At 38.1% G+C, this 71,580-nt stretch overlaps 7 protein-coding genes and 1 pseudogene across 7 annotated transcripts; 4 read left to right on the top strand and 4 right to left on the bottom strand.

The window, feature by feature from the left end:
- Nucleotides 1-4,270: 4,270 nt before the first annotated feature.
- Nucleotides 4,271-4,999, bottom strand: LOC113291610. Its single transcript, XM_026541127.1, has 2 exons — nt 4,781-4,999; nt 4,271-4,543 (listed from the first exon to the last, which is right to left on the bottom strand). The coding sequence occupies exons 1-2, from the start codon at nt 4,997-4,999 to the stop codon at nt 4,271-4,273; spliced, it is 492 nt and encodes a 163-aa protein (XP_026396912.1).
- Nucleotides 5,000-5,077: 78 nt separating this feature from the next.
- LOC113291611 lies at nt 5,078-7,646 on the bottom strand. The gene is made up of 3 exons (XM_026541128.1): nt 6,871-7,646; nt 5,599-6,778; nt 5,078-5,380 (listed from the first exon to the last, which is right to left on the bottom strand). The coding sequence occupies exons 1-3, from the start codon at nt 7,644-7,646 to the stop codon at nt 5,078-5,080; spliced, it is 2,259 nt and encodes a 752-aa protein (XP_026396913.1).
- A 9,360-nt stretch (nt 7,647-17,006) lies between these two features.
- Nucleotides 17,007-21,307, top strand: LOC113286270 (CMP-sialic acid transporter 2-like). Its single transcript, XM_026534932.1, has 15 exons — nt 17,007-17,232; nt 17,870-17,933; nt 18,050-18,113; nt 18,221-18,332; nt 18,546-18,625; nt 19,063-19,138; nt 19,231-19,331; nt 19,501-19,572; nt 19,677-19,725; nt 19,820-19,861; nt 20,353-20,474; nt 20,565-20,624; nt 20,716-20,764; nt 20,921-21,015; nt 21,123-21,307. Exons 1-15 carry the CDS (start codon nt 17,203-17,205, stop codon nt 21,172-21,174), a joined length of 1,068 nt encoding a protein of 355 aa, XP_026390717.1. The 5' UTR covers nt 17,007-17,202; the 3' UTR covers nt 21,175-21,307.
- An 864-nt stretch (nt 21,308-22,171) lies between these two features.
- LOC113286271 (probable inorganic phosphate transporter 1-9) lies at nt 22,172-24,633 on the top strand. Its single transcript, XM_026534933.1, has 2 exons — nt 22,172-23,098; nt 23,542-24,633. Exons 1-2 carry the CDS (start codon nt 22,389-22,391, stop codon nt 24,551-24,553), a joined length of 1,722 nt encoding a protein of 573 aa, XP_026390718.1. The 5' UTR covers nt 22,172-22,388; the 3' UTR covers nt 24,554-24,633.
- Nucleotides 24,634-25,005: 372 nt separating this feature from the next.
- LOC113291614 lies at nt 25,006-33,485 on the top strand (annotated as a pseudogene).
- A 94-nt stretch (nt 33,486-33,579) lies between these two features.
- Nucleotides 33,580-35,177, bottom strand: LOC113289651 (cysteine protease XCP1-like). Its single transcript, XM_026538976.1, has 4 exons — nt 34,634-35,177; nt 34,315-34,550; nt 34,083-34,223; nt 33,580-33,973 (listed from the first exon to the last, which is right to left on the bottom strand). Exons 1-4 carry the CDS (start codon nt 35,112-35,114, stop codon nt 33,746-33,748), a joined length of 1,086 nt encoding a protein of 361 aa, XP_026394761.1. The 5' UTR covers nt 35,115-35,177; the 3' UTR covers nt 33,580-33,745.
- Nucleotides 35,178-35,796: 619 nt separating this feature from the next.
- Nucleotides 35,797-36,777, top strand: LOC113289653 (probable carboxylesterase 18; the record flags this gene model as incomplete). Its single annotated transcript, XM_026538978.1, has 1 exon — nt 35,797-36,777. A coding segment is annotated over one exon (855 nt), but the record flags the coding sequence as incomplete, so codon positions are not given.
- On the bottom strand, nt 36,730-40,043 carry LOC113289652 (uncharacterized transmembrane protein DDB_G0289901-like). Its single transcript, XM_026538977.1, has 5 exons — nt 38,386-40,043; nt 37,993-38,307; nt 37,616-37,905; nt 37,279-37,507; nt 36,730-37,181 (listed from the first exon to the last, which is right to left on the bottom strand). Exons 1-5 carry the CDS (start codon nt 39,946-39,948, stop codon nt 36,954-36,956), a joined length of 2,625 nt encoding a protein of 874 aa, XP_026394762.1. The 5' UTR covers nt 39,949-40,043; the 3' UTR covers nt 36,730-36,953.
- Nucleotides 40,044-71,580: the final 31,537 nt, after the last annotated feature.

A 71,580-nucleotide genomic window follows, 5' to 3' on the forward strand; every position in this document is an offset into this window, starting at 1 on the left:
AGGATCAATCTGTCTCCCACAGAAAAACCCTAAAGTTTTTGTTATGTCTTTTAATAATAATCAAGGTGAACATGAACCAATTGAGAATCCGGTCTTATATTCCCGAAGAACAGCCTAGATAAATCAATCACCTCACAACAATCTTAATCGTATGGTAGCGAAACAAGATGTTGCGGAATCACAAACAATGAGACGAAGATGTTTGTGACTACTTTTTATATCTTGCATATCGGAGATATTAATCTCAAGCCAATCAATCTGATTGTACTCGTACGATAGAAGATGCAAGATCATAGAATCGTTTTCATTATTTTAATAATCGAATCGTATAATGAATCGTGAATCGTAGATTCATCGATATTTTTATATATACTTGAAAAGTTTTTTTTTTTTGAAAGTTGGAATTTATTCAAAAGCAACCGAACTTACATATTTGGAATATCATAATAGGTCTTATCTCCTAAGATCCTAAGAGGTAAAGACTGTGATCGGGCGATATCCGCTTTTTGTTTAGAGTTACTTTTCGGTTTTCCCACGCTTAGCTTACATAACCTATATAGAAACATGTTAGACAATGTAATGAAGAACTTCTCTAGCTTGTTGGTGATATGAGACTGCCTGGTTGTATGACACATCTGGCTTCTTCTTGATTTCGCTATCAGCTGCTTGTTGGAGATGCGGTAAAACACTCTACTTCGAGAGTGGTAGAAGGCGAAGGCTAAGGCTATTAGCGCTTCTTGAAAGACTACCCACAAGAACAACCCATAATTTTTTGATTGCAACAGTTCCGAGACATTGTCATCCCTAATTGGCAAACGAAGTATCCGCCGGAGATAACCAACCCCAATTTCCTCGTAATCATCATCCCTAATTGGTAAACAAAGTACCCGCGGGAGAAAGTTGTCGTGGAGATAGGATGTATAAATAAATTCCAAAGTATCAATCAATACTTTAAAAGTTAATAATATGATTCGATTTTTCTAAATAACATCCATTTTTATGGATGTATAAATAAATTCCAACTAAAATAAGTATAAAATAAAATATGTATACACTTACGAACACACAAAAAAATATTGGTGGCATAGTGGCTCAGTACTCAACTGCTCACAAGCTATATGATAGGTGCAGCCGTCATGCAACCTTAAGTCTTGAGTTTTTATTACATAAATTAATATTTGATTGGTCCATACTCCATAAGCACAGTTGCAAAAATTCTTAAAATAAATTTCCGTAAGTTATATTGTACCTTAAGGAGTTGATGGGGTCCACGTTACCAGAAAAAGAGGAAAAAAAGAGTTGATAGGGGACACAAACTGACAGATGAGGGGAACAATTACTATACTGTTTGACGGTCAACTAAGAAAAATAGTCAAAATCGCATATTAGAAAGGAATATACACGATTTTTTTCGGATTCGATTCAAAGTAACGATGTGAATCGATGAGCATTTCATATTAACCATGTTCTTCTTCACCATAACTAGTTCAAATGACTTCAAATGAACTAGTTAGAGAGTTGTTCAATTGCAAGGAAATCTTATGTACTACACAAGACACAATTGAAGCAAAGATGATTTGATTCACTCGAATCGGTTCATGAACTTTATAGCCACGGTTTGCAATTTGCATTCCTTAGTCTTTATAAGTTTAAGTTCAAAAATAATCTTCAGATATATAACCTTCTTAAGTTTGCACACTAGGTTCGCGGACTTAAGCAACCGGGCAGAGTTTACAAACTCCAGCAGAAAATCTCGGCAGAGACTTTTCGCCGGTTCGCGGACTGGGTTCGCGGACGCAGCTAGTTTGTCAACTCCAGCAAAATTTCTCGGGATGAGAAGTTCGGCAGTTCACGGACTTGGAAACAAGCCATTCTTCCGGTTTCTCTTGATCAACATATTTCTCAAATTTTGGTTCCAGGGATAGGACTTATGCACATATGTGTTTCCACAACAATACTTATGTCCATCATTGGTTATGTAATCTAAACTCTCATTCCTACCATTGAAACATTCTTAGAGGACGTTATATAGTTGTTATACCATTTCTCGTCAAAGCAATTTTCAAAGTGATTGAAACATATCATGACTTACGTCACTAGGTAAAGATAAACATGGTCGAAGCGAAACGCTTACCAACACATATTTCGAGATATAGATAGGCGAGGTATACTCGGCTCGAAATACCAAATGTGTATAATCTAAGTCTATATATAGCATACGACTTTTTATCTCAAGAAGTAGGAGATAGAGTAGATATACTTTTGAGTGACAGATAAGTTCAAGTCTTCACATACGTTTTTGTCGAGAAGTTTCATCGGTTCCTTGAGTAGTTCTTCTTCTTGTATGATGAATCGCCATGAAGTCCTTGAGCTCAAACACACTTTCTATCCTAGTCCGAGACTTAGCTATAGTAGACAAGAAATCAAGACTTATAGTTTTGATCACTAACATTGACAAACATGATTGAGATAGCAACGCATGCGAGTTCGACCGAGCAATGCTCTAACACTTGCAGACTCCATAATCACGAGACATCAATCGTGTCACATGGGGGATATTAACTAGGGTTTTGGTCTGGCGGTCTACGGTACGTGTGTTCATACACACGATGAGAATGTGAGCAAATCGTGCAATCAGTTGGAGGAGTTACCAATGTAGTGGATGGAAAATCAACCCAGTCTCCGCACGATGAGCATAACCCGAACCGGTAACTGACTAATTTATTCCACTAACCACCTCATCGTATACCTCCCTAAACCGACAATGGTTAGAGCTAAGTTGAGTATAAAAGATCTTCCGTTATTCAATATAAACTCCTTTGGTCAAAGATCATACCAAGACAAGGATAACCTATCTTAGTCAGCAAGCTCTAGTCAAGCAATTATACGAGGAAAAACAACTAGCCGGTATGACTGATCTTTCCACATGTTTAAAATTTACAAAATAAACTACTTGTTAGATCCCATAGAATCAAGTATGCACGAAGTGTCACAAAGATCATAATACCAGAAAGAAAAAGGTCTTATATTCTTCAATCATCAAAGTATCACCGGCACAAACAATTTGATTCTTACTAATTGTTGATCACCACAGAATGGAGTATGTTAAGGTTGGATAATTATCTATCTTCAGATATCGAATCAATAGATCTGAAATAATAAATCCTCAAACAAACTTGTTATTAAACGGGGGCCGATGCACAAGTTGGTGAAGCCTGATTTACTATTAATCTACTAGTATTCAGCTATTATGTTTGTTGGAGGATCCATTCTTACTTTTATTCTCACACTTTGGACTTTTTTTTATTTTATAAAACCTAAACGGTAAATGATTTCAAGCTAATATTTTGGAAAGATGTTGCTCTTACAATGGTGTATGTTCTTACCAAAAGTGAGGTCATTTCGAGACGTATAACACTACCATCTATTATTTTGAAAATTCACCGTTGAAAATTAACGAACTTTTAACCATTGAGATTGGGATTGGTATATCGTGAGGTTTAGTATTTCGGAATGCACTCATTTTTAGTAGGTATGTATGAAGAATGTGTTCCCAAAATATTACCTTCAAATCTGTTACTGTTTAAATTTTGATTATAAAGAAAAGGTGTCCAAAGTATGAGAATAAAAATGTGGGTGGATCTTCCCTTCGAATTATATTCCCAAGAAAACATGCGAAATGGAACCGGGGTGTGTGACATCCCCTGTAGTTAGGGGTGAGTGGGCGGATACGGATTTGGTAATACCTGCATTTAGTCCATTAAAATGGCGGGTTTAAGAAATGTACCCGCGTCCAGTTTATTACTCGGGGATGTAATACGTGTGTGTGAGCAAATGAACCGAGTGGATGCGAGTCGATTGGCGGATTTAACTAAGGATAGGTGGATTCAACTAAGGATAATTTTTGTTTTAATTTCGTGTTATAAAAAAACGACAAAGAAGTATCAGTGAGCCAATACTGTGATAATACTGGAGCACTCATCATGCACCTCATTACCCCTGATTTAACTGCGTATATTTACATCAATGAATTAAACTAATATTTCATATTGATCCCGGCTTTCCTAGCTCACCCAATGTAAGGATAATTTGCTTTATATCTGTAAAACTTCAAGTAAAGCTGGGCAAACCCATGCCACACTCTCAGATAACTAGATGACCGCTGCCACGGTGGAAAAGCCGAACGAAAAAATTGTCCCAAAACTAAATTTTGACAAAATAATATTTTCTCACTATGTATCACCGGAATCCGACCGAAAACATACAAACCTTACACTCTAAAGTGTTGCGATAATTCTTGCAATCGTTCCTCTTCTCGACGCCTTTCTGGAAGTGCCTTGCATTCACCAATTTTATATATTCTTTCAAATCTTAACATGGGGTGAAATGCAAGATCCGAAAGTCTTCTTGTACGCGACAATGCCACAAATGTTAAACCAAGACTCTCCTTTGCTCCTGTATCCACCACGGCCTGATCAAGTGTTAACCCTTGGCTTTTATGCACCGTGATTGCCCAACACAAGATGAGGGGAAACTGTTTACGCTGACATGTTACCCCCAAAGAAGATATCCAGTTTGTAATGGCGGGAATGATCAGAATCACATTTACATTCGGTTCTTCGTATAACTGTGGACCGGTGTACTTGTCGAACCTTACCATAACAACAATGGGCATATGAGTTGGTGGTTTTTTGCCGTTTTCATACTCAACATCCACAACGGTTCATGTCGAACCATTAACCAAACCAAATTCCGTGCAGATATTCTTTCTCAACATTACCCTTGATTCCTTAGACAACAAGACTATTTTCTGCAACCCTTTAGCATCATCGGTACTCGCATGCTCAGATGTTTGACGATTATTACTTGACATAACACGAGCAACAGGATACCCAAGCTTTTCAAGTTTTTCATGGTTATAGGCAGCAACGTCCTCCTTTGTAGGAAATAAACGAATCGCATTCTTAAAGTGATCTTTCTCTCGAACTGTGAGCTTCATGTACTCTCTACTTTTAAACAACTCCCAATCTTCTATAGTAGATTTACCATCACTCAATCTTAACAATGCTTCTCTAAATTATTGTTCTTCAATTCCTGATTGTCGGAAGACTTCTTTAAGATGGACACAATGCTCAAACACAGAGTATGCAGCATAGCCTGTCAGTTCCAAGTCTCGGTCTCGCCCGCCTTGAGCATATAACGGAGAATCAAAGACTGGTGGAAGCTGTCGGATGTCGCCAACAAGCACAATCGAAACTTTTTCAAACGGCTCATCAGTTGCAAAAATATCTCTACATCCAAGATCAATGTTTCCGAGCATTCTTTTGCCAATCACACTATACTCATATATAATTATCAACTTTGTACCACCGAAATCAACCTATTAAAAAAATAACAAATAGTGACGTCCTGGTGCTTCTAATAGGTGTGCCCTGGTGTAACAACCTAAGTTATATGACCTCGACAAAACTGAATTAGATTAATTGTGCTGGTGCAACCTAAGTTATATCACCCTAAGTTATAGCAATATGTATAGTTCAACTGTCCAATGTTTATATGCATGTCCTGGTGCTAGACAAAACTGGAAGTATAAATTACCCGCATACGACCGCATCGTTGCGTCTCCAACTTCTTGTGTGATTGATTCCTATCGGTCGTTATGGCAAGTTCATGGTGAATAGTGGAACCGCCAATGTTGAAAGCAGCTACACTAGTGGGAGCCATGATCCTCGCAGCTATATCGTTTCCGAACATCTCTCTCGTTGTACGAGCAATGATGTTAATAAGTGTTGATTTTCCTGTGCCAGCTCCTCCACTGACAATCAAACAGATGCTTAAACCGTCATTGAGAGATTTCTGAACCATATTTAGAGCCGCCTTTTGTTGATCGGACAAAACAGTAAGACAAGTATCTGCACCGGTGCTTGAATGTACCTCATGTCCTGCTTCTCCTAATATGCTGGTGAATGCTTTGTCCTCCTCTGTCAAAGGGAAACTACGAAATCCTTCTTCCCAATCATGGTTCTTGTCAATTGACCTTAAGACGAGATCAATATCGACTACTGGCCCAAAATTGGGTGCCATTCTTGATGCGACCATCCATTCCCTCTCTAACGTTTCATCTCCTAGATCAATTTCTTCCTCGAATTCATCCTCATCCATGGAAAGTTCCCCATCCTCATTTTCATTGGCACGACGAAGTTCGGCATAACATTCTGCCCATGTCGGGAAATCCCCTTTCGCTTCTTCCACACTTCTGTAACAATTGTTCAACAACACTTGTTGTCTACAAAAAGATTCGAACTGATCCGTGTTGGGCGTTACTTTACCTCTTATTTCAGGTACGATCTTGACCACACACTCGACTTTGTATTTCTGCCACCTTCCACGATCAAAGTGATGCATCTTTGCTACTTCTGTCAGAGACATATTGCGTAAGTGATCAGGCCTTTCCAAATATCTTATAAAGAAAGCAGGATTGGTTAACCCGTGTTCGCCACTGCCAACATGTCGCTTCCACCACAGCTGCGAGGAGAATAATCTTGTCTCACTTAGGTTCAGAAGCACTACCTTTCTTGATGATTCTGTCAAATGCCAACCCATCAATAGGTGACAAACTTCTTGTGCGGATATATCCCTCTCTGGTGCACTTTTCATGAACAACCGCTTGATTGCATATGTGGAATCGAGACAAGGACGAAGATTATCATCCACAATCCCACGCAAAGTATCAGTGTAGTTATTTGAAGCAGGTTCAGACTTTGCTGCATACTTACCACTGTATTGAGTAACAGAATCTATGGTCGTTACAGCAGACCAATCGATATTCCCTCTACATGTTTATAGAACCCCTCGGTTGTGAGAATTCACTCGTGTGTCATTTCCCCGACCAACGAATCTATACATGTTACTGTTCGGCGGTTCCTCGACAATCCTAGAAACATCTGACATCTCTCTTGGAAATCTGAATCAACAAGCCTGCACGTATGGTCAATTGGAATGTAATTCAATCCGTGTGAAATGAAAATCTTTCCAAATACTGTAATGTATCTAGCTGTATGGTTATTAAAACAAACATGTTTCTTTGTTATTTTACTTTTTCGTAGGCAATAAGTTCCACATTTTGTGTGCCGCATCACAAAGTTAACAAGAGAAGCGTCAATGTAATCATCTTCAATATTTGATCCCAAAGGAATCTTTTTTGCACACGGATGGTCTTGTATGTTGATTGTGAAAGCTGGATCGGGGTTTGTCGTGCATACGAGCTTGTCAAAGTAATCACACATCGCCTTCCGTACTGCCTCATCTGCCCCAATATTAGAGAAAACCGGTATATCCTTGATCCACAGGAAGCCATGCACGTGCCCACTTTCTCTGTTATGCCATTCATATCTATACCAGTAGTCGACTACACAAAATTCATTCTTCAAATATTCATTGAAAAAAACATCTACCCTCTTCTGCAAAAACCAAGAAGCAACTAATGGGTTTTCATTCAAAAGTATTCCCCTTTCTCGCCTTCTTTCCATGGGATCCAGACTTCCCAATCTGTTTTCCGGATCAAGAATGGCATAGAGTTCAGGCCATTGCAAATTCGCGGCACTAAGAGTGAAAAAGATAGTTGGTGAACCCAACTGCTTGACCATTGCTATGAGTTCTTTCAATCTACTGTACCAATAAGACCTCGTACCTTATATCTGCTTTGCATAGTAAGAAGCACGCGACAATAACTGGATGTCACCGGACGTAACCGTGTCTCGAATAGATTCAATTGACAGTTTACCATCTGTTGGATTAAGCTTCACATACCCATAACCCAAAGATAAGGCGTGCCACCTGGTTGATGAGTTGAGTGCAAAATAACGAAACCTTGAATCTCGGGCAAAACGTCCATCGTGATATCTCATTAGGTATTGAAAATACTGACGTTCACCAACCTTTCGAGGTCTGTACTCTCTCAAATCCTCCCTATCATACGGGAAAAGAGTCGGAAAGGCCATAGTAATATAACCTACTTTCATAAACTCATCTACAACTTCACCCGTGAAAGGAAGATCCGCACTAGTCTTATCTGCTTCAACTCCTTCCAAAGCTCTCATGACACACTTTCGCTGATCGGGATGTACAAATGCACCAATTGTACCTGCAAAATCAGCAATCCTCATAGTTAGATTTTGCGAAAATCCTTAAGAGTTACAGAACTTACAGAGTAACTGCATTGTTTTAGTAATTTGAGTGTTTTATTATGCTGGTTCCTAAAAAAAAATTGATCAGCTTACTAACAGGATATGCAGTAGACGAAGAAGACGAAAAATAACAAAAACACAACCCTTAAGCTAGGAACTGGACTAAGTAACGAAGAACAACAAAAGAATTGTACCTGCTGTTTGGAAATCATCAACATGGAGAACACCTTGTTCTTGCAATTATGGAGGCCCATTGTGGTCGTCGTCGTGTTCTTGCAACTTATCATCATCTTCATTCATACGCGGAAGGTCATCAGGTACATCATCTTCGGGCAAACCATCAATATTAGCTTCATTGATTTCTATATCTTGATAATACAAATGATTCCCTTTCAACCACCACAAAGCTTTTCGAACAAATTCTCGACGTACTGCAAATTCCTTTGTCGATCTACTACCAGTACTATTCACAATTAAAATTGCATCCAAGTCACTTGGTTTATGCGAAAGCACCTTTGCAATTTCATTCACATCCTGTACAAAGTTGATCACGTTTCATCCGTACTTGTACTGCTGTCCTTTAACTTTATACACGGACATCATCGGGTGGACACGAGCAATCAAGAGCTTCTCGAAACCAGTTAATCGAGACAACTCGTCTGGCACATCTCCTGGATCCATATTATTTTCTTCACTAAACAACAAAACTCCTCCTGGATGTTGTTTTTATATCTTTTTCACAAAAATTACAAATCCCTTTAGATGGAATATCAAGAAACTTCTTCTTGCACTCCTCACAACGACCCCATCGAATCTCATCCATCGATTTTCTGAACCTTTGAGCGTTGGATTGTATATCTTCAGAACTTGTTTGAAGCATTCTCAGACGTCGGTTCCTTCTTTGAAGATTAATCTTTGCGCGCATAACAATCCTTTGATGCATTGTACGTGATACTTCGTGTCTTCTCTGACGTACAACATGTGAAAGTGGAAAAGGTCGAAGAGGTGTTAACTGAACATCACAGGTTTTCCTGTTCATCGGTCTCTGAACTCATAGTCGACCTAAAACATAATATACAAAATTTAACAACATGAGTTTACGTGTAATAATATAAGATAACGATCACCTCTCTTCTAACTGATGCCTAACCAATGTCGCATCCCTAACAAATAGGTAACCAATGTCAAAACGATGAATAAAGTTTTTGAAAAATTACCTAAGAATTCCAATTGAGGCAGTAGCTTCGCTACATCACAGGATCCATATGTTACTGACACATCAACCAGTCCATCACAGCTCAGATTCTCTCGAGAGCTTGTTCAATTCTTGGACTTCGACGCCTTGCAAGAAGTGACTGTTGTTGCCTCAGTAATCGGTTCACACGATTTTGTGCAAGTCTTGCAGCTCTATCATTGGCTACTTCTTGCTTAGATCTAGGACTCAACATCAAATTCTTAAATACTCCCTCTGTCCATTTTTATCTGTCCTAATTTCTAATTTGGTCTGTCCATTTTTATCTGTCTGCTCTGTTTATGGACATACTTTTTCCTTAAACTATCAAATATATCCTTTCTTTTTTATAATTATAAAATCATTTTTAATATAAACTTAATTAAAAATCATAAATATCATCACCATATATAAGAAAAAAAATCCATTCAACATTTATATTAATTGTCATTCCTTTTTTAAATAAAAACATTTATGGGTAGTTACAACTAATACTTCTATTTATTTTTATATTGCCTTTTCATCTATATTATATAATTTTTAACACTAATAATTTTAATTTTGGTAATAACATAATATTAAATAGGCTAGTCAAGGGCTAGTCATGACATTTTATTGGATTTCCTTAATATCTTGACAAAGTCAAAGCGGACTCTTAATTTAGGACGGAGGGAGTATGTATTTCACAGGAATACAACAACGCACAACTTCAAATCTTCCTTCTTTCCGAGGCTGTTTACCATAAAAAAAAAAGACAGGAGCATAAACTTAAATGAATGCCTGAAGTAAGAAATTCAAGCCAACATTCAACTATAAAATAAGCAAAAATAATTGGTGAAACCACATACTTGATTGTCGTGTACCACAACCTTCCCTTTTCTCTTACGGGATGCATCACAGTCAAGGTTTTGTGGAATTTGCGGCTGCGGAGTTAACCTTTGACTTCTACGCAGTGGTACTTCTTTCCGAAGTTGTTTACCATAAAAAAACACAGAAGTATAAACTTAAATAAATGCCCGAAGTAAGAAATTCAAGCCAACATTCAACTATAAAATAAGCACAAAAAATTGGTCAAACCACAAACTTGATTGTCTTGTACAACAACCTTCCCCTTTATCTTACAAGATGCATCACAATCAAGGTATGATTACAGAACCTGTATACAGATTAAGTAGGGTTCACGTACGATCAACACAAACATGCCTAAGGAGGGTAGAAATGTCGATTTTAACTCTCTTTTATTAATTAAATAGGGTGAAGTCTTTTCAATACCATTACTTGAGGATATGGAAAGAACAAACAGAAATTCAAAAACAAACTAGAATAGTTTCTGACGCTATAACCCGACTGTGCACAACTCTTGTCTCTTTTCGAAATTCGGGCACATGAGACAAGATGCACCTTCAACACAATTAGACTATGTTCAGATGAACAATAATCTATTCACCAAAGGGTTCCTGCACGGAATTTTCAACACCCCTTTTCATAGGTTGTTTAGACCTAGTTCTTTTCTGTAGAGATCTAACTTTTTCCTTAGAAATCAACTTCTTAGGAGATGATTTAAATTTACATACCTCTGATGGATTCGACTTTAAAACAAGTTTGACCTTGTTTACTAATCGATTTGCTCTCCGTTGCAGTTTGTTGACATATCTTAGTTTATGTTTGTACTTGAAACAATAAGAGAGATCATGACCCTTAATAGTACAATAAGAACATGTCGAAGTGGAGGATGGTTCAGGCACCATAACCGAACATGCTGCTAAACATAGTGAAGTACCTGAAAGATGTGAGATACAATTTTCAGTAGACAGAGAAAAATCCATTTCATCCTCCAATGTGGTCGATGAAGTTTCTACAGGAAGAATATCAAGATTGATGTGAGTATTGCTACAATTATCAAAATTAATATTTTCGCCAAGGAGTGCTTCACTTGATTTTTCATCTTCATTCGAATCATAGTGATCAGATGTTTCATCAAGAGTTGCAGCAAGATCTTTGTTCCCAGTGTATTTTGTATGATTTGGATACTCATTAGAAAAATGACCAAAACCTTTACACTTGAAGCACTGTGGCATATCCTCATCATCGGTGTCGATAGTATCCCTGTTTTCAGGAGGAACACGATCATGAGGCTTAACTGATGATCTAGGTTTATCTCTGGTGAACTGTTTACTTCTCTCAAAAAGAAGATCTCTAAATTGTCTTGTGATCAGAGAGACTGAGTTGTCAAGATCTTCACCTGATGAATCAGTCTCAATAGGATCATCCACAGAGTTGCCAACGCTTTTACTTTTATCAGGTAGTTTAGTGTGCTTTTGTGCTTTGAATGCAATATCCTTTCCGGTTTTGGATATATGTTCATGACCAAAGATCTTTAACTTTCCAACAAGAGTATTTCTGGAAAGTGTTTCAAGGTTATTTCCCTCAACGATGGCATGTTTCTTAGAATCTTATCTAGCAGGTAGCGATCTGAGAACTTTCATCACAATGTCCTTTTCAGGAATAGTCTTACCCAACGCAAAAGACGCATTAACAATTTCAGACACTTTGTGATTAAACTCGTCAAATGAATCTTCATCAGCCATACGAAGGTTTTCCCAATCAGAATTTAGATTTTGAAGCCTGGATTTTTTCTTAGAGGTATTCCCTTAAAATACGGTTTCTAAGATATCCCAAGCATCTTTAGACGAGTGGAGTCACATGGTGCTGAAGATCTGGCATGGATGATAACATTTAATCCGTCAGAATTTTGCTTCGAAGCAAGAATCTCAAGATCATCATAATCACCAATATCCTTTGGAACAATTACACCGGCAATTGTAACTAATGTAGGATTATAGCCATTAACAATACGAACCCATGATTGAAATCTCGCGCTTGTAGAAAAGAACGTATATAAATTTTCCACCATAAGTAATTCGAGCCATGGAAGACTGGCGGTACGTTTATGGAGATAACACTTCTGTCCATAGAGTCAGATTATTACAAACACGGACTTATAAGGTCTTAACGGGTTTGCCTGCTCTGATACCAAATGAGAAAGCAGGGGTATAACAACCACACCCAATAATTCGTTCGGAAATCTGTATGGACTAAACTTTAATATAATTCCGAGAGAACCAACTTAAAAGTGAGACTCAATCAAGAAATATATCAAAGAGTTTTATCTCTCTTTCTCAATACAATCATCAAATCGAACAGATAGAAATCCGTGAGCCTGATTAATATGAGAAATAACTTGGACGGTACCAAAGACCAATGCCCAAGTGTCAATCAAGTTATATCCAACAAACAAGGTCGGATTTATCAATTGATTATACTACGCACAACCTGTGATATTTTAATTATATAAACAAATATAATGCGAAAAAAAAATAATACAGACACCAAAATTTTGTTAATGAGGAAACCGAAAATATATAAAAACCCCGGGACCTAGTCCGACTTTGAACACCACGCTGTATTAAGTTGCTACAGACACTAGTCTACTACAAGTTAACTTCGGACTGGAATGTAGTTGAGCCCTAACCAAGTCTCCCACCGATTAAGGTACAGTCGCGTTCCTTACGCCTCTAGAACCACGCCGGATTATGCGCACTTGATTACTTAACTGATCTCACCCACAATTAAGAGTTGGTACGACCCAAAGTCGAAGACTTATAAACAAACCTGTCCCACACTTATATGTCTATCCTTTATTATTCTTGTTCCGTCTTTTGATACAAGATCAACGTGAACAGGAACCAATTAATAATCCGGTCTTATATTCCCGAAGAGCAGCCTAAAAATATTAGTCACCTAAAAATAACCTAACTGATTAATAGAAGAAGTTATTGCAGAATCACAAGAGTATGATACGAAGAACCGTTGTGATTTCTTTTTATATCTTACATATCCGAGATATATCTCGAGTAAATCTTAGAGAAGATAAAGCTCAATACTATAGAACAAGTAAGATCAGAATACACAACTATAGAGAAAATAGTTGGATCTGGCTTCACGAATCCCAAATGAAGTCTTCAGGTCGTTAACCTAATAATGGTTTTGGAAAACCTAGGTTAAAGGAGAATCGACTCTAGTTTGCAACTAGGACACAGGAAAGTGTCGGGATTAGGTTTTCCAGTTGCTAGAGTTCTCCCTTATATAACCTTTCAAATCAAGATTGCTTACAATCAAATCTAAGATAGCATAGTAACAAAGAATTCAATATTCACCGTTGGATGAACTCCTGATTTAATATTCAAACTAAGTCTGCTTAGAAATTAAGCAATCAATCTCCACCGTTAGATGGTCCTAGATTGTTACACACAAATGAAATATACTAATATTTAGATATTGTTTAATCGTACCTAAACGTGTATATTGGGTTGACTCAATAACAGTTAAACGAAGTTAACCATATGAACACTTTTGTCTTAGCCGTATTCATCTAACACTTCTAGATCAAGTATGATGATCAATCAATCATGATAGATAATCAAATGAATCTAATTGTGTTTCAAATAGAGTTTTTCAATTGTTCACTATCTCATAGAAATATTCATGAACAAATTGAAAAGAAAGTTCGTAATCGTACAAAGTACTTATACAAGAATCAATTCATGAACATTAAGCCACGGTTTGCAAAGTTAATTTGCATTCCTTAAATCATAAATGTTTTAGTTCACGAGTATGAGAATCATATATAAGCGGTTTTATAACTTAACCAATGTGTTCGCAAATTGGGTACGCGAACACCAGTCCCGGACCTTGGCCTAGTCAAGCCGTTCGCAAACAACTATTCCGGACCCAACTCAGATAAACCTAGAGCTGCACAAGACCCGGTCCATATTACCTGTACCGATTATGAACTGAAAAAACCGGTCCGGAACCAATCCGTGACCGGAGTAGCCGGTACAGGGAACAGGAATAGAATAGGAGATCCGGTGTAGACCGGGACAATTACCGGTTCTTAACTTATTCCCGGCCACCCCAGACCGATTATACCCGGAATATTCTGACCATAGATTATTAGATAATCATTAATCTTAACCGTCCACTTAACATATATAATCTTAAATGACCTAAGCTCCTTTCACTCATTCTCTTCTCCGTTTCTTTTTTCTTCTTCACTTGTTCTGTCTCCACCACAGAGAGCTTCCGCCCCTACCACTCACCATTACAGCCTCCGCCACCATAATTATCACCATCTTATTCGTCTTAATGTCTTGTTCTTTACTTTTGTTTCTTCTTATATTACGACAACATTTTTATAACAGGTAAAGACCCGGTACCGGACTGGAACCGGAACGGTCTTATAGGTACAGGTACAACTCCAGGTACGAGTACAGGTACATGTCCTCAAAATGAGGTAACGGTCAACTCCAGGTACAGGTACCGGGTTCATATGAAATCCGGACTGTACCGTCCCATGTGCAGCCCTAGATAAACCCGTTTGCATACTAAGTACGCAAACAAGAGTTTCGGACCTTCTCAGGTAAATCCGTTCGCATACTAGGTACGCAAACAAGAGTTCTAGATCAACTCAGGTAACCTATCGTAGTCAGCAAACTCTAGTCAAGCAATTATACGAGGAAAAACAACTAGCCAGTTTGACTGATATTTCCACATGTTTGAAATTTACAAAATAAACTGCTTGTTAGATCCCATAGAATCAAGTATGCACGAAGTATCACAAAGATCATAATACCAGAAAGAAAAAGGTCTTATATTCTTCAATCATCAAAGTATCACCGGAACAAACAATTTGATTCTTACTAATTGTCGATCACCACAGAATGGAGTATGTTAAGGTTGGATAATTATCTATCTTCAGATATCGAATTACTAGATCTGAAATAATAAATCCTCAAACAAACTTGTTAGTAAACGGGGGCCGATGCACAAGTTGGTGAAGCCCGATTTACTATTAATCTACTAGTACTGGGCCATTATGTTTGTCGGAGGATCCATTCTTACTTTTATTCTCACATTTTGGACATTTTTTTTTATTTTATAAAACCTAAACGATAAATGATATCAAGCTAATATGTTGGAAAGATGTTGCTCTTACAATGGCCTATGTTCCTACCAAAATTGAGCACATTCCGAGACGTATAACACTACCATCTATTATTTTGAGAATTCACCGTTGAAAATTAACGAACTTTTAACCATTGAGATTGGGATTGGTATATCGTGAGGTTTTGTATTTCGGAATGCACTCATTTTTAGTAGGTATGTAGAGCTTTGTATGAAGAATGTGTTCCCAAAATATTACCTTCAAATCCACTACTGTTTAAATTTTGATTATAAAGAAAAGGTATCCAAAGTGTGAGAATAAAAATGTGGGTGTATCTTCCCTTCGAATTATATTCCCAAGAAAAGATACGAAATGGAACCGGGGTGTGTGACATCCCCTATAGTTAGGGGTGAGTGGGCGGATACGGATTTGGTAATACCTGCATTTAGTCCATTAAAATGGCGGGCTTAAGAAATATACCCGCGTCCAGTTTATTACTCGGGGATGTAATACTTGCGTGTGAGCAAATGAACCGAGTGGATGCGAGTCGATTGGCGGATTTAACTAAGGATAGGTGGATTCAACTAAGGATAATTTTTGCTTTAATTTCGTGTAATAAAAAAACGACAAAGAAGTATCAGTGAGCCAATGCTGTGATAATACCGGAGCGCTCATCATGCACCTCATTATTCCTGATTTAATTGCATATATTTACATCAACGAATTAAACTAATATTTTATATTTACCAAGTAAATTGTTACTAAAATTCAAGCAAACAACACAATTCTTCGGATAATTCCATCAACGTTCACATCTTCAGAGATTTAAAGTGTGAAGTAACATAATTGTTATTGTCTTCTTGGCCGTTGTTGTTTTCGTTATCACCGTCATTGATTACATCAAAAAAATTGATCTTTAAGTAACTCAGAAGCAATAGGCTTATTTACTGGCTTCCTTAAGCATTACATCTCAATGAACTGTTTCACTACTGAATCTTTGACTTTATTCATCAATTGAGGTTTTTTATCTGAAGTGACGTCCTTGTAAATTTTGGCGACAATGTCACATTTGTAGTAAGGAAACTCTAACATAACCGGCTCCAACATGCATATCAAGCATTGAAAAGCTTAATAATTTTTCCTTTTCAACGATGTAAGTGACCTAGCTTCTGAGAAAATTGGATCGACTATTCTTTTATTATGAACAAAAAATCTTTACTCAACTGGGTAGTTGATTACGTGCGACCTCTATAATCTGATTCTTGATCAAATCCTTTGTATACCTTTTTTCAATAGGGTGTCCATTAGATGGGTGATGCACTACCCGCGTCCAACCCGTAAACAACCAGATTTAGAAATTCAGCTACATCCAATACACAAAAATGCATGCCTGGTTTCCACCCGCTAAAATTCGGATTAAGCCGGGAGAAATCCGCGAGTATGATTATTGAGCTCAGCCCTGGCTGTATAATCCTTATAGGCCATCCTTGCTCAAAGTCCAAAGACCAAAGTAGACTTCTTCCGACTCTCTAGACTAGTAAGCCCAATTAGAAGCGCAATGTCCACCTAGTACAATGGCAGATCTAGATCGTCACCTATCGAATGCGAATGACATCTACACATACTCGAAAGAAGTAAAGGAGAAACACAGAGGTGAAAAACTCAACTTGAGTGGAATGAGAAGTTAAGAACAAAGAGGGCGGGAGTCATAAGGAGCTAAGAGAGGGAGATCTGAAAGTGATTTGATCCCCAAACCCTAAGTACTAAGGGTTTCTTAACAAATGGAGTACAGAAAAATCAAAGACGATGAGGTACTACTAATCTCGTCTTATGTATCTCTTGATTAAAAATGCTATTTTTTGATTTGTTTACTGGAACACTGTTATTAAAATGTGAAACCTAGGTTGTACGATTCAATTAGGTCTAGTTGGATTAGTATGTAGATATACCTATTCAATGCACTGGAAAACGAATAAGCTGAGTTTAGGTTCGATCCCGCCTTTCCTAGCTGACCCAATGTAAGGAGAATCCGCTCCATATCTGTAAAACTTCGAGTAAAGCTGGAAAAACGCACGCCACACTCTCAGATAATAAGTTATTAATGTCAATTTCCATGGACGACTGTAGACACCAAATGATCTTTGTGTAATTACATTGATCTTCATTTCTCTGAAAACGGCTTTGTGGATGGAAACAGATAGAAGATGGATAATGCATTTACTTGTTAGTTTCCACTTCTTGCATTTAGAAAAGTATGATAGGTTTAAGTTGTTATTTGTTACAACTGGCTTCTTGTTTTGTGGATATTTTTTGCTCCTAGAACTGATTAACTTCACTAGCGTCACTCTTAGATGCGAGGGTTTAAAGTGATCGAGTTTTGGGGATTCTTAGATTGTTTGCTCGTGTGGTTGATTATGAATATAGTTTCTAATTATAAGCTTATTCTAGGATAGGGACGCCGATTTGATTGAAGCTGATGTGGGGAGCTTGCACGGGAAATCTTTAACAGGGGGTATGTTACGTTTTCAGCAGTGCTCTACCTCGAAACTGACGAAGCATTTTTCATATTTTGTTTTGTTTATATGATTTGTCTCCTTCTAGTTAGTAAAATTTTCTATGCTATTGCAGTTTCTTTAAATAACAAGAATACATTGGGAAGTAGCTTTGGTGATCGGTCCAAGTGGAAAATCAAGTAACAGCTCTCTGGAACATTTGATAGCACCTTTTTCTTACCCATTGGATAGAATCAGTACTCTATTGATTCTCATGTCTTGATTTCTGTTGGTGTTATTCATATAGGTCAATTGTCACACTTGCGTTAACTCTCCTCACGAGTTCACAGGCAATTCTGATTGTCTGGTCTAAAAGGGCTGGGAAATATGATTACAGTGTGACGACTGCAAATTTTTCGGTGAGGTGTAATAGTAAACAGGGCCTGAATTTTGGTAGCATAGTCTTTCTTTTTTCTCCTTGTGAATTCCTTTTGATTGGATAGAGGTTCAAAAACTGGAGCAGCCTTCTTGAGATATTAACACTTCAGCAGACTAAGGATGTGTTTTCATTTTAACAAGTCTATTCCATAGAACTACCACACATCAACATTCCATTGCTTGTTTTGAATCAGGTGGAGGCATTGAAATGTGCTCTATCACTCGCAGCTCTGGCAAGAACGTGGAAAAGTGAAGGTGTCACAGAGGATAACAAGTAAATATCATCCTTAAACTCCTTGACCTAAATCGCCAATAATATGTATTTTTGATCTTGTACTTTCTTAATCTTGCATTCCTGAAAACATGAGCATGATATATTATTGAAGTGCTTAAGATTAAAGAGAAAAGGGAAGACAATGTTTTGTTCGAGATCCTTATTTTTGTATATAGTTAATATCAGTTTTCTAGCGCATATCTGTTTATTTTTACAAAATGTGCTAAATTAAGGCCTTAAACACATATGCATATTCTATCTCACCATCCAAATTAGTCCATTATATTGGGCTGTTATTGTCGTTCATTGGGGTTGAGCTGTTTGTTAAGATGTGTCAGGTAGGACCTGTTGCTCTCAACAGGTGTTAGGATTGCATCTTTTTACGCTTTTTTTTTATAGTTGGTTTGAATCACTTATCATATTGTGTTTACTGTCAGGTTGAGTACAACATTTAATGAAGTCATTTACTACCCCATTCCTGCCGCACTTTATCTTGTTAAGAATTTACTTCAGGTAATTAAGATAAGTTTTTGTTGCCTTGAATACAGACAGTAATGCTTTTCAATCATTAAGATGATATTAGTCCTGTTTATTTTGTGTGGCAGTATTACATCTTTGCCTATGTCGATGCTCCGGGTTACCAAATACTGAAGAATTTCAATATCATTAGCACCGGGGTGTTATATCGTATCATACTAAAGAAAAAGTAAGACCTTTAAACGATGGCATTACTGATGTTTGAGATTCTTGATTTTAAGTAAAAAATCTTCATAAATTTGTTACTGACGACCAAAATGAGTCTATTATCCTTTCTCCCAGGAGTTCCTGCGATTAATGAAATGCTCTGGGCATTTTGCACGAATTGTTTCTTTCAGGTTGAGTGAGATTCAGTGGGCAGCTTTTATTCTGTTATGTGCTGGTTGTACTACTGCACAACTTGATCCTTCGTAAGTGTTATATCATGTTATAGACTCTCTTCAATTCATCTTCTGGGTTTCTTCTTATACATTTATATAACATGCTATTTGTATTGATTTCATTTGCTTTGCAGTTCTGATCATGTTCTTCAAACTCCTTTCCAAGGATGGATAATGGCCATTGTGAGTTCCCACTATTTTCATGCTCTTAGTCGATGAAGGATAAACAGTTTAATTTGGGAACTAAGAGTTTGGGAATGTTGCATCCCTTTTGCAGATCATGGCACTTCTAAGTGGTTTTGCAGGGGTGTACACAGAGGTTTGTACTTTAAACTCGTCCTTTCAAGTTCTATACTATGTAATGTGTTTTTTGAAACTGCAATGTTACTTGAATCATGTAAACATTGAAAATATCAGAAGTTAACTTGGTGTAAAGCTTCCTCTAGATCCTACCTTGAAACCTCGAGTAACAAATTTTGAACTAATTGCTGCAATATAACCAATTATAAAACTAAAAAGAGCCAGTTTTAAAACAAGAAGTTAGAAATGTTCCTCGTAATCTGTAGTGGTCTGAGAAAAAAATTATAAAAAATCTTTTTGCATGGGCATGATTTACTAGAAGCTTGATTAGCCACGCATAAAATCAACAAGTCGATCCAATAAAACCTCCAAAGAATCAACAAGTCGTAAGTTTCTCCTTAAATACGTAAACTTCTATTCGTTAAGTTAAGACCTTAAGTGTGTACCAACATTCAACATCTTAGCTACAACTACTTAATTTGGTATTTATAAATTTCACTTACCATGCAGGCAATAATGAAGAAGCGTCTATCAAGAAATATCAACGTGCAGAACTTTTGGCTGTATGTCTTCGGCATGCTCTTCAATGCCATAGCAATTTTTGTTCAGGATTTCGATGCGGTCATGAACAAGTAAGTGCCAAAGGAAAAGCTGCTCCATATGGTTAACTCTCGTAATTTCTGTTTTTGTATCTTTGCAATCTCACATTTTTCTGTGTTTAGGGGATTCTTTCATGGCTACACACTAATTACTACATTAATGATTCTCAACCATGCACTAAGGTAATTGCCCCTTTTACTGGGTTTTAGACTTGATTGGTTGTATCACATTCTCGTTGGCTCCCTTTTTTAACATGAATGGTATTATATGCAGTGGTATCGCTGTATCAATGGTTATGAAGTATGCTGATAATATTGTTAAGGTAATAAAAGAGCATTACCAAACTGTTTTGTATCTATTCAGTTTTTGCTTTAAGTTTCATTACAAACTTGCTCGATCATTTGTACAATACCTGAACACCCCAATATTTTCGACTCTATCTAAGTAAGCAAAAACATTTGGTGATCGATGTTGGCAGGTCTATTCTACTTCAGTGGCAATGCTTCTCACTGCGATTGTGTCAGTGTTTCTCTTTAACTTCCATCTCTCCCTTGCATTCTTCCTTGGTTCGATGTAAGTAACCATTTCTGGTTCCTGCCCCCTTGTCCTTCGTTCATATTATATTAAGAACCGAACCTTGATAAATTTTTGTATAATATCTCTATCTATTATCATTTCAGGGTTGTATCTGTATCGGTCTATCTGCACTCCATAAGTAAGATCCAGAAATAGTTGTTTGTTGGTTAACCAATTTTAGTGTCTTTTAATGTAAAATCTGTGGAAATTCTTTTTCTGCTGTAATTCTCTGCTTGTAAGTGATTCAGTTTACATTATATTCCATTTACATTATTATTTTTTGAGGTTAGTTAGCTCAAAGCAGATGATATCTTTTAATTGTTGGCCTAGTTTTTGGGTTCATAGAAAATCAGAGAAAAGAAACAACTCGGGAGTTAAGGATGTATGGTATACCAGGTCCATCTATCTTTATTAGTTTACTCTTCAACAGCTATAACAGCTCTTGGATAATCTATGTATTTGAAGAATATATAGATATCAATATCGATAGATGCTGAAAAGATGCTGCGTATTCGAAGGAAATATATATAATTCTGCTTGGTATTGATTCCTGGTACAGTATCTGTACTATCTCATCGTCATCGTCATAATTGTTTGTTGGCTCATTATTAAATCAAGTTACTTCTAAGGAAATGTCTTTTATTAGTGGATTCAGAATTCAAATTCTATTGCTCTGTTGGGGAAGGAAGTTCAGGTTAAATTTTCTTCTCTTCTGGCAAATGAATCTAGCGAGTAGCGAACATGTAAGTCCGCACTTCGCAATCGAGAATCGCTCATCATTGACTCTGAGCTACGAAAAGCCCACCACAGTTGAGTCTAATTCAATTAGTGTCATCTTCCTCCCTTGCAGGTGCCTAGGATTGGATTCAAAAGCAAGTGCGATGATGCATAACGGATATATCTAATAGGTTAACTACAGCTACAAGGTTATTATAGGCCTATATAGCATGGTCCTGCCGTTCGGCGTTTCGGTGAGCTCGTTCTATTGGTCCTAGTTGAGTTGACTAGTCAGTTAAGGCCACACGTCTTTTTGTCATCTAAGGGTCAGAATTTATTCGCTCCTTGGAGGAACCAAAAATTTAAACTTAAAAAAATAGCTTAGCTTATTCAAAAACTATGACATACACACAGCGTCTGGCTCCACCTTGGAAAGAAAAAAGAAAGGCCAATTGCAGAACTAGTCTTCTTCTCTTTCCTTGCTTAAATAATTATTAGAACCCAAAACTAAAAACACCCCCAATTATACAAACATCAGAGAAAGTTGTCCATCAAAGAACAAACTGTTTGATAAATGATTATACTGATCAGCGACATGATTGAGTGAGGAACCTAGCTGAAGTTGCTCATTGTCTTTATTTGTCGTCATCGAGATGGCGGGTTTGAAAGTTCTGTCCGCTCTTGATTTAGCAAAAACACAATTGTACCATTTCAAAGCGATAATAATAGCAGGTATGGGTCTTTTCACTGATGCTTATGATCTCTTTTGTATTACGCCCGTCATGAAATTGATCGGTCGAGTCTACTACGAAGATCAAGATATCGAAGAATCTGTGAGAGGTGTAGTACCACCGTCAGTCGTATCCATAACAGTTGCCACCGCTCTTATTGGTACCGTCTTTGGGAAATTGGTATTTGGATATTGTGGTGATAAATGTGGTAGGAAAAGAGTCTATGGTTTCGCACTCCTCATCATGATTTTCAGCTCTATCGGTTGTGGTTTCTCAATTTGTAAGACAAGGAAATGTGTTATAACAAGTCTTTGCTTCTTTAGGTTCATGCTTGGTTTCGGTATTGGAGGGGATTACCCAATCTCAGCTACAATCATGTCTGAATTCGCTAATAAAGCCACAAGGGGTTCGTTTATTGCCACTGTTTTCTCCATGCAGGGTTTCGGGATTCTAACTAGCTCTGCTGTTACCATGATTCTCTGTGTGATTTTCAATCATGCTTCCGAGTCTAAGAACACAGTTACCCGAACGCCTGACGAAGCTGATTTATTATGGCGATTGATTTTGATGTTCGGTGCTATTCCGGCTGCTATGACGTTTTATTGGCGAATGATGATGCCTGAAACTGCCAGGTAACCAATCCACCTCAATAAACAAGGCTCTAGATTTCATTTGCATACATAATACTAGCTCATTTTGTTATTGTTTGCAATCATCTGTTTTTAGAATTTGGAACTCTGAATGCTCAGGTAAATTTCCTTTAAAAATAGTATATACTTGTTATCTGCAAGCTGGAAATGATACCTAATAAGCATTTTGTAGGCAGCTGGTATGATAGAATAATATCAACCACTTTGATTTTATAAATTATAATGAAATTTCGCACCAAGAAACTGGGTCGATGGATAACAATTTTAATCTAAAAATTTCAGCTAATAAAATTTAATTGGGAGTAATGGCCCTGCCAGAGAAAACAAATAATAAAAGCTCGATGGCTTTGAATCCAATTAAGGGAGTTAATGTAGTTAAATTTCTTGACTGCTTCTGATTAATGTGACATCATTAAACTCTGTAGGTATACTGCTTTGGTGGATCAAAATCTCAGACAAGCAGTGAAAGACATGGAAGGAGTGTTGGATATACCAATGACTGAAATCACAGAAGAACACGACTTCGTGCCCATGTCACCAACTTATGGAATTTTTTCAAGAGAATTTTTCTGGCGTCACGGACAGGATCTTTTTGCGTGTGCTTCTTCTTGGTTCCTTGTGGATGTTGTTTTCTACAGCAGCAATCTATTCCAGTCCCATGTTTACAGTGATCTTCTTCGAGATCCCCATAAACTGAATGCCTATCAGCAGGCTTATGACGTAGCGAAACTTCAAGCGATCATAGCAGTCTGTTCTACAATTCCAGGGTACTGGGCTACTGTGATTTTTATCGATCGAATTGGTAGAGTCAAAATCCAAATGCTGGGGTTCTTGGTCATGGGACTTTGTATGTTTGCTATTGGAATACCTTATTACCAATATTGGCATGATCACACAAATGCAGGGTTCTTAATCCTTTATGGACTCACATTCTTCTTTTCTAATTTTGGGCCAAACACCACAACGTTCATCGTGCCTGCCGAGCTATTTCCTGCAAGGTTTCGGTCCACTTGTCATGGGATCTCTGGTGCTATTGGAAAAATTGGTGCTATTATAGGTTCAGTGGGATTTCTATGGGCTTCTCAGAGTCAGAACGAGAAGGACGTTGACAAGGGTTATCTAAAAGGTATTGGGATGACTAATGTATTAGTGATTCTTGGTGGAATATCACTGTTAGGAATGGTCTTGACCTATTTCTTCACACGTGAAACCATGGGAAGGTCATTGGAAGAAAACGAAGTGGAATATGGAGCGTCAAACCAAACGAGTTTTATGGCATGTTTCGGGGTTGCTGACCAAACAAGTCCAGAACATCATCACCAGACTAGTTCTCATGTCCGTCCGAGCATCAGCAGTACGACTAGTAGCAGCACTAGTAATAGTACTGTTGCTATTGATCAAAGGAGAACTAGTAATCCTGCTTCTATTTTGGCTTAATTTTCATTCAAGAAATTCATGTTGTGCCCCCTTTAAGTTTAATCTAAATCTACGCGTGTATAGTGCATTCATTTATTACAATCAGAGTTTTGTAAGTTGTTATACGAGGCTAACTCCAGCTTCATACTACAAGGATATAGGCCTATGTAGCACGTGATTGTTCGTCTTTCCTTTGACTAGCTGAGATGGTATGATTGGTCCTAGTTCAGTTAGTCGGTTGGGGTCGCACGTCTTTTTGGCGTTACAGTATATTCCCTCCTTGGTAGAATCCAAGATTTAAAAACTATCTTACAGATTATTTAAAAACTATGACATTGCCTCCACATTCCAAAAGAGGAAAGAAAGGCCAATTGCAGAACTAGTCTTCTCCTCTAACCCAAAACTAATAAAAACCAAACATAAAGAGAAACTTGTCCATCAAAGGACAAACTGTTTGATTAATGATTATGCTGATCATTCTCATCATTACCAAACCTACTTCTACTTGTATCCTGAGCAACATGATTGAGTGAGGAAGCTAACTAAACTAAAGTTGTTCATTGTCTTTATTTGTCGTCGTTGACTAATCACGCTTATCTGAGAGATGGCGGGTTTAAAACTTCTGTCAACTCTTGATTCAGCAAGAACACAGTTGTACCATTTCAAAGCAATTATAATAGCAGGTATGGGTCTGTTCACCGATGCTTATGATCTCTTTTGTATTACGCCGGTCATGAAACTGATCGGACGAATCTACTACGAAGGTCAAGATATCGATGAATCTGAGAGAGGTACAATACCACCATCAGTCGTATCCATAACAGTTTCCACCGCTCTTATTGGTACCGTCTTCGGGAATTTGGTATTCGGATACTGCGGCGATAGGTTTGGTAGGAAAAGAGTCTATGGTTCAGCACTCCTAATCATGATTTTAAGCTCTATTGGTTCTGGTTTCTCAATTTGTAGGACAAGGAAATGTGTTATAACAAGTCTTTGCTTCTTTAGGTTCATGCTTGGTTTCGGTATTGGAGGGGATTATCCAATCTCAGCTACAATCATGTCTGAATTCGCTAATAAAGCGACAAGGGGTTCTTTTATTGCCACTGTTTTCTCCATGCAGGGTTTTGGGATTCTCACTAGCTCCGCTGTTACCATGCTTCTCTGTGGGATTTTCAATCGTGCTTCCGAGTCTATGAACAAAGTTGCTCAAACACCTGACGGGGCTGATTTATTATGGCGGTTGATTTTGACGTTCGGCGCTATTCCGGCTGCTATGACGTTTTATTGGCGAATGCTGATGCCTGAAACTGCCAGGTAACCCGTTTCCCTTGATGCTTTTATCTGTAAGCTGGAAAGTGATACCTAATAAACATTTTGTATTCAGCTAGTAGATAGAATTATATCAACCACTTTGATTTTATAATGAAATTTCTACCGGCAAAAAGCTTGGTGGATGCTCCTTAGACGTGCTAACTGACGGCGATATAATAATTTTAATCAGATGTTTAAGTAATAACTTGTTACTTAATTACGAGTGATGGCCCGGCAGAGAAAGCAAATTTAAAAAGGCCTCATAAATGAGTACTGTTTTGGATCAAATTAAGGGAGTTTGAATTGCTCCTTCCGTTCTTTTTTAATAGGCCAGTTTCTATAAATAAAAGTTTCAAAAAAATAGGCCAGTTTACTAATTGGGAAAGTCAAATGTTATTTTAATTTTTTGGGACCACTTTTCTCTTAACTTCTTTTGATGACAAGTGTCATGTGGACCACTTCACTTTACTTCTTTTGCTAACAAGTGTCATGGGAACTATTTCACTTCACTTCTTTTATTGACAAGTGTCATGAGGACCACTTTCAATGATTAGTTCTCTTAATTTCCTTAAATTTCGCTAAAAAAAAAACTTGCCTATTAAAAAAGAACGGAGGGAGTATTGTTTTTGAGTGATTCTGATGAACGTAACCCTGGTTATTAAAACTTTGTAGGTATACTGCATTGGTAGAACAAAATATCAGACAAGCAGTGAAAGATATGGAAAGAGTGTTGGACATACCAATGACCGAAATCACTGAACAAGACTTCGTGCCCGTGTCACCAACATATGGAATGTTTTCTAGAGAGTTTTTCTGGCGTCACGGGAAAGATCTCTTTGTATTAGGAGATACGTAGTGTTTGGGCTCAAGACTGTGTCTTGAGACCTACGTAATCGGTATGGATTCTGAGACCAAAGTGGTCAGTCCATGTAGATGATCCGTCTAAGTGAGTAGCAAACTTGAGACTCACGTAATCGGTGTCTAGGGTTTGTGTCTTGTAAAACAAGTTTGGTCTTATATAAGTTACGGCGTGATGAATGAAAAGAGAGAAAAGAAATTACCAAAAACTTGACGTGGCATCAAGAGCCAGTTGAGAATCCTAAAAGAAAACGATGGATGATGAAGTAGAATCATCAACCAAAGGAAAAAACATAGAATGTGATATGCAGAAGAAGAATCCAGTTTACCATCTAGGGTCGAGTGATGGTCCAGGCATCATCATCACGCCGATTGTCTTGAAGGGAACTAACTACGATGAATGGGCTAGAGCCATAAGAAGATCATTAATAGCTAAAAGGAAGTTTGGTTTTGTTGATGGAACAATCACAAAACCTGAAGATCGTGACCAGTTGGAAGAGTGGATTGCTGTCCAGTCAATGCTTGTTTCATGGATTAGCAACACGTTAGAATCATCGATTAGATCGAATTTGGGAGACTATGATAATGCAAACTTGCTGTGGACACAGTTGAAGAGAAGATTATGTGTTGTAAGCGGAACCAGAATCTGTCAGCTGAAGGCTTCGTTGAGTGAGTGCAAACAAAAGAAAGCAGAAGGTGTAGCTGAGTACTTTGGGAGATTGAACAAGATATGGGATGAGATGGTCACATACATGAAGGTACCTCAGTGCAAGTGTGGTAATTGCACTTGTAATATCGCAACACAGGTCAGTATGTTGAGAGAAGAAGATTTTCTGCATTATTTTTTAATTGGATTAGACTCTGTGTATAGTTCCTTGCGTGAACAACTGTTGGCTAGAGACCCGTTGCCATCAACAGATGTAGCATACCAGACAATGGTGAATTCGGAGCGTCTGCGTATAGGAGAAGTAGCTGTGTCAACAGATGTACATGACAATGTGATGGCATTCAGGGTACAATCTGATCAACGTCAGCTCAACAATACATATGATCCTAACAAGTATTGCAAGCACTGTGGCAGAGATGGACACTCAGAGGACGGGTGTTTTCAGCGTATTGGATACCCAGAATGGTGGGGAGACAGACCTAGAGGCGGAAGAGGATCTGGTCGAGGAGGTAGATCCAGTGGTAGAGGGCGTGGTGGCACTAACTTTACCAGTGGCAGAGGTGGTAGAGGACAGGGAACTTGCAATCAGGTTCGTGCGCACAACCTTAATATATCAGATGCAAGGCAGTCAGGTGGAGCGTACTCATCAGAAGGGTCAGGTTTGACCGAAGTAACAACAACACAGCTTCAACAGGTGCTTGAGTTTTTTAAACTCAAGAAAGTCCACGCCTCAGCTCCAAGGTAAGAAGAATAAAACTGTTTGGATTGTAGACACGGGAGCTACAAACCATGTCACATATAAAAGAGATGACATGATAGAGATGAAAGATATTAAGGCATGCACTATTGGACTTCCAGATGGGAAGTATGCACTTTCTGAGAAAATAGGAACCGTTATTCTTCCTGGGGGTTTGAGACTAGAGAATGTGCTTTATGTGCCTCAGATAACTTGTAACTTAATTTCAGTTACACAGCTTATTGATGAGATGAGATGTATTATCCAATGTACTAACAATTTATGTCTTATACATGACCGGTTGACGAGGAGGATGATTGGAGTGGCTGAGAGACAAGGTGGACTATATATTTTCTGTGGTGTGCCTCAAGTTGAAGTTTTTATGGCTGTGAGTGAAGATACATATAAGCTGTGGCATCGACGTATGGGACACCCTTCAGAGAAAGTTTTGCAAAATTTACAAGGAGTGAGTAGGTTAATAAAGAAGAATAATGATGCTTGTGATGTTTGTCCACGAGCAAAACATCATAGGAGTAGTTTTGCTAGCAGTCTCAGTAAATCCAGTTGTATTTTTGAGTTGGTTCATATAGATTTATGGGGTCCATATAAGACTCAGTCATCGTGTGGAGCACAATATTTTTTGACAATAGTAGATGATTTTTCAAGAGGTGTGTGGATTTATTTACTTCGAAAAAAAACTGACGTTGAACAGACATTTCTTAACTTCATTGCTCTTGTGAAACGTCAGTTTAGTAAAGAAATCAAAATTGTTAGAAGTGATAATGAAACTGAGTTTAATGCATTGCGTGGATACTTTCGAACTAATGGGATGGTGTTTGAGACATCCTGTGTCGGTACACCACAACAGAATAGAAGAGTTGAGAGAAAACGTCAACATATGATGAATGTGGCAAGAGCTTTAAGATTTCAAGCCAATTTTCCAATAAGGTTTTGGGGGGGGGGGAATGTGCGTTGACGGCTGCGTATTTAATTAGTTGTACGCCTACACCTATTCTAAATAATAAAACTCCATATGAAATTTTGTTTGGAAAACAGCCTCCATATCATCAGTTGAAGGTGTTTGGATGCTTGTGCTATGTACATGATCAAAGCAGTAAAGGTGATAAGTTCGCGAGTAGAGGAAGAAGGTGTGTCTTTCTTGGATATCCGTTTGGTAAAAAGGCATGGCAAGTATATGATTTAGACACGAGACAATTTCGGGTGTCAAGAGATGTAAAGTTTTATGAACATCAGTTTCCGTATAAGACTGATATGCATGGTGTATCAAATAAGACGGCTCAGTCGAATCCAGGTTCAACTGAGGAGATTCTGTCGAGGTCTGATACTTCATCTGAGACCGATCTGACTGGTACTTCTGATGAGACGGATCAGTCCAGTCCTGCTGCGTGTTGGAGGGATGATGAAGACAAGGAAGAAGAAGTATTAGCACCTCAAAACGATGCGATGAATCTGCCTGTTGCTTCAACTGAGACCTACGGTGCTGGTGATTCATCTGAGACCGAAGGCGCTGGTGACTCAACTGAGACTGAAGGTGCATGTGACTTAGTACACAGCGATAGTCCGAAACAACATGAAGAAAATGTTGCTCCTAGCAATGATGTAACAGTTGAAGGTGAGATGGGTAAAGGAAAGCGTCAGAAGATTCCTTCTAGTAGACTAAAATGATTTGTGACGCACACCATACGAGAAAATAGTCCACCTCATCCTCATTCCACACAATCATCATCCTCAGGTACGCCTTATCCTTTGACATATTATGTTAGTTGTGATAAATTTTCTGCTGTGCATAGGAAATATCTTGCAGCTATAACAGCTGGGTCTGAACCGCGCAACTTCAAAGAAGCTATGAAGCATCCAGGGTGGCGGAAAGCAATGGAAGCAAAAATCCGAGCATTGGAAGAACAAGGTACATGGGAATTGCAAGAATTGCTGTCGGGCAAGAAAGCCCTAGGGAGTAACTGGATCTACACAGAAAAGTATGATGAAAATGGGAAGTTGGTACAGCTAAAAGCAAGATTGGTTATCTTTGTAAATCATCAAGTTGAAGGATTGGATTACAAAGAGACATTTGCACCAGTAGCAAAAATGACATCGGTACGTACTTTTCTAGTCGTTGCAGCAGTTAAACATTGGGAAGTACATCAGATGGATGTGCATAATGCATTTCTTCATGGAGACTTGGAAGAAGAGGTGTATATGAAGATACCACCTGGATTTTCCAAAGGTAATCCTAATATGGTGTGTAAAATGAAGAAATCATTATATGGTTTAAAGCAGGCTCCTCGTTGTTGGTTTGCCAAACTATCAACAGCCTTGAAGAAATACGGTTTTCGGCAGGCATACTCAGACTACTCTCTTTTTACCATGACCAAGGGAGAAATGAAGCTTAATGTTTTGGTGACTTAGAACATATATTTTGGAGGAATGACTTCCACACAACTTGTGGAGATGAAACACTTCTATTTATATTAGAGATAAGTACATTGAGATAACAAGATATTCTAAATAAAGATAATTATCCCATGTTATTAGTCGGATCTTATTGTTGCTGACCAGACTTGGTTGTTGAGTCTTCAGATTTGTTACTTGACTGAGTTGATTGAGAGATTCCAGGGTACACCACACTACCTTCCTTAACACCCCCCTTCAAGTTGTACTGGAGTTTACGGATGTGCAACTTGTCTCTTATAAAGTGAAACCTTGTTGCAGACAAAAACCTTTGTTAAAAATATCTGCTAGTTGATCTTTTGAACTTATGAAACGAACTTGTAACTGCCCCCCTCAAACTGTTGTATGAGAAAATTGGTGTTTCTCTTCAAATTCATAATGTGAGATAATCAAAATACCTCTTCAAATGGTTGTGTGAGATAGTCGAAATACCTCTTCAATTGGTAGTATTATCTGTGTTGATTAACAGACATAGATGGTTTTGATCTGTGTTGGTTAACAAACATAGGTGTTTTTGATATGTGTTGGTGAACAGACATAAGTTGTTGATCTGTGTTGGTTAACAAATATAAGTTGTATAGGTAATGATAATGTTGTTTAACTGATTTTGAAAGAGGGTGTTGATGGGAATAGGGGATTTGAGTGTTTGGAGTGGTTGTGATGGTGGTGATCTATTTTTGGTTGTGGTGGAGGCGGCTGTTACAGCGGAAAGCGAGGGGATCGAACCCTCCTGATACCAACTTAGAAGAATGACTTCCACACAACTTGTGGAGATGAAACACTTCTATTTATATTAGAGATAAGTACATTGAGATAACAAGATATTCTAAATAAAGATAATTATCCCATGTTATTAATCGGATCTTATTGTTGCTGACCAGACTTGGTTGTTGAGTCTTCAGATTTGTTACTTGACTGAGTTGATTGAGAGATTCCAGGGTACACCACACTACCTTCCTTAACATGGTGTATGTAGATGATTTGATTGTTGCAGGGAATAATCTAGTGGAGATTAATAAATTTAAATCATACATGGGACAATGTTTCAAGATGAAAGATTCGGGAAAATTGAAATATTTTCTGGGCTTGGAGATAGCTCGCAGTAAACAAGGTTTTTATATATGCCAGCGGAAATATGCATTGGATATTATCATGGAAACAGGTTTATTGGGAGCAAAACCTGCAGAGTTTCCAATGGAAACTAATCATCGACTTGCTTTGGCGAAGGGATATTTGTTCAATGATGTGGAGAAGTATAGAAGACTGATTGGTAGACTGATTTATTTGTCAGTGACCAGACCCGATCTTACTTACTCAGTGCATACGCTGTCACAGTTTATGCAACAACCGAGAATAGAGCATTGGGACGCAACACTTCATGTGGTTAGATATTTGATGAAGAATCCTGGGCAAGGTATTTTGTTGCGTTCTGATAGTACTCTAAGTTTACATGGGTGGTGTGACTCGGATTGGGCAAGTTTTCCTTTGACTAGACGTTCGTTGACAGGATGGTTTGTTCTCCTTGGGAATTCACCGGTGTCTTAGAAGACAAAGAAGCAACAAACTGTTTCTCGGAGTTCCGCTGAAGCAGAATACAGGTCCATGGCGGCAGCTACATGTGAGTTGAAGTGGTTGAAACAATTACTTGGTGATTTGGGGGTTCGTCATACGCATGGAATGAAGCTCCTTTGTGATAGTCAGTCAGCATTATACATTGCTCAGAATCCAGTTTTTCATGAACGAATCAAACATATAGAGGTGGACTGTCATGTTGTCAGGGATGCTATAATAAAGAAGATTATATCACCTTCTTACACTCCTACGGTGGTGCAATTGGCAGATATCTTCACCAAATCCTTAGGGAAAGCACAATTTCAAGGTCTTTTGTCCAAGATGGGCATTTGTGACCTGCATGCTCCGTCTTGAGAGGGGTATTAGGAGATACGTAGTGTTTGGGCTCAAGACTGTGTCTTGAGACCTACGTAATCAGTCTGGATTCTGAGACCAAAGTGGTCAGTCCATGTAGATGGTCCGTCTAAGTGAGTAGCAAACTTGAGACTCACGTAATCGGTGTCTAGGGTTTGTGTCTTGTAAAACAAGTCTGGTCTTATATAAGTTACGGCGTGATGAATGAAAAGAGAGAAAAGAAATTACCAAAAACTTGACACTTTGCTTGTGCTTCTTCTTGGTTCCTTGTGGATGGTGTTTTCTACAGCAGCAATCTGTTCCAGTCCCATGTTTACAGTGACCTGCTTCGGGATCCCTTAAAGCTGAATGCCTATCAGCAAGCTTATGACGTAGCAAAACTTCAAGCGATCATAGCAGTTTGTTCTACAATTCCAGGGTATTGGGCTACTGTGATTTTTATTGATCGAATTGGTAGAGTTAAAATCCAAATGGTGGGGTTCTTGGTAATGGGAATTTGTATGTTTGCTATTGGTATACCCTATTACCAATATTGGAATGATCATACAAATGCAGGGTTCTTAATCCTTTATGGACTCACATTCTTCTTCTCTAATTTTGGGCCAAACACCACAACATTCATTGTACCTGTAGAGCTATTTCCTGCAAGGTTTCGATCCACTTGCCATGGGATCTCTGGTGCAGCTGGAAAAATTGGTGCTATCATAGGTTCAGTGGGATTTTTGTGGGCTTCTCAGAGTCAGAATGAGAAGGAAGTTGAAAAGGGTTATCAGAAAGGTATTGGGATGACTAATGTACTAGTGATTCTTGGTGGAATATCACTGTTAGGAATGGTCTTGACCTATTTCTTCACAGTTGAAACCATGGGAAGGTCATTAGAAGAAAATGAGGTGGAATATGGATCGTCTAACCAAACGAGTTTTATGGCATGCTTTAGAGGTGCTGACCAAACAAGTCCTGAAGGACCTGAATCACCAACATCCTAATTCTCATGTCCGTTAGAGTATCAGCAGTTCCACTAGTAGTAGCACTACTGTTGGCTTAATTTTCAATCAAGAAATTCATGTTGTGCGCCTATTATAAGTTAAATCTGTACGTATATAGTGCATTTATTGAAATATTTCAATCAGAGTTTTGTAAGTTCTGCATCTTTGATACCTTTTGAGGGTGTTGCACCTCTTATATCACCAAAAACAAATGCAAAATGAAAAATAAAATCAGACTTGAAACTTTTTCAGAACCAAGATCAGTAGATTTTTCCGTTTTTGGTTGGATACGAAGCCATCTTGTTGATTCCACAAATCCCTTCAGAGTTTCCAGTGTTTCTCTTCATCCTAATATATCCCTTTTCTCCCCATCTTGGTCCCCAGGAGTTTTTAACGATGATGTAGTCTAATCCTCCCTTATCTGATCCATACCCAACAGCAGTCACTCCATGATCCAATTCTGTACCGCAGGCTCCATTAAACACCCCCTGCACGACAAATTTAGCCTTGTATTTAATATGTATGCTCAATTATAATCAATTCCTTCCTATACTTGTTGTTATTGAATCTAGTAAGTGTAGTTAGTTAATATATTACCCCACTGTAGAATTGGAAATCTCTACCAGAGGCCTCAATAGCAACACTAAGAGGCTGACGTGAGAGTGCCTTTAACAAGCTTTGCTCGTCGTTCTCTGGCACGTCTTCGTAACCATTAATGGTTACTACTTCCATGTCCTCCTGATTCAGAATTAACCGTCCGAATCAAAATGCAACACGACTTTAATGAAAACATTTAAGAAAAAACCAAACAAACAAAAAACTAGTTTACCTTCTTTCTTTCGCATGTTCCTTCCTCCATTAGATACGGGTAATCGTCTTCTTTATGCAGGCCGCCGTTAAAAGCTATGAATTGGAAAGCGTAATCCATCAATCCTCCGTTACAACCGTTGTTGAAGGGTTTGTCACAATCTATCAACTGTTGCTCAGACAATGAGGTCAGATTTCCTGTTACAATTTGATTTATGCCTTCTACAGCTGCCACCGTAGAAAATGCCCAGCAACTCCCTGCATGATACAATAAAGTGATCAGACGAATGGTCCTTCCAGAGACTGCACGAGTGATTGAGACAGAGATGATTGGTACATACCACAACCACCTTGGTCCTTGACATGAGTTACAGCACCTTTTTTCCTCCAATCTACAGATTTAGGTAGATCAGCAACATCTCTAGCAGAAGAGGGTGATTCATTTCTCTTCCTTGGGATTTGATTATCAATTTTGAGTCCAAGATACTTGTGCTTGAACTCTTCGTGGCTCAAATCTGCAAATTCATTCAAACCAAGCCAATAACTACTATCTGTCAACTTATTTCTCTCATCTATATGCTTCAAATTGTCCTTGAACACTTCAAACCTACGCACCTTCTCTTCAATACTTCTATATGCTTTACCATGTTTAGTCATCCACGTTTCAAACCGATCAATGAGTTTATCTACCGATGTCAGGTCATCTGATGAATAACCAACAATCGAAAAATCACGAGCCAGGGTGCAGCACACCAGTAGTAGTGACAATGAGAGAAAAAGCAAACAACATGGTTTAGAAATTGGTAACAACAGATTCTCCATTCAATATCACTTAATGAATGGAAGTAAACGAATAGTGGATGGAAGTAAAACAAGAAATGGGGTGTCCATTTATATTTGTTTCTGTTTCGCATATGCACATGTAATTGCCTTCAAAGGAACGTATAATTTGTGTCAATTATTAGTTGCTTTTCAATAGAAAATCTTTATGGGTAGAATACTGAGTCTTTAAGATTGGTTCTGAATTTGCAATATCTTGAACTCTAAGCATACATATGTACGTACAGATTGTGATGCACCCTTAGATAGATACGGGGAAATCAAATTAGGTGCACTAACATGTTGGATATAGAGATTACGTTATGTCATTGGAACTCTTGGATTTTTTACCTTGAAATTTCACATCCAAGCACTCAACTGTCATGGTCTGACCTTGTCCCATCCCATTCTATTCAATGAATGCAATTCAAGTGAACCAACCAACTCCTGCAAAATTCACACCCACTTGTTTATCAACTGAAGATCAAAGCACAAAAAAGAACCTCATCTAGATACAATGTAGTACACATGGGTATGGGATCCACTTTTTCCTCTAATGCTCCAACAACATAAAAGTCCCTGGTTCTGCTTCTGATTAAAGAAGGTAAATAATTAGAGACGGAGAAACTGGCAAGTTTGAGAGAAGAAGAAAAAAAAATGTTTGGAGCAAAGAATTCACCACTGAGATTGCTCCCATGGAAGACAAGGATTGCGTTTACTTCCACGGCGGTGGTTTCGTCTCTACTCACCAACAAATATTACTACTACTCCACTTCCGGTTGTTGTTTACTTCCACGGCGGTGGATTTGCATATATGTCCCCTGATTCAAAACCTTTCGACACACTATGCCGTCGTTTGTCCCTGGAAAATTCAGCTGTTGTTGTCTCGGTCAATTACCGGTACTCACCGGAATTCAAGTATCCTTCACAGTATGAAGACGGATTTGATGCTTTGAAATTCATCGACGAGAGACAATTCAAAGAGTTTCCGGGAAATGCTGATCTATCCCGTTGTTTTATCGCCGGAGACAGTGCTGGAGGTAACCTGTCACACCATTTAGCTGTTCGTGTTGCAAAAACCGATGACGACGAGTTAAAACAGGTTAAAGTGATTGGATTAATTGGGATCCAACCTTGGTTTGGTGGACAAGAAAGGACTGAATCTGAAATCAAGTTAGAGAATGGTCCAGCCCTTAGTCTTGATCGAACAGATTGGTTATGGAAAGCTTTTCTGCCGCAAGGGTCTAACCGGGATCACTTGGCTTCTAACGTTTTTGGTCCAAATTGTTGTGAAGACATTTCGAAGTTAAAGAAATTTCCACCAACTTTGGTTGTTGTTGGCAAATGGGATTTGTTGCAAGATTGGCAGAGAAGGTATTATGAAGGGTTGAAGAGATTTGGTAAAGAGGCTTATATTGTTGAGTTTCCAAATGCATTTCATGGTTTTTATAGTCTTACTGAATTCCCTGAAACTCCTCTTTTGTTTCAGGAAGTTAAGAAGTTTGTTCAAAATCAATTAGCAAAAGCCAGTGGCAAATAACTGTCTGTAATGTAGCCATAAGGTCTGGTATGTAACTAAGATTTGGGTCCTGTCACTTGTGTGTAAACTGAAATAAAATTGTACACAAAGTTTCAATTCAATATATGAACGGCAAGTAATATAAACAAAAATGGTGGGGAAAAAGCCCTTCTTGAGAGATGAGAGGGGCTGCAATTTCTACATTATACTATTACTGATTAAAACTGCTACTCTTTACATGGGAAAAAGGACGGCTCGCTCGGTGGATTGACGGCCAACTAAAATTAGTCTCTTAATCCCAATGTAGTTTAACTTGATTATTATTAAGCACATGGAGGAGGAATCTGAGTTCCAGCGTATTTGGCCTGGACATTCAAACACGATGATTTCGCTACTGTACCGCCACCAGCTGGGTCCAAATGTACATCTTCAAGCTTAACGTTTTGGCATGGCACTCCTTTGCTGCATTCTAGTGTTACTGCCACCGGAGACGATGTTGTCCCTCTTATGTTCTTGAAAGTTATATCACTCAATTTAACCTTGGATGGTGACTGCACGAGTCAAAACATACATCATGAAATGTGCAATTCAGATGGCTAGATAGTACAAAATACTAGATTTTTAGCTTATTGGATTAGAAATACTTACAACTGAAGAACAAGAGGCGTATGGACAGTAAGTTTGATCAATGATGATAGGATTAGCAACATTGTTAACAACAATGTCCTCGAATGTCATGTTGGAAGCAACACTTGAATCAGGTGAATTAGCCCATGTCTTTATCCTAATGCCATTCATTGTCCCTGAAAGTGTGCACCCTTTCACCAGCAATCCATTTACATCTCCTTCATTTTGATACCTCCCCAAGCTCCCAACACTAACAAAAAAAAAATAAAAAAATAAAAAATGAAGCTCATTATCTCCTGTTATTGCATTTCTTTGTTCCTTCAGACAATCCATAACATGTATATACTCTCTAACGAACCTGATACCGTGGCCAGGTCCGCAAGTAACGCCAGTAATGGTAACGTGAGCGTTTCCTTGTCCAATTGATACACAGTCATCGCCAGTACCAATATTAGCATTGGCAATGGTTACACCGGTTGAACGTTCCATATGAATACCGTCAGTGTTGGGACTGTTTCCTGGTGCAGATATATGGATCTCACTTGCTTTAAAATCCGTGCAATCCAATAAAACGATATGAAAGAATTTGCTATTCAGCGATGTTATGCTCTTCACTGTCGTTTTGGTTAACGAAACAAACTTAACATTCTGCAAAAAAAATAAAATATAAACATGTAAGTCTGAATTAATGAAATATTGCATCCAGAAAAATTAGAGAAGCACAGTGAGACTTACTGTGGGAAGGACTTTGCAGTTCATGTTTGTAGGACATTTGTTGAAGGGCCAAGAAGCAGCACCTTGACCATCAAATGTCCCGCCACCGATCAAATTCAAACCATCAACCCATCCAAACTCAAACCAGTCAGAAGAGGAACCATATCTACTAAGATCTGTTGATGCCTTCAAGAATCCTTGCATATTAACTGTTATAGGTGATGCTTTACAAGGCCCTGTAAATTTAACAGGTCCAACCAAATATGTTCCTTTTGGTATAAAAACTTCAGCAGGTGCTATGGACGCACACGCAGCTTTCCATGCCGCCGTAAACGCCTACAGATGCAAATTAGTAAATCCAAAAACCAGAAAACCCAAAGGAAACCAATTTTAAGACAGAACGAATGCACAAACCTGGGTATCATCATTTCTTCCATCAGCGCGTGCACCATACTTCTTAGCATTGAATTGTGAAGAGCCACCACCCCCTCCGCTGCTGCTGCCGTTGGTCCCACTACCTCCTTTCTTAATTTGGGGTTCCTCACTTCCTTTACCAGAATCACTACTTCCACTACTACCGCCTCCACTGCCACTCCCACTATTATCACTGCTGCTGCTGCTGCTGCTGCCACCACCACCACTACTGCCACCAATTTGTGTTTGGGTTGCTAGTTTTCCACCGATATTCGGTAGTACTGCCAGGCCAAAGCCTTTATCATGTTTACCGCCACCTAGTTGTTTTGGGGCTGATTCTTTGAAGCTATTACCAGCACCACCCAGGTGTCTTGAAACCGATTCTTTAAAGCTATTACCAGCACCTGTGACTGATTCTTTGAAACTATTACCAGCATCACCTACTTTTTTTGGAATCGATTCTTTGAAGCTATTACCAGCACCTTTGACTGATTCTTTGAAGCTATTACCAGCATCACCTACTTGTTTACCAGCACCTGTGACTGATTCTTTGAAGCTATTACCAGCATCACGTACTTGTTTTGGAACTGCTTTTTTGAAGCTATTCCCAGCACCACTTAGTTGTTTTGATATTGATTCTCCAGAACCACCTATTTGTTTTTTGACGGATTCTCCAGCACCACCTAGTTGTTTTGTGACTGATTCTTTAAAGCTACTACCAGCATCACGTACTTTTTTCGGGACTGCTTCTTTAACGCTATTCCCAGCATCACCTAGTTGTTCTGATATTGCTTCTCCAGCACCACCTAGTTGCTTTTTGACTGATTCTCCAGCACCACCTAGTTGTTTTTTGACTGATTCTCCAGCATTTGTGATTGATTCTTTAAAGCTGTTACCACCACCACCTGCTTGTTGGTGTTGTTTTTGTTTTTGATGTTGTTTCTGTTTGTGTTGCTGTTGTTGGTGTTCATTTGATCCCTTGTCAGTAGCATTACGACCACCCGCAGCACCTGGTTGGGATCTTGTACTATTACCACCACCACTACCACCTGCTTGCTGGTGTTCTTCTTCTTCTTTTAGTTGCGGTTGTTGGTGTTTGTTTGATACCTCATGAACAACATTACCACCATCCACATCACCTTTTGATCCCTCATGAACAACATTACCAGTATCCACATCACCCAGTTGGGGTCTTGTACCCTTTAGTTGCTGTTGTTGGTGTTTGTTTGATACCTCATGAACAACATTACCATTATCAACATCACCTTTTGATACCTCATGAACAACATTACCAGTATCAACATCACCTGGTGGGGGTCTTGTACTGTCACCACCACCACTACCACCTGTTTGTTGCTGCTGCTGTTGTTGTTCTTCTTCTTCTTTTAGTTGCTGGTGTTGTTGTTTGTTTGAACCCTTATTATGAATAGCATTGCCACCACCCATAGTGCCTGGATGGGATCTTGCTGCTACAACAAGAACAAGGAATTGTTCATTTATATATACACTCAAAATGAAAATTGATAACCAAAATTTTTTCTTGTTAACTGATGCTGATCTCATGTTAATTATTGTTTAGAATGCTCTTCTCTATCTTCTTTGTTAATCTTGAATTTCTCTTTCAAAATTTGTAAAAACACAGACGACAGATTAATAATGGACACTGATTTCTTTTCAATTGGAATAAATTAGTGGTTAAATCATTGTGTGGTTACAAATTAAACATAATTTTCCAAATTGAATGAAACTTTGATCAATTTTGGGTTGAAGAGAAAATGAGGGGGTTCAATGAACTACCGAAACTCCCTCTTACCCCCCACTACTATCTCTTTATTTCCTAACCGCTATTTTTCAGTTAACTGATTAAATTAACCTGCAATCCACTTCTTTTGAATGAACAAGGACAATTGACTTCAAACGTACTTTGACTACTTAAAAAATCTAGAAATTGAATTCAAGTCCGTCTGCCGTTTGGACACCAATTTTTTTTTTAAAGGAAGAAGAGCCTCTAAAGAGCATAATTTATTAGACTATCTCACTAATATTGTGGTTTGAAAAAATGAATCAGCATTTCACCAATGATTTACATTGTCAAGCATGATGCATAGCATGTTGACGCAAAGAATGCAATAAATGATTTGCATTTTAAGGAACAGATTGAAATGTAATGTCAACAAAATTAGAAACTGATCATTTAATCTCCATAATGATTGAACAAATGCTCCACAGAATGTCTATTGCATCCTCTAAAATAGTTCTTGTAACATGTGTTGCATCCCCTTCCATGATCAGCTTTTGAAAGCCAAATTTCTTAGCTAACTCAATACTCAATGTAATAGCTTCAGCCACATGAGGAGAGGTTGTATCAAAAGTAATAGAACCACAGCCCATGAAACTACCTCTAGATTTTGAGGAATAGCTCTGGCCGCTCCATTGTAGGGGACATATGTCGCGTCAACGTTAACCTTAATATAGGACATCCGGAGGAATCCGTCCTTGTAGATGAGTACTATCATTATTCATAACCATGCTACTCGAAACCTCGGCCATATAGGTCTGGTAATCCAGCATATCATATTTATAAAGAAAAGACCATATCATTCCTCATTCTCTATAGATTCCGTAAAATGCATATCATCATCTCATATTTCTGCTTGAATTTATCCTATATCCAATCAACCAGAATTTATTAAACATTATCAGAATTATCAAGATTCCCCAAATTGAAATTGGCTTGTTAAAAATCATGTTTGCCTAGTTGCAATAAAACAATAGATGGAAAATTGTTTCATCTATGACCACAAAAATTACATGAAATTTCCATCTTTATAATGAATCTTTGAATAGTCACTTTGACTGTAATACCAGTGTTACCTTCATATGAATATATGTATCCTTGAAATGATATTTGAAAAGATCAAAATTTCTTCCAAAGGAAAGCACTGAAATGAGAAGAAGACGGATAATTATTTGTCAATAACTGATAACAAGACTTGGCAGAAAATTTACCGGAGTTTGTACAGGTCTGAAGCAGGATATCTTATGAATTATCTTATGTATTCAAATATAATGAAGAAATTTGTTGAACCATATTAGTAGGAAATAGATGTTGCAGAAGATCCATATTCCAAGAATTGGTGTCGTGACTGATGAGATCAGAAACTTTTGGAAACTCAGACGTCATATAAGCAAGTCTTGTGATTAAGTGTTGTATATACTGACGTAGCCATGGATCATCCCATATATTCACTTTATCTTTATTTTAAATATGCAAGAAAACTTTATTCTCTAGAATTTATCTGACCTCCAATAAGTTATTCCAAATAGACGATCCTCTATTAGAACTATTTATTATACAATATGACTAACCTTGTAGATATTTAGCAGTCGGCAACTTAGCAACATCCTTGTTCTCTAAGAACCTGCATGTTACTTGACATATAAGATCTTTGTTTCGAATTCCAATCCTCTATGAGACACATTTTCCTCCGATTTATGAAATGCACTTTTCTTTCATCTGCAGGAGGCCCCTACCAGAAAGTTCTCTGAATTCTGTCAATTTGTTGAATAATACCTTTAGGTAATGCCCATGAACTAAATAGGAATTGCATACATAGTTGATTTGGATAGAATTGTTCTTCCTGCTGGATTAAGAAAATGTTGTCTCCAACCAGAAAGCTTTGATTTTTGAATTTTTCTATAAGAAAATCAAAACTGCATGCAATTCTATAATCTGACTTCAAGTGATAGACTCCTAAATATTGGTTCTCCACATTCATATCTTTTTCACCAAGGTGTTGAGTTGTGGTTTGTTTCCTTGAATTTGAGTTACCTCTGTTAAAATAATAGAAGATTTCTCATAATTTGTCAACTGACCTAATAAACAAGCATGTTCTTCTAAAATCCTCTTAGTAAATCGTCTGCAAACATCAAATAAGTGATTATAGGTTGATAAATGTATATTTTACGTGCATTTAGTGTCAGTTCTGTGCTAGTATTTGCTAATTTTCTTGTGAATTATTGTATCTTACGTTTATTTTCTATTTTTATTTGTTTTATTATGTGAATCATCCAAAAGGAAGGGGAACTCATTCAAATCCAGTATTTCTTTTCATTATTGTTAAGATGACGAATTGACGAAGCTAACAGCGAAAGAATGAGGTCATTCTAACGTCGTATGAAGAAGTTACAAGTGTTTGAAGCGATACAAAGTTACAGAATTCTGAAGACACCCATTACAGTAGAAACTCTATAAATTAATGATGTTGGGACCACCCGAATTTATTAATTAAGCGAGATATTAATTAGCCGATAAATTAATAATTATTAATTTATATAATAATTTATATATTAATTAATATCTTATTAACTTATTAGATAAATTTAACTTCGATGAACAGATAACACAAGTTTAGACAGTTCGGATGAACATTTAGATGATAATATCACTCAATACTTCTAAAATTTGATCGAAAAGTTGGGTTATCGCAATTTAGTGAATGTCAAGGTGTCCTGAATATCTGGAAGAAAATGTAGTTATGCAACTGTTGACTGATGAAGAAATAACTGGGAGCGTTATGGGAACTGATAAAGATAGGAAACAATATGATGAAAGTTCTACAATAGATTCGCCTTCACGAAACGGGGTTGGTAAAGCGGCAATCATATTAAAAAAATTCTTGTTGGGTTATGAGAAACCACACTAGAAATTCGTACAATGATAAGAAAAATTAGGGATGAAATTCAATGTGATATTTATTTTAACAAAAAACATAAGACAATTGAATCATTTTTCAAGAAATACCCAACAACAAGTCTTAAGTTCTTTGTAAGTATTTTAGAGTTTCTCTTATTGTTTTAACATTACATTATTGAATCATTCTATTAATTGTTTGTTGTTTAATTGAAAATAGAAGGATCATTTGAAGAGCCTTGTGAGGGTGATGTGTTGCGCGAGAGAAAGAGGAGAGCCTTTGTCGATTGAAGAGAAAAGCAAGCACATTGACTTTGCTAGAAATGTTGACAATGAGGATGCCTATGAATTGTTCAAGCAAGCTGATGCTGAAGTAAAGAGGGAAGAAAAGCCAAGAGGGAAGCACAAGCCAAGATGAATGCTGACAAAAAGAGGAGTCGTTCCCGTGGTGGTGGTGGTGAAGGTAGTAGTAGTGGTGGTGCTCCTAAACGGGGCCGTGATCGTGGTCGTGGTGGTGAATGAATGAATTTCTAGTTTATTTCTTTATGTTGTGGTAGACAAATTTTAAGGTTAACGGTTGGACAAATATTTTTTTTAAGGTTTATGGGACATGTTTTCGTATTTTGACAAAAAGTGTTGGATTTCTAGTTGTTGAATGAATGGTTTGTTTAGCTATGTAAAGTTTAATACTTACACCGGCATGATTTTTTTAAGTCACATTGCCGACTAAATCAGGGCCGGCAAGGTTGTGAATTTTCAGACTACCTGACAGTGGAAATGGTGTAGTTACCATGGTCAGCAAGGTATTATGTTATCGACCCTGCTGACTATGTGTTGCTGAAAATACCTTCTCCTGATGCCTAAAATCATCATAAGGTCGGCATGGTTATAAAATATAACCTTGCCAACTATACCATAGCCGACACGCTAATAACCAAATACCTTTTCGATGGTTATTCAGAAGAAAATCAACTCCTGATGCCTAAAATCGTCATAAGGTCGGCATGGTAACAAATTTCGACCCTGCCGGCCAGAGTTAGTCGGCATACTGGGGAACAAAAACCTCGCCGGCGAATTTAAAATTCAAATTTTTGGAAGTACAATCGCATTGATTGACTTGTATATAACGGCCAAATTTTGGCACCATCCTATAAATACACTACTTCTCTCTACAAAACAACACACAACTATTTGCATATACTCTCCTAAGCTCATATAATCATACACTCCATCTAACTCACCCAATAGCTCTCTACATACAACAATGGAATCATTTGATTCAAATGAAGATTTGGCAATCACCAAAGCTTGGTACGCGGAAACTCGAGTTAGCCATCAGTCCACCATAAAGGTGGATGCCGTAACCTTTTGGGCTAGGGTACACAACAAATTTAGGCAAGAGTTTGGGAATCCTAATGGAAGAAGTGTTCAACAAGTCCATGATAGGCACCTAGTCATCGAAAATGCGATACTCTCTTTTTTAGCTCTCCAACCTCGGATTTTCAACGTTACCAACTTCAACTTGTCCATTGAACAATTTGTAAGTGTTTTTGTGGTTTATTTTACGTGATCCATGTTGTTTGATCTTCCTACTAAACACCACTAATAAAGTAAGTTTGTGTTTTGTTTTTGTGGCATGAAGTTGTCAAAGCGCGCTACTTGGAGGAAAAGATGGAAACATTCTCATTCGATGCAAGCTATGAATTCATGGTCTCCAAAATCCGGAGTATGCCCCGGACTTCATGCAGGCTGGAGATGAATGGGATTCCTCCAATGAATATTGATGGTTTTAGTGTAGGTTTTGTGGGTATATCTCTATGTAAACCCTTACGAGACTATAACTCGTCCACTAGGGTGGCCTAGGGGTTCAAAGGCTTGATGCACAAGCTAAGTGCATTCGTTTTTTCGTCGACAAGGAGTTATATTTTATGCTTCAATCAATGTAGTAACCAAAATTACATGAATAAAGTGAATTTCATCTATTAGAATTCAGTTTTCTTTTTGGGGATAACTAAAGTCGGCAAGGTTATAAGATTACTACAGTGCCGACTAAATTCTAGCCGACAAGATAATAAAGTTAATAAATGTCGACTACAGATAGCCGACAAGGTAAGAAATCAATACCATGCCGACTAGTGAAGCATTTACAACAGTCTCCTGTGTGTCAAAAATAATAAAGCAGGCATTCTCTTCATTCGTATACCTTGCCGGCCATTTTAAGTCGACATTTTCTTCATTCGTGGACCTTGCCAATATTGGTCGGCATGATATTCATTAGTCGACCGTGCCGATTTTTCATACTTTCAGAACTGGAAGTTTTGATTTCTTCTTTGATTTTGAGTATAATTCCATACAACAGATTTGCAATCCCCTTTTTAGAAGTGTTTTGGTTGTGTGCTTTCATTTTCGTTGCAAGAGATATTCTAAAAAAAAAAAATCATCACAAAAGTTCAATCAAAAACAAAATTTCATAACTTAAATTCATAAGTTTTAATATATTCAATCAATTTAAACTTAATTAATTAATCTAATCAGAATTTTAGTGTTAATTAAACAAGGATAATTCAGCCATTTAGAAAATACATGGTTAAGAGGTGGCTTGGTTTACTTCAAAATGACCCAGATTTTGTCTTATTAGGTATACCCCAATTAATATGGGTATACCCCAATCAATCCAAGAAACATTAATGTATTGAATACATACATATACAGTGAATTATTAATTTATATTTCATATGGGGTCTACATAGGTAATCAAAAATATATTATCTTATAATTTTAGTGAATTATTAGTTTGGAACGTTGTCCCCGACTCGGGACCAGCTAAAAAATTTATCTAAAAGATTTTATTAAGTAATTGAGTATTAATTAATGGAGTTTCTACTACATTTTACTGTGGCAGCCCTTCTGGCACTATTTGGAGCAGCCGTACTAAGGCACTCCTATTTATGTTAGGGGCTGCCACCTTCTTCCCCACGCATGAAATACATGTGACCAACAAAATTTTGCTACCTTTCCAGTTTAGTGGTGTTGCTACCATTGTCGAAGTGATGATGGAATTTTGGAGCCATGAGTAAGTGTTCGCAATGATGACGAGTTTGGGTTGGCTGTTATCAGGACCCAGGAGTTGCGAGCAAAACCTGCATTGTGATCGCTCTTCAAAATAATGAGAAGATTGAATATTGATGATAATATATGATTAATAACGAATATATAAGTATAATAATTTGATAGATGTTTGTTAGAGCATTGCTCGGTTGAACCCACCAAGCATATTGGTATGTCAAGGTTGGTTGTCATATTTTAGTTTCAAAACTCAAAGCCGCTTGCTTAGATTATTCGAGTCAACTTTGTTAGGTTAGACTAGAAAGTCTAGAAATATTGAGACAAACTCGTGTTACTTTGGAGAACCCTAAGACATATCGTCATCAACGAACACATCATCCTTATGTTCGAGGTTAGTAATACAAGACTTAACTTTTTTTCCACTCATATCTACATTGTTGTTAAGTCGTTTATAATAAAAACATAGCATTCGAAGTTATACATATGAATCTCTAGTATTGGAGTCTTGATTATTTCATTATGATCGAAGTGTCAAGGAAGCATATACAAGTTGTATCACAACTTTGGTATATCGAGTTACGAAGTATAACGTTTATCTTTTGAACTTTCTAATTGCGATATAAACACTATCTTTGTAACTTGTTACCAAATTATGTGACGAAATTTAGACTGATTTCATGCTCATTTTTAACAACATGAGTTTAAGGAAGTAAACGTGTGAAACTTGTTTCATAGTCGAAAAGAATCAATGGGATTGGTGGTCTGATTTCTATTGGGAATCTATAATAAGATCCATCCCTTTTGGGGATCTATAGCAGGACCGACCCCTATTGGGTATTTATTGCAGGACCGGTCTCAATAGAAAAGCATATTTCTGGTCTCATATGTACTTTAGGGTTTGTATGAATATCGAAATATGAGTTGTTATTTAGAAAATTTCAAGATGTCAACATAGTGAGTAATTTGAACACATGTTAAAAAAAATTTATTGTACAAAGATATTACTTGATACTCAAGGTGTCCCAAATTGAAATTTTTGAGAATTTTTGAATTAGGGTTTTCGAATTCATATGTTTTATTTTCCCAGTAAGTAAAACATATCTCTGAGAGATATATTAGTAAAATATACTTGTATGCTACCTAGTATTGAGTTATCATCCATGAGGGATTTCAGTTTATTAGTCAGATATTAGCTGGAATTGGACAAAACCGAAAATTGATGTTTATTGCATATCTTTTAATATTTTCAGTTATGAAAATTCCTTGGTTTCCAAACTACCTTGGTTTACAAATACTGAAGTTCGTTCCTCTTACCAACTTATCCTGACACTCGTACTTCATTTTGTAGTCTGAGTGATAACCGACTAATAGTATTACTTGTGATACTATTCGGTAGAGGAGAGTAACCTAATCAGGCGAAATCTTTTACATCCGCTATTTAAATACTTTTGTGGGATCAAGAAGCGTCTAGCAGTGTCGTTGGTGGGAAACTAGAATCATATTATTATTTTGGTTTTCGATTATTGATTTGATTGACAAGCGGTGGTTAGATCTGATGACAGCCTTCTCTTTTGACATAAGGTCATTCAAACTAGATTAAGGATCGACAATGTTCAAATATATTTTTAGATCTGATGATAGACTTGTGATCATCCATTGTTAAGAGACTTCATTTTATACGTAATCGATCACAATTAAATTAAATTATTTGTACAGGTACATTGAAGAGTGGGGTTTAAAGACAAAAAGATTTGGTTTCTGATCTTTGTGATATACTTCGTGCACACTTGATTGGATAGGATCCGACATGACTTGTTTATCTTTGATATACTTTTATAGCTTGTCGTATAGATCGACGATCAATTATTTGGTGGTCCTCTTCAGAATCCGAATCTGATAGGTTGTGAACCTAGATTTGGTTAGCTTGATAATCTAGATATTGGTTGATTTAAACCAAAAAAAAGAGCTTATATTATTTAACGAAAGAGCATTTGTTTAACTCAACATATATCTCTAATTTAGTTTTTGAGATTTAAAGTAGTTGCCAAAACATATTAGTACTTTACTGTTTCGGAATATGATCCAAAAGAGTTTAGTGCAAGAAGTCTTCACAGCGGGTGAAGGGACTTAAGATAGTGGTAACACATTCCAAATTTGAGACTGATCTTAGTAGATTGTAAATCATGATGTAGTTTTGGTCAACTAAATTTGACAACAAGCTTGACATACCAAAACTTGTGAGTTTGATCGAGTTATGCTCAAACAGACGCATTCACGCGCACAAGGAACCTTTCCAAGGATATGTTTGATTATACGTGCGTTAACCATATTGGTAGTAGACTCAGGGATACTGAAGGAACTAGGTAAATCGAAGTTAGTTTACTTGGTCTCAGCTATACGATGTTGGTAGTAGTTTTTTTATAGTGGCTTAATTATGAGAGTATTCAAAACTGGACTAGGTCCTGAGGTTTTTATGGATTTACGGTTTCCTCATTAACAAAATATCATGTCATGTTATTTGGTTTTCTTTTCATAATTATAATTATTGTTTTAGTTGTAGTTAAATTAAATACACTTGTAAGTTAATCAAACACTTGATTTCATCCCATAGTTGGTTCGGTTTCAGATTTATACTATATACCAAGTGAACACCTTGTAGTTGATATCTTCTTGACAGTCTATATCTATATTTGATCATGCAAGGTGTGTTTCATATAGGTTGATATCGAAAATATTATAGTGTGGTACCCTCATCGTCTCAATGTTTACTAACGAAGAAGGATTCCTCGATCATATTTCTCTCTATTACTTACAATCTTAATTGCTTTGTTATTTATTTTGCTTTAAAATCGAAAACAATATCTCCATAAGATTTATTACAAAAAACGCAAGAAGTATCTATATTATTCATATACTGAAGAAGTTCCATGTGTGAAGTACGTTCCGTAGACCAGAGTACCCTCAAGATATCTTAAATTCTTTGGGAAGCCACAAGATGCTTAGTTCTGGGATATTGTATGAACTGAAAAACCAAATTTACTGCAAAGGCAATGTAATTCATGGTCCAAGTAATATATTGTAAATCCCTTAACAAAGATATATACTATGTTGGATTATCTAGAAGATCACCTGATGAATTGTTCAGCTTGTTTGATACAACAATAAGTGTCTGACATGGTTTTACTCCTGTGTTGTTTATAAAGAAAATCAACTTCATATTTTGTTTGTGAGCAATACAAGGAATCTTTGTTCCTATTCACTGATTATGGATCTAAACATTTGTAGCCTTTTTATTGCAAAATATAACCAAGAAAAATGCAAAGTTTACTTTTTGGCTCAAGTTTGTTTGAAGTATAAGCGTTTAATCATGGAAAGCAAGCACAACCAAATATTTTCAGACTTCTTATGAAAAATGAACTCAAAAGGTGAATGAAAGGCAGGGTATCTAGTACATAACCATTGATGAGATAATTAGTAGTTTGAATAACTTCTACCTGATACATATTTAGCAGTCTAGACTAAAGAAGAAGACTTCTGGTGATAAAAGATGTTTGTCTTTGACTTCCGCTACACCATTTTGTTCAGGTGTATGAGGACACCTAAGTTCATGAATGCTACCTATAGTTTGATAGAATTGTTTGAGAAAAGTATCAAAAAATTCTCTTATACTGTCAGTTCCAATAGTGATAACTGGATAAGAGAGAAGATTTCAATTATATTAAAAAATGATACAAAACCATGCTTAAATTTTGATGTAGATGACAAAGCCAATTTCCGGAAATACTTTGTATATTCATTAATAATGTTAGCATAATACAGATTACTCGACACATAAGCTACATGGAAATGACCCAGAGATCCATGTGCAACAACTCCAGTTAGAGTAGTAGATAGTTGAAAAGGTAACTTCTGAGACCTATATATTTTGTGTTCATTATAAAATAAAGGCTAGAAACATTTGCTAAATGCAAAGTATTACAGATTTTCTGAAGTATTTGAAATGAAAGATGACCAAATCTCTTGTGAAGAAGAGCACCGTTACTTATTGTGAATATGTAAGCATGATGAGAATAGTTGAAGGTGATTGCATATAAACCATTTTCAAGTGGATCTTGAAAGAGAATTTTCCCAGAATTCTAATCCTTCACAGAAAAGCTACGAGAATCAAGGTTTAGAGAGCAATTATTATCATATTTGAATTTGTGATTTGATAATAAGTCATGAGAAGTATGAGGTACCAGAAGAATATCATTTAACATGAATGAATGATCATTAAAAATTCTACTAGAGTGTCTTGTGTTAGTTATAGACATTCAAAAAGCGGGGGTCTAACAACACCACTCAATATTTCGCTTAGCAATCTGTATGGACAAACTCTAATATACTTTTAAGAGAATCAACAAGACTCAATCAATTAAAAGTATATCTACGAGTTTATATCTCTCTTCTTGATTTTATTTACTCAAGCAAGAACTGCAAGTTCTAATCAAATACAAGGAATAACTTGGATGGTACCAAGACCAATATCCAAGGATCAATCAATATCAATCAACAACCGAAGGTAGGATTTCCAATTGATTGATTCAAACGCATAACTTGTATTATTTCAATTATACAAACAAATATAATGCGGAAATAGAAATAACACAGACACCAGAAATTTTGTTAACGAAGAAACCGCAAATGCTGAAAAACCCTGGGACCTAGTCCATATTGAACACACATTATATTAAGCCGCTACAGACACTAGCCTACTCCAACCTAACTTCGGACTGGACTGTAGTTGAACCCCAATCAGTCTCCCACTGATCCAAGGTACAGTTGTACTCCCTACGCCTCTGATCCTAGCAGGATACTGCGCACTTGATTCCCTTAGATGATCGCACCCACAACTAAGAGTTGCTACGACCCAAAGTCGAAGACTTGACAATAAACAAATCTGTCTCACACAGACAAGTCTATCAAAGGATCAATCTGTCTCCCACAGATAAACCCTAAAAGGTTTTGTTCCGTCTTTTGATAATAATCAAGGTGAACAGGAACCAATTGTTAATCTGGTCTTATATTCCTGAAGAACAACCTAGAGTTATCAATCACCTTACAACAATCTTAATCATATGGTAGCGAAACAATATGTTGCGGAATCACAAACAATGAGACGAAGATGTTTGTGATTACTTTTTATATCTTGCCTATTGGAGATATCAATCTGATTGTACTCGTACGATAGAAGATGCAAGATCAAATAACACAACTACGATAAAAGTAGTATCGGTCTGGCTTCACAATCCCAATGAAGTCTTTAAGTCGTTAACCTGGTTTTAGAAGAAGAAAACCAAAGGTTAAAGGATAACCGACTCTAGCACGTAAACTAGTATCACACGTAAGGTGTAGGGATTAGTTTTGCACAATAGTAGATGTCTCCTTTATACAGTCTTTCTAATCAGGGTTTGAAATTAAGTTACCTTGGTAAGAAAGCAATCAATATCCACCGTTAGATGAAACCTGATTTAGATTCAAGCTAATATTTCTCAACCGTTAGATCGAAAACTTAGCTTGTTACACACACTTGACAATGCACACTTCTAGGTTTGTTAACCATACCCAAACGTATGCACTTGTTGGTTCAACAATAGTTAACTAAAAGGTTAGCCATATGAGCATTTCATATCAACCATGTTCTTCTTTACCATAACTAGTTCAAATGACTTTAAGATGAACTAGTTAGAGAGTTGTTCAATTGGTAGGAAATCTCATGTACTACACAAGACACAATTGAAGCAAACATGATTTGATTCACTTGAATCGGTTCATGAAATTTTATATCCACGGTTTTCAAACTGCATTCCTTAGTCTTTTTAAGTTTAAGTTCAGAAATCATCTTCAGATATATAACCTTCTCAAGTTCGCAGACTAGGTTCGCGGACTTAAGTTATCGGGCAGAGTTTACAAACTCCAGCAGAAATTCTCGGGTATGAGAACTTCGCCGGTTCGCGGACTGGGTTCGCCGACTGAGTTCGTGGATTTAGATTTACGCAAGTAATTTGTTAACTCCAGCAGAAATTCTCGGGTTTGAGAACTTCGGCAGTTCGCGGACTTGGCTCACGCCATTCTTCCGGTTCTCTTGATCAGCAAAGTTCGCAAACTTTGATTCAAGGAATAAGAATTATACATAGTGTTTCCACAACAATGCTTATGTCCACCATTGGTTATGTAATCTAAACTCTCATTTCAATCATTGAAACATTCTTAGAGGACGTTATGTAGTTGTTACACCATTTCTCGTCAAAGCGATTTTCAAGATGATTGAAACATATCACGACTTTCGTTACATGGTAAAGATAAACTTGATGGAAGCGAAAATCTTACCAACACATATTTCGAGATATAGATAGGCGGGGTATACTCGGCTCGAAATACCAAATGTGTATAATCCAAGTATATATATATAGCATACGACTTCTTGTCTCAAAGAGTAGGATATAAAGTAGATATACTTTTGAGTGATAGATAAGTTCAAGTCTTCACATACCTTTTGGTCGAGAAGTTCCACCGGTTCCTTGAGTAATTCTTCTACTTGTATGATGAATCGCTATGAAGTCCTTGAGCTCAACTACACTTTCTATCCTAGTCCGAGACTTAGCTATAATAGACTAGAAATCAAGACTTATAGTTTTGATCACTAACATTGACAAACATGCTTGATATAGCAACGCATGCGAGTTCGACCGAGCAATGCTCTAACAGACATACCTCCACCATTGGCAGTGTTGATAATTCAGTACAATCGTAAGGAGACACTTCTTGCAAAGTAGATGCATCAAAAGTAATATAATTATTAACACCACTATCATCAATTCTTTTTTAAGTGTCAAATATATCTGCTGCAGCTAGCATAACATTGTGATTTGTTGGTGGATCTCTACCTTTGTAAAATAGTTTAACCTTTCATTACAGTTGAGAGAAGTACGTCTGTTGATGGTGGTTTTTAGTCCAGGGTCAAAACTGTAAAATCCTGTACATAATGTGTTATGACCCTGCAAGGGATAAAACTATTTGAAAAGTGACGAGTGCAAAAAACCTCCTCGTTCGTTGAGCAATTCAATATACACGAAATTCACTCAGAATGGTGCGCGTAGCAGCAATCCCAAAATATTCTGTGAATTCTTTCTTCTACTAGCATTTCCCATTAATGCATGACTCGCCTAGTATTTTCTCGTGCTATGTTCCCATACGAACTCTCATTATTGACATGACATGACGATCAAATTTTCACTCTTAGCAGAGTAGCATGAATCTCCCGAAATGTCAACATTGAGATCCGCATGGGAGTACCCACATAGGCCGCATCACCCTCTGACAAAGAGGATTTCGTATCGACACACATTTGAGTTAGCTCGATCGAACACGCTCGATCGAACATTTGACTGTTAATATCAGTTTCAGAAACGATCACGGACACACAATTTGGCTGCACGATTCAACAAGCGTAGTCGACTCCTGGCAGAACTAGGAAATCACTGCAGTGACCACCGGCTGGCCCACTAGTGCCCTAGTCGATCGAGTCTCATTCACCCAGCAACAAGTGCTTTGAACGCCGACCTCAAACATGGGTGATCGTGTTGTATAAAAATAGCTTGAACGAGCCGAGACCGTTTAAAAGAGTCTCAAAACGCATCACGACCGTCCAACTTTGCTAGCCTAGTTAGACGGCTTAGATATTCCTACAAACAATTAATAAAGTAGCGGCATGTTCATTGGCGGCCCAATTTTCCCCTTTGACAATCGACTTGCCTGCGGCAAGCCTATAGGGCGCTCAATCGTTTTCCCTAACGCGAGCAAACACGCCGTATTCAAAAACCCTAAATTGGGTCGCGGTAGTATACAATTGTCGCAAATCGATCGTGTCCGTCCAACTTGGCTAGCCTAATTGGACGGCGTAGATCGCATCTCGAATGATCGAAGAAGCACCAAAGTATTCATTGGCGGCTCAACTCCTTCCTTGGTCGATCTACCTACTCACGACAATCCCTTAACGCATCAAGTCGCTCGATCAAACTAGGTAAGACGCCGCCGTTTTAAAACCTAATTAGTGTTTGCGGCAATATGTTACCGCCACAAATCGATCACGACCATCCATCTTCGCCAGCCAAATCGAATGGCTTAGATCTAATTTTAAGTGGCTCAGGAGATACCAACATGCTCACTGGAAACCCACCTTTGCACAAGGTCGATCGACCTGCTCGAACTGACACGCAGCGCCTCGATTCGCTCGCCCAAAAGGGGGTTAGCCACGTGGCCCCTAAAACTCTAAAAATTACGTCAATGATAGTGGACAACTACCGCAGATTGATCACGACCATCCAACTTCGCCAACCTAGTTGGATGGCATAGATTTATTTTTCAAACTCTAATAAAGCAGCATTGAGATCACCGGACATTCATCCTCCGCAGGGGGTGATCGACCAAGTCATAGCACATCCATAGGGTTCTCAAACGATCGCCCAAATATGGCCGGTCGTGCTACTTTTAAGACACTCAATCCGTGACTGATTCGATCGTGCCCAAAAACAGCGATGCTTCTAACACATCGATTACTTTCAGCTACTTATTTGAAAGCGATCCTTTACATAGATTGATGTATATGAGGAAAAACGATTTGCTGGTTTTTACGGAATTGAAGAGACGACCGTGCGGAGGAGACTCCTTGAACCGAGCGAAATGTTTAACCTCACACAGATGCACTGTAAGAAGGGAGTGCTTTAAGTTCGAGAGATCAATCTGTAGGACTCTGGCCTAAACCAAGACAATGGCCATTCCAAAGTCAATTCGGTCACAAGAGAGGATGGGTCGATCTGTAGGAGGGAAGCTGAGAAATGTGTCAGATCAATGGTGACCAAAGATTGTAGGTGTATTGTGTATTCTGCGTGAAAAAATAAAATAAATTCTGATTGATTGAATTTTTCTCTATTGAGAGTAATTGTTCAGACATTGAGTTGTTAATCTCGTGTTTTCTGCTTGACGAGAGATTGTCTTCTCCTTTCAATCATGATTCAGAGACTTATTTATATTTTCAGAATTGTAAACACCTTGATCCCATGAAGTGTGACAGTTGCTGGAGTCAAAGAGTGGGGAAGTGGGAAATCATGTCAAAACCAGTTGCTCATCGTGCGGAGACTTGGTTAATTTCCCACCCACTACTTTGCTAACTCCTCCAACTGATTGCACGACTAGCTCAAATTCTCATCGTGTGTATGAACACACGTGCCGTAGACCGCCAGACCAAAACCCTAGTTAATATCCCCTTATATGACATGATTGACATATCGTGATTGTGGAGTCAGTTGCTGACTTTATGAGATGATGAGTCCTTGTATTGTTGAGTCGTGATTTGCAAATGTTCTGAGACTCACGAATTGAACATGTCTGCTGAGACAAAGGTATAATTATGTTGATTGTTAAGGTGAGCAAATATTGCTCGTATGAGAAAATGTTGCTCGTTTGATAAACTGTTGAATATTGATAGTCAATATTCATGGACTGAGAAAGTATTGCTCATCTGAGCACATATTGCTCATTTGATGAATTATTGAATATTTATAGTCGAACCAATATTCATGGACTGAGCAAATGTTGCTCATTTGATGAATTATTGAATATTGATATTTGAACCAATATTCATGGTCTGAGCAAATATTGCTCATTTGATGAATTATTGAATATTGATAGTTGGACCAATATTCATGGTCTGAGCAAATATTGCTCATCTGAGCAAATGTTGCTCATTTGATGAATTATTGAATATTGATAGTTGAACCAATATTCGTGATCTGAGCAAATGTTGCTCATTTAATGAACTATTGAATATTGATAGTTGAACCAATATTTATGGTCTGAGTAAATATTGCTCATCTGAGCAAATGTTGCTCATTTGATGAATTGTTGAATATTGATAGTTAAACCAATATTCATGGTCTGAGAAAATATTGCTCATCTGAGCAAATGTTGCTCATTTGATGAATTATTGAATATTGATAGTTGAACCAATATTCGTGGTCTGAGCAAATATTGTTCATCTGAGCAAATGTTGCTCATTTGATGAATTATTGAATATTGGTTCAACTATCAATATCCATGGTCTGAGCAAATATTGCTCATCTGAGTAAATGTTGCTCATTTGATGAATTATTGAATATTGATAGTTGAACCAATACTCGTGGTATGAGTAAATATTGCTTTTCTGAGCAAATGTTGCTCATTTGATGAATTATTGAATATTGATAGTTGAACCAATCTTCATGGTCTGAGCAAATATTGCTCATCCTAGCAAATGTTGCTCATTTGATGAATTCTTGAATATTGATAGTTGAACCAATATTCATGGTCTGAGCAAATATTGCTCATCTGAGCAAATGTTGCTCATTTGATGAATTATTGGTAGCAGGACCAAATAAAATATTAATCTAAGATACTGACAACTAGGCCGAGCATAATGATAAAAGTGTTGATCACGGGATCAACATAAAATTATTAGTGTTTGAATTTGCTCAGGATTATGTTTCTGCAGAGCTCTGGATTCAAAACCCTAATTTTTGAAAATCAACCACAGAGTGAAGGAGGGACCGGCTACATGAGATGACGAGTCGACCATGTAACGCCCAGATGCTCAAATAAGCAAAATACCAAAGTCTCCTGAAAACCAGTTGGTGAAAAGATGATTAAATGCTGGTTTAATCATTTATTAAAATAATGCTCGTGTGAGCATTAGGTTGTAAAACTTGATTATGGAGAGATGAGGGACCGACCAAGGGGTCATGGGACCGGCTCTTGGTGGTCGTGGGACCAAGTGATGGTCATTTGAGCAAACTCCCAGTTGTTTGAGAAGAGTTTGGACCCAATATGAGCAATTGAGCAAATTAGGTCAAAATTATTAAAACATGTGGGACCGGCTATTTGCAAGCCCTAGGGCTGGCCTTGGTCGGTCAAGGAGACATGCCCGCGTCACCATAACGTCCGTGTCTCAGTCCTGAGAGTTTCGATATTTTCTGGTGTGTGTTTGAGCAACATTTTGAGAAAATATGAAGAAATCAGAGATTTTTGCTGAAATCGAGAAAACTTCATGAGATGAAGGAATAAATAATAATAATAAAGGAATCATGAAGTGTGGGACCGGCTATGTCCAAGGCATGTCCGGCCGGCCAAAGAGCCCAGTCCCAAGGCACTTTTCCTAATTTATAATATTTTTCATGATTTTAGGGAAATATCATAAAATCAAGGAGTTTGTTGAAACCAAGGAATTTGTTGAAATCAAGGAGTTCCATGAGATAAGGGAAACAAAAGAAATAATAATAATAAAATAAGGGGCGTGTGGGACCGGCTAGGGCATGACCGGCCGGTTAGGTCCCAGTCCCACGAGTTTCCCTAATTTTATATTATTTTTCATGACTTGAGGGAAATTTCATGAATTCAAGAAGTTTTTTCGTGAAACGAAGGATATTTGCTCAAATGAAGAGATCTTCATGAGATCAAGGAAAATAATAAAATATAAAATTGGGGATGGGACTTGCCACGACACGACCGATCGACTGGTGGGCCCAGTCCCCTAGCGCCTTGATTAATATTTTGTTTTTGTTTTTTTTTCCTATTTTGCATAGGTTCATCGTTCCTTCGTATTTTGGAATGCTCGTTCGTGCATTCAGGTGCTCGTTAGTGCATTATTGCTGAGTACACTTGCACCATTTTGGCCGGGGATTACTCGATAGCTGCTCAGATACCCGTTAGTTATATATTTATTACTAACCCATGGAATTCTTTTGGGAAAACCATGAATTGAAGTAATGAAATATTATGAAAAATATAGAATGTTTCCAAATATTCAGTTAATGAATTTAAGGATTATAGATAATTAATTGATGGCTCTATACTAGCAGGCATGCTTTATAGGAGCATTAATCATCTGGGAGTTGAGCGATATGAGCTTGTTGAAGCGTCATATTTATTACGTATAGTCAGGGAAAACGTTGTTGCATCTTGAAGACGTTGTCGCTCTATACTAGCAGGAAAGCTGTCTAGGAGCCGTACAATCATTAAGATTCTATACACATGTCTTTTATATAGTCAGGGAAAACATTGTTACATCCTAAAGACGTTATCGCTCTATACTAGCAGGCAAGCTGTATAGGAGCCGTCCAACCGTTCGATTCTGTATAAAAGTGATTACTGAAATTGCTCAGTATTCATGAAATATGCCGTTGCCTCAGTTGAGAGACTGCATATTCATGTATGCTCTAAGAGAAGTATACTCAGTCGGAGACTCTTATGGCATGAGCTTTCATGCTTCGATAAGAGACGTGAGCCTCAATAGTCATATGATTACTGGATCAGGAATATTTAAGATTATGGTTTTATGATTTTAGCCTTTGTCGAAAATCCACCATCTACATTAAGTCCCCTGCTTAGTGAGGGACAGTCATGTTCCTCAGTCAGCACTGGATGGTGATTTTCTAGTTACGGATGAAATAAGTAATTGAACTTAGTCGTAAGATAGAATGCTACCGGATTTTCGATTGCATGAACGAACCATGGATTGAACGAAGATCCCAGTGGCATGATAGAGCGTCATCTAACGAGCATAAAGCAATGCAGAACCGCTGTTTTGGTGATGGAACCTTGGTCGATTTAGGATTCACGGGCCCGGGCCCAAGAAAAGAAATCCTTGTTTTAGGAACAGACGCTCGTTCGTTTATTAGTTTAAGGAACAAACAAAATAGACCTCAGTCTGATGATATAAAATTTTGTCTATGAGCTTTCACGAAAACCAAAATTTTATTTTTTTAAATATGTGAGATTTCACAAAGTGGAATAAACTCTTGTTTCAAAGGTGGATGCTCGTACGAGAATTTTTTTTTTTTTTTTAATAGACATGCGTCTGTTAGTAATAAAATTTTGTTTATGAGCTTTCATGAAATTTTTTTATCTTCGAGCTTTCAGAAATCTTTGAAAATATACTCTCGCTTCAAAGACGGATGCTCGTGCGAGGGAGCAAAAATATATAGATATATTTTTTCAAATTTACGTAAGTTTCACGTTAAATATTTATATATTTTGTAAAATCATGTTTTGATTTTGAGCAACTGTTGAAAGTAGACCATTGTACATGGCGAAATAATGTGAGTTTTCACAATTGTAGAATGGTCGTCCGTCTAGTTTTTGAAAAACCAGTGGATGTTAATATTCAAGTGGGTTGTTCACGGTTTTATGAAAATCAAGTCATGATTTTGAATAATGAATTTTGCTCGTCTTTGCAGGTTTGAGGGAACGAGCAAGTTTTCGAAATTCTGACGTTATAATCACTACATATAGTGAAATTGTAAATAGGTAAGAGTTGGATTGTTACCATTTTGTTACGCGTTTGTTATTAGTATATCCATGACTCCATGTCTTTCGCCTCATATGGTGGTGACTTCTGGTTACAACCACTCTTCTGGCCCTTCAGGGGAACGCTCCAGAAATATCATATCAAAGATGAAGACTTCTGCATATGTTCATGCCCAGGTGAATCAACCTTTCAGAGACGCTGGAAAGATGATGCATTGTATGTCTCTCAATCATCTGGGAGTCGTTCGTGATGGAATCAACGCTTTCTTAGCCTTAGCGGATGCAGAAGAAAAGCAGGGACGAGATGAGTTATTACTGAAAAGGAAAGCTGAAGATGAAAGACTTGCAGTTTATCAGCAAAACGCCGCCGGCTTCAGCAAATGAGATTAGCGGCTGAAGATGAAGTCTGATCTCTTGCGGAAGGCGTAGCTTCTGATTTTAAGTCAGGTCTTCATTGAAAATGTTGTAGAATCTTCGTCCGGTGTCGGATTTTCGTGACCTACCCATGTTTCTTCATCCTCAAAAAATTTCCAAGCTTTATTTGAAGAAAATTTTCGGCTTTTGAGCACGTTTAAGGGCCTAAATTGACGAAACAGTAAATTTCCAGGAGACTTCCAGAAAATTTTCAGCTGGTATGTAGTCCAATATTTTGGCCACATCGTTTTGATCGTTTATCCAATTGCTATGAATTTTGGTTATGTTGTAGAGGACATCCATACGAAGAGAATGGTATACGGCCCATCCCTAGATTCTTCACCAATTTTTCTCAGCTTGCTTCTTTGTGCGTGACAGTGTAAAATCATCTCAGGCGAGCTTGTTGTAAGATACTCATGTTGTGTCTTTAGACCATTCGCTTGTGTCTGGAATGGTTGGTGAAGGATTTTAATGTCATTGAGTCATTTGAGATCAGGAAACCTTGGTTGATACATGCGCATGGTGCTTGCAGTGCCGTTTTGCTTCTTCGTAGAAACATTACTTCTGAAACCCTGGTCACGGGAATATAATTGAGGTCGCTTTCAAAAGGGGTGATGTAATGACCGTGGTTGCATGTCCTGGTGATAGCATTCCTTTTATGATGAATGATCATAACATGAGAGTCTAGTGCCACGGGTCTTGGACTGTGAAACTAATCGCAATGATTAGTGGACCGTCAGTCCCCAGTATTTTGTTAAATCTCTCCTTTTCGTTTTCTCTTCTTATGGCAAGACTTGGATAGAGGATCCAGGTAGAAAAATTGATGTAAAGACCTAGGTGGTCGAAGTTGAAGGTACCTTGATGAAGGACTTAGTGGAAAGATCTGGTGGACACCGATCGACTGTGGAAGTTATGAATCCCGTCCAAGAATTGCTGCTTTCATGTTGTACGCTCTGGAAGCTGTAGGAAGCTCATACGACGTCGGAATTCGGTGCTTGACCCCAACTTTTTAAGCTAAGAGACTAAGTTATCATATGAGAAAAGAATGACTCAATTTGGAGTTGTATAGGTCATACAACGAAACGTGCACATTTGTAATTTGTAATCCCGCACAAGACTTTCAGATTTCATAGGCCTGACGGTAAAGGCCATATCTTTCAGTTCGTATGTCCGATTGATGCGCCCTTTTGGTATGTTGTAGAAGATACATAGACGAACATATTTCATTGAGGAAGTATTGTCCCATTCCTCGCTCATTGTTACTTTTTTGTAAACACATGGGCTGAAGTATGTTGTATCTCATTTGTAGAGGTGATGAGAACATCTTGTAGAAGACTTGGGATTGTGCCCGCCTGTTGTCCAAGCTTCGGGAAGACTTTCGTGTGAACATATTTCATGTCTACACACCTTAATATGAATCATTAGTGCTTGTAGAAGTACGATCCATCGAGTAACACTTCAGAGAACGGATAGTTGATGAAGCTGGTCATGAGGATGTTTCCCCTGAGACCGTCGTTGACGCTAGATCACGATTGAAATTTATCCAGAAATTATTGTTGATGCTGAGACCATGAACGGAGCTCCTCCACATATCCTTGTTTATGCCGATACTATGTTTGGAGCTGCTCCAGAGACCGAAAAAGGCTAGAACCATGATTATCGATATAGCCTCTGCTCCTTCATCTAGTGAGCCTTTCACGAACTAGTTGGTGAGTTGAGCATTCCTAAGATGAAGATTTTCTAGGACTTCAACCCAAATTCTCCTGAATATGACTTTACTGTGAAGTGTCTTCATCAGAAAATCGATGTTATTGTGGCAGATAACAACGACAGTCTCCATTCTGGATATGAGGAGAAAAAGTTCCTTGGTAGTTCAAGGCTTGTGATGTAGAGAGGTTCCGTTGAAGAAGTTTCATGGAATCACATCAGATTGCAAATTCCAATAAGATGAAGTCCCTAGTGTATGTTGAAGTAGTTTGTGCCATCCATGGATGAATGATGTTGCATATGCTTCAGAAGTCTTATCATGGGATGATGAAGAACTAGCAATTGTAATTTAGTTACACTTTGATTGCGATGGTGTTGAATCAGTGTGTCATCGTCGAGATATTTATGCTGAAGCTAGATGTCGTTATATGAGCTGTACTCTTTGATTTGGAGTACAATTTGAAGGATTCTCAGATGCTTGAGCGTTGAAGCATCATATCCATTGAGCATGTCTTAGGTTTGATCGTTTGGGTCCCAACTATCTTCTATTGATTCAGCATTCCTTTAGTCGCGGTAGTGGGATTCAACACTTGTGCAAACATCAGAGCTTTCTGGTTTTTTGGAACACATAAATACTCCTGCAAGGCTATGGAGAAATGCCCAAATTGTTCTTTTCCGTGCTTGAACATCATCTCAGTAATGAATGTCTCAGTGAGACGCTCGATTTGGAGAAATGTCAGATTAAACCATTTGGTAAAATATTGCCGAAGTGAGATTACCCACTTATAGTGTCTTGCAATAGCAGAGACGCTAGCAGAATTGAGTCCCCATGCTAGAATATCATGTGAGGAAATAAATGACATAGACATGGGAGGAATGACCTGTGTACATGACTTTTTGATGAATGTCTATGCATCTTTTGCAGGTTCTTGTTTCAACCTCGTCAAAGACTCCTCCAAGTGCTCTGATGATGGAACGCCCTCCAAATCTTCTGGATCAGTCGTTGGAGAGATGTGTAACCAAATGCGCTTTGTAAGTACCTACCTTTTCAGTGTGGATCCACGCTCGTTAGAAGGACATGTCATATCCTGGATCTTCCTGATTATGTGAAACTTGGTTTCTATCCAGGTTGAACTTATGTTCACTTTGAAAGTGATGTATCCATATGTATTTCCGAGCATTCCTTCAAGGTATATGATTGAGATAGGATCATGACTAGCTTCTTGTCGATTGATGCCTGTGAATCCGATGGTTTTCAGTGGAATGTTGTTGATGGTTGTCCCAGCATCGATCAACGTTCCTCCAAATTTGTTTCTTTTGATATTGACTGTGGTAAGCAGTCCCCATTCGTACATCTTTTGGTCTATGGCTGGAGGCTCAAGAAGCATTTCCGGAATGGACTTCTTGATACGATGTGGTTCAGTGTTGTGAACATGTCTCTCATTTGTGCCCTCGACAGGTAGAGCAATCCACGTTTCAACCAAGGATTGAACTGCTTCCTTGACTGGTTGTTCAGAGAGCGTAAAAGTTCTGACTGGAGAGGATTCTTGTGTACTCCTGGGATTCTCCATTTCTTCTTTAGTTGGCTCTCTCCTGATGAACGACAATTTGATCGCACCATCTTGAACCTCGACTTCCAGTAACTCGATCACTCCTTCATGGGAAGAGAGTAGTTTGAGTCTGTCTGATTATTTCCCGTTCGTTGATGCCGAGTCAAGGTTTGTGCATTTCAAAATTGGTTATCTTTTCTTTGTGCCTTCAGAGGATCCTGAGATGTTGTAGAAGCGCTTCGATGTTGTGTCTCGGCTTTCCTTTCATTCCTTTCAACAACAACGTTTGTTGAAGGCTAGAGATTATACTGATTGTTGACTAGGTATCAGCTGCTTCAAGGTTCCTAGATCTTGAAGACTTTGCTCTTTCCAGTAAAGAAGGTGCAGTAGTTGTTGATCGTTTGGCTGCTTCATGAAGCTCTGAAAAAGTATGGAACTGAAGATTTTCCAGCAAGGCTCTGCAGACCGGGATCATCCCATTTATGCACATGTCTACAAGTTGTTGCTCTGTGACGTTTGGATCATGGCAGTCCAAAGCTTGAACTCTGAACCTTTTCACATAGTCATTGGGATGTCCGTTGCTCTTTTGAAACATCCTTCCAAGATCGGAGAGAGTGACTTGTTCTGAAACAAAGAAGTAATTTCTGTAAAAAGCATTAATCATCTCTCCCGAGCTAGCAATGCTGCCTGGTGCGATGTTGTTGTACCAGGTATATGTGATGCCTGTCAGAGACTTTGAAAATTCCTTCAGACGAACGATATGATTGTGTTCATGCTCGCCTAGTGATTCTAAGAATCGAGAGACATGTTCTTGAGCATTTCCTGTTCCGTTATAAAGTGTGAACGTTGGAGAAGTGTAGCCCTTCGGGAGAGGAATTCTTTGCATATCAGCAGAATATGGAGGTTGATGACGGTGAAAAAATGATGCTTTGTCTTTTCCTCGATCCTCCATGAAGTGTTTCATGTCCTCACGAGTGATGAATCCTGCAGGTTCCTTTGTTGGTGGGTTATCTACATCCTTGTGGACTTCATCATCATCTACTACATGGATCGGAATAAATTCAGGATCAGCAGCCGAAGATGTTTCTTTGGCTTTTCCTTTCTCCTGATTTTTCTCTGACATCTTGTTGGTGAGAATTTTGAGATAATTGTACAACTATTTCTGTGTTGCATCCATGTCAATCTAATTTTTAGCAAGAGTATCTTGCACCTTCATGAGGTCATCTATGGTAGGCGGATTTTCTCTGATTTCTTCGGGAGACCAACCGAAGATGGGATTGTTTCCAATGTTGGTTTGAGGAGGAGTGGTGTCACAAGCCAATGTTGGAAGCAGGAGTAGTTTCTGGAGTACCACCATTGTTGCTAGTACTAGAGTTGTTTGTGTTAGTATTTGTAACTGATCCTGACCTAAGATCAACCATTTTGTGAAAGTTTGAGATTGTAATCGAGATATTAATCTCTCATTGTGGTCGCCAATATGTAGATGGGGGAAAACGATTTGCTGGTTTTTACGGAATTGAGGAAACGACTGTGCGGAGGAGACTCCTTGAACCGAGCGAAATGTTTAACCTCACACATATACACTGCAAAAAAGGAGTGTTTTAAGTTCGAGAGATCAATCTGTAGGACTCTGGCCTAAACCAAGACAACAGTCGTTCCAGAGTCAATTCAGTCACAAGAGAAGATGGGTCGATCTGTAGGAGGAAAGCTGAGAAATGTGTGAGATCAATGGTGATCAAAAATTGTAGGTGTGTTGTGTGTTCTGCATGAAGAAATAAAATAAGTTCTGATTGATTGAATTTTACTATGTTGAGAGTAATTGTTCAGACGCTGAGTTGTTGATCTCGTGTTGTCTTCTTGACGAGAGATTGTCTTCTCCTTTCAATCATGATTCAGAGACTTATTTATATTGTCAGAATTGTAAACACCTTGATCCCATGAAGTGTGACAGTTGATGGAGTCAAAGAGTGGGGATGTGGGAAATCGTGTCAAAACCAGTTGCTCATCGTGTGGAGACTTGGTTAATTTTCCACCCACTACTTTGCTAACTCCTCCAACTGATTGCACGACTTGCTCGCATTATCATCGTGTGTATGAACACATGTGTCGTAGACCGCCAGACCAAAACCCTAGTTAATATCCCCCCATATGACATGATTGACATCCCGTGATTATGGAGTCAGTTGCTGAATTTATGAGACGATGAGTCCTTGTATTGTTGAGTCGTGATTTGCAAATGTTATGAGTTTCACGAATTGAACATGTCTGCTGAGACAAAGATATAATTATGTTGATTGTTAAGGTGGGCAAATGTTGGTCGTTTGATAAACTGTTGAATATTGATAGTCAATATCATGGACTGAGCAAGTATTGCTCATCTGAGCAAATATTGAATATTAATAGTCGAACTAATATTCAAGGACTGAGCAAATGTTGCTCATTTGATGAATTATTGAATATTGATAGTTGAACCAATATTCGTGGTCTGAGCAAATATTGCTCATCTGGGAAAATGTTGCTCATTTGATGAATTATTGAATATTGATAGTTGAACCAATATTCATGGTCTGAGCAAATGTTGCTCATTTGATGAATTATTGAATATTGATAGTTGAACCAATATTCGTGGTCTCAGCAAATATTGCTCATCTGAGCAAATGTTGATCATTTGATGAATTATTGAATATTGATAGTTGAACCAATATTCGTGGTCTGAGAAAATACTGCTCATCTGAGCAAATGTTGCTCATTTGATGAATTATTGAATATTGATAGTTGAACCAATATTCGTGGTATGAGCAAATGTTGCTCATTTGATGAATTATTGAATATTGATAGTTGAACCAATATTCGTGGTCTGAGCAAATGTTGCTCATTTCATGAATTATTGAATATTGGTAGTTTAACCAATATTCATGGTCTGAGCAAATGTTGCTCATCTGAGCAAATGTTGCTCATCTGATGAATTATTGAATATTGATAGTTGAACCAATATTCGTGGTCTGAGAAAATGTTGCTCATTTGATGAATTATTGAATATTGATAGTTGAACCAATATTCATGGTCTGAGCAAATGTTGCTCATCTGATGAATTATTGAATATTGATAGTTGAACCAATATTCATGGTCTGAGCAAATGTTTCTCATTTGATGAATTATTGATAGCGGAACCAAATAAAATATTAATCTAAGATACTGACAACTAGGCCGAGCATAATGATAAAATTGTTGATCACGGGATCAACATAAAATTATTGGTGTTTGAATCTGCTCAGGATTATGTTTCTGCAGAGCTCTGGATTCAAAACCCTAATTTTTGATTAATTGATGATTTATTGAAAATCAACCACAGAGTGAAGGAGGGACCGGCTACATGGGATGAAGAGTCGACCATGTAACGCCCAAATGCTCAAATAAGCAAAATACCAAAGTCTCCTGAAGACCAGTTGGTGAAAATATGATTAAATGCTGGTTTAATCATGTATTAAAATAATGCTCGTGTGAGAATTAGGTAGTAAAACCTGATTATGGAGAGATGATGGACTGACCAAAGGGTCATGGGACCGGCTCTTGGTAGTCGTGGGACCAATTGATGGTCGTTTGAGCAAACTCCCAGTTGTTTGAGAAGAGTTTGGACCCAATATGAGCAATTGAGCAAATTAGGTCAAAATTATTAAAACATGTGGGACCGGATATTTGCAAGCCCTAGGGATGGCCTTGGTCGGTCAAGGAGACATGCCCGCGTCACCATAACGTCCGTGTCTCAGTCCTGAGAGTTTCGATATTTTCTGGTGTGTGTTTGAGCAACATTTTGAGAAAATATGAAGAAATCAGAGATTTTTGCTGAAATCGAGAAAACTTCATGAGATGAAGGAATAAATAATAAAATAATGAAGGAATCATGAAGTGTGGGACCGGCTATGGCCAAGGCATGGCCGCCTGTCCAAAGAGACCGGTCCCAAGGCATTTTTCCCAATTTATAATATTTTTCATGATTTTAGGGAAATATCATAAAATCAAGGAGTTTGTTGAAACCTAGGAATTTGTTGAAATCAAGGAGTTTCCATGAGATGAGGGAAACATAAAAAATAATAATAATAAAATAAGGGGCGTGTGGGACCGGCTAGGGCATGACCGGCCGGCTAGGGCCCGATCCCATGAGTTTGCCTAATTTTATATTATTTTTCATGACTTGAGGGAAATTTCATGAATTCAAGGAGTTTTTTCATGAAATGAATGATATTTTCTCAAATGAAGAGATTTTCATGAGATCAAGGAATATTATAAAATATGATAAAATATAACATTGGGTGTGGGACTGGGACTGGCCAGCGCACGACCGGCCGGCTGGTTGGCCCAGTCCCCTAGCGCCTTGATTAATATTTTATTATTTATTATTTTCTTCCTATTTTGCATAGGTTCACCATTCCTTCGTATTTTGGAATGCTCGTTCGTGCATTCAGGTGCTCGTTAGTGCATCATTGCTGAGTACACTTGCACCATTTTGGTCGGGGCTTACTCGATAGCTGCTCAGATGCTCGTTCGTTGAATATTTATTGCTAACCCATGGAATTCTTCTGGGAAAACCATGAATTGTATTATGAAAAAGATAGAATGTTTTCAAATATTCAGTTAATGAATTGATGTATTATAGATAATTAATTGATGACTCTATACTAGCAGGCATGCTGTTTAGGAGCATTAATCATCTGGGAGTTGAGCGACATGAGCTTGTTGAAGCGTCATATTTATTACATATAGTCAGGGAAAACGTTGTTGCATCCTGAAGACGTTGTAGCTGTATACTAGCAGGCAAGCTGTCTGGGAGCCGTCCAATCATTAAGATTCTATACACATGTCTTTTATATAGTCAGGGAAAACATTGTTACATCCTGAAGACGTTATCGCTCTATACTAGCAGGCAAGCTGTATAGGAGCCGTCCAACCGTTCGATTCTATATAAAAGTGGTTACTGAAATTGCTCAGTATTCATGAAATATGTCGTGCATATTCATGTATGCTCTGAGAGAAGTATACTTAGTCAGAGACTCTTATGGCATAAGATTTCATGCTTCGATAAGAGACATGAGACTCAATAGTCATCTGATTGCTGGATCAGGAATATGTAAGATTATGGTTTTACGATTTTAGCCTGTGTCGAAAATTCACCATCTACAATTGATTATATGCAACGCCTTATAAATATCGGTTTTGCAAATAATTCATTATTTGGCCTAAAAGCACTATGTGTTGATTTTAACGGCAAGTCATATGACTTGGCTCATTCACTCGAGACATCAAACATGTCACAAACTGGGGGATACATACTGGGGTATTGGTCTGGCGGTTTACAGCGTGCGGTGTGCAACGCGCCAATTACAAGAAAGTGTCAGGAAAGGCAGACAATTAACGGTGATGAGAGTAGTGGGCGAACGTGTGGTCGGTCTTCCCTCATAACGGAAACACGATGATCAATACCTTCGGCACAAACCCACTTATCCACTACTTTACTTCTCACTTCTTAAGAGATCAGGATGCGCTCAATAACTTGTATAAATAGGTTTTCAATCTATTTCGAAGTTAAAAAAAAACACAAGTGTTATCAACACAAGTAGCTAGAAACCATTTTCTGATAAAAAATTCATAAACACCCATACCTTCAGAATTCAACATTCTGATCTCAAACACCTTCTTCGCTTCCCTCCCTGAGATCAACCCTTCTCCTTCACCTTGTGACCGAATTGAATCTGGAACGACCATTTTTTGGTTTAGGCCAGAGTCTTACAGATTGATCTCTCGAATATAAAAGTACTCTCGTACAATGCATTTGTTTAGGGTTTTAATTCGTTTCTCATCAACATACTCAAAATTTACCAAAAAACAGAATCAGTTTTTTCCCTCAAATAATTGGCGACCACAGTGGGAGATTAATCTCTCGGTTGCAAGATCAATTTTCAATTTCATTTCAATTTTCTCAAATTCAAGATGGTGGATCTTAGGTATGGATCAACGACAAATACCGATATTTCTGGCGCTGACAACACCCCTGGTGTCAATATTCCTGTCGATGACACCAATGTACCACCTACCAGCACGATCAACATCTCGTGGCACTACATCCCCAACAACCAACACCAGCGGCGCAGGAAACGTTCCCTTAGGTGTGAAACCTCCAATAACCAGAGCCAGAGTCGCTGCCGCTACCTCCAATGTTTCTTCAAGCGTAACACCCCCAGTTGTTACAAGAGATGCTTCCACTCCCCCATCAGGACGAGAAACTGCAGGATCTAGAGGGGGCCAATCCCCTATTACCATTGTTGACTTAACGGAGAGACAATAAATTCTCGCTAAGGCTCATACGGACATGGCTTCAACTCAGAAAGAGGTACTCACTTTCCTCAAGACGCTAACAGAACGACTACCACAAGATCCACGTCAGTCCATGGAACCAATGAGGAGTACCTTCAACACTCTTGGTGCAAGCACTTCAACAGGGCGTACATTCATAGATGAGGAAGTTCGTGTTACTCCTGAGCGCTCAAGAGAAAGGAATCAACCATCCAATTTCATCACGCGTGAAGACCTAGAACGATTTATCCAAAATTGAGTCAAGGAAACCCGGTGGACCTGCACCAGCACCAACCTCCATATCCTACATATGTGCAAAGAGTTCCTCCCCTCAATTTTCTCTTTATGACGGTACTGGTAATGCTCGTGAACACATCTCTCGTTTTATGGAGTCATTAGGAGAGCACTAATACAACCATGTCCTCCGCCTAAAAGAGTTCTCGAAGTCACTTATCGGGAGAGAATACACCTGGTACAACAACATTGCACCGAACAGCATATCCAACTGGTGTGAGATGGTAACTGCTTTCTACAAGAAGTATTTCTTCGTATCCGAGCAAATCACCTTCTCAGACTTGGTAAGAATGTTCCAGCGAAACAAAAAGCATCGAAATGATTACGTCAAAAGATTTAGGATTCAAGCATTGTATTGTCACGATCCAAACGTGACTGAACAACAGTTGGTGGAGTCATGTATTAAGGGTATGGTTCCCATCTATTGTGCTTTACTGGAAAACTTACATTTCCAGAAATTATCTGAACTCTATGAGGCTGCTAAGTGGTCGGCTACAAAAGCACCAGCATTTTTGGAGAAGACCAGACCGGTCAGGGGTGAATACGCACGCGAAACCCGAGGAAACAGGCTCCTTATCAACAAGCAATACAACATTGGTCCCTCTATCAGCGTAGTGAGTGAAGGAGGGAAAAGGAAAGCTTTAGCGACAGAACAACAACCCAAGCATGCGGCACTAACGCAAACGACTACATCCCAGAAGACGGCTTAGTCCCCTGCGCAGCGACAAGAAGTTGGAGATGCTGCTCCAGACTTCCTCTTTCCAATGAACGAAGTCATATAACTCCTGGAAGCATGGATTCAAGATGACGCCATCAAGATACCTCTTCTCAGCGTCCACCAACCGAGGAAGAAATGGCAAATCCCAAATATTGTCGTTACCATAGATTCGTCAATCATCCAACTGGTGACTGCAACAAATTGAAGCGCATTTTCAAAGAAAAGGTGGATGCGGGAGAACTGCAATTAGGAAATGAAGGAGTCCACAGGGACCCTCTTCTTGTCAGGAGCTGTATGATTTCTGGGGATTTTGTCTAGAAAACCATGCATTCTATGATGGAGCATTTATGTGAAATTCTGTACTTCCCTAAGGCGCAGCGTCAAGACATATTTGGAGCCCTCAATCGTGTCGTATCAGGCGAGCGTCTATTTCCAATTAAAGAGGTCGTCCCCGAACCCCAATCATTCTTGGGAAACGCGAGCTGTAACTGGGGACTCATAACCATCGCTCGTTTGAAGGATGTCGAGTTTGACAACGCACTGATTGATGTAGCGTCTGATTTCAATATTGTCACTGTCAAGGCCTTGAAAGCTGCAAATATTTCGAAGCAGGAAGTTGTTCATTTCCCAACCATAATTGAAAATTCTAAAGGAGAGTCTAGAGACGCTTATGGGTACATCGACCTCAAAATCAGGATAGGAGACGCTCCAACATGCGGTAAGTTTCATATTGTGAAAGGTTACCCGAACTATGATATGATTCTGGGGCGCTCGTGGGTGCATAACAACAAATCAAAGCTAGGGGTGTATCTTTTTCCAGTGTCTATACCTGAAAGGATTACCAACAAGCCGTCAAACCCCAAAGATTATCGATTGCCGTATTGATGAGTGCTAAAAAGTGCATATTTCTATATATTTTTCTTGGCATTTAACTCATCCTTTGTGCATTAATTCTACATTTTATCCCATATTCTGTATTTTCGTTGTTTTCAAGAATAAATACTTTTCTTAATTAATTTTGCATTTTT

This window comes from Papaver somniferum, chromosome 6, assembly GCF_003573695.1.
Source record: "Papaver somniferum cultivar HN1 chromosome 6, ASM357369v1, whole genome shotgun sequence".
In the NCBI taxonomy this organism is placed as follows: domain Eukaryota; kingdom Viridiplantae; phylum Streptophyta; class Magnoliopsida; order Ranunculales; family Papaveraceae; genus Papaver; species Papaver somniferum.

Excerpts from the sequence above, each read along its gene's own strand:
- LOC113291610 (XM_026541127.1), bottom strand. The coding sequence starts at position 4,999 with ATGAAGCTCACAGTTCGAGAGAAAGATCACTTTAAGAATGCGATTCGT. Across the intron at positions 4,544-4,780 it reads TGTTGTCTAAGGAATCAAGG|CGTAAACAGTTTCCCCTCAT; the intron begins GTAATGTTGAGA and ends GTAACATGTCAG.
- LOC113291611 (XM_026541128.1), bottom strand. The coding sequence starts at position 7,646 with ATGGTCAAGCAGTTGGGTTCACCAACTATCTTTTTCACTCTTAGTGCC. Across the intron at positions 6,779-6,870 it reads GTCGGGGAAATGACACACGA|TGGTAAGTATGCAGCAAAGT; the intron begins GTGAATTCTCAC and ends TACTCAATACAG. Across the intron at positions 5,381-5,598 it reads AACGATGCGGTCGTATGCGG|GTTGATTTCGGTGGTACAAA; the intron begins GTAATTTATACT and ends TTTTTTTAATAG.
- LOC113286270 (XM_026534932.1), top strand. The coding sequence starts at position 17,203 with ATGGAGTACAGAAAAATCAAAGACGATGAG. Across the intron at positions 19,139-19,230 it reads TTGTTAAGAATTTACTTCAG|TATTACATCTTTGCCTATGT; the intron begins GTAATTAAGATA and ends TTTGTGTGGCAG. Across the intron at positions 19,332-19,500 it reads CGTATCATACTAAAGAAAAA|GTTGAGTGAGATTCAGTGGG; the intron begins GTAAGACCTTTA and ends TGTTTCTTTCAG.
- LOC113286271 (XM_026534933.1), top strand. The coding sequence starts at position 22,389 with ATGGCGGGTTTGAAAGTTCTGTCCGCTCTTGATTTAGCAAAAACACAA. Across the intron at positions 23,099-23,541 it reads ATGATGCCTGAAACTGCCAG|GTATACTGCTTTGGTGGATC; the intron begins GTAACCAATCCA and ends TAAACTCTGTAG.
- LOC113289651 (XM_026538976.1), bottom strand. The coding sequence starts at position 35,114 with ATGGAGAATCTGTTGTTACCAATTTCTAAACCATGTTGTTTGCTTTTT. Across the intron at positions 34,551-34,633 it reads CAAGGACCAAGGTGGTTGTG|GGAGTTGCTGGGCATTTTCT; the intron begins GTATGTACCAAT and ends TGTATCATGCAG. Across the intron at positions 34,224-34,314 it reads GAACATGCGAAAGAAAGAAG|GAGGACATGGAAGTAGTAAC; the intron begins GTAAACTAGTTT and ends ATTCTGAATCAG.
- LOC113289652 (XM_026538977.1), bottom strand. The coding sequence starts at position 39,948 with ATGAGATCAGCATCAGTTAACAAGAAAAAATTTTGGTTATCAATTTTC. Across the intron at positions 37,508-37,615 it reads GGACCTGGCCACGGTATCAG|TGTTGGGAGCTTGGGGAGGT; the intron begins GTTCGTTAGAGA and ends TTTTTTTGTTAG. Across the intron at positions 37,182-37,278 it reads ACGCCTCTTGTTCTTCAGTT|TCACCATCCAAGGTTAAATT; the intron begins GTAAGTATTTCT and ends TGACTCGTGCAG.